The 70,601-nt window shown below is 45.4% G+C and overlaps 3 protein-coding genes across 5 annotated transcripts in view; 2 read left to right on the top strand and 1 right to left on the bottom strand.

The window, feature by feature from the left end:
* Tal1 (TAL bHLH transcription factor 1, erythroid differentiation factor) overlaps positions 1-2,498 on the top strand; it is a 14,273-nt gene extending 11,775 nt beyond the window's left edge. The window contains exon 5 of the mRNA XM_029475727.2: positions 1-2,498. This exon is cut by the window's left edge and continues 944 nt beyond it. The gene's annotated coding sequence lies outside the window, so the exon portion shown is untranslated.
* Positions 2,499-19,084: 16,586 nt separating this feature from the next.
* On the top strand, positions 19,085-24,273 carry Pdzk1ip1 (PDZK1 interacting protein 1). Of its 2 annotated transcripts, XM_029475864.2 has the most exons (5): positions 19,085-19,166; positions 19,406-19,577; positions 21,529-21,637; positions 23,329-23,424; positions 23,877-24,273. In XM_029475864.2, the coding sequence occupies exons 2-5, from the start codon at positions 19,511-19,513 to the stop codon at positions 23,947-23,949; spliced, it is 345 nt and encodes a 114-aa protein (XP_029331724.1). In that variant the 5' UTR covers positions 19,085-19,166; positions 19,406-19,510; the 3' UTR covers positions 23,950-24,273. The 2 variants fall into 2 exon arrangements, with proteins under 2 accessions (XP_029331724.1, XP_029331725.1); XM_029475865.1 differs by lacking the exons at positions 19,085-19,166; positions 19,406-19,577 and adding an exon at positions 20,508-20,649.
* Positions 24,274-40,674: 16,401 nt separating this feature from the next.
* Cyp4x1 (cytochrome P450 family 4 subfamily X member 1) lies at positions 40,675-68,863 on the bottom strand. 2 transcript variants are annotated; one of them, XM_021160868.3, is made up of 12 exons: positions 67,945-68,863; positions 60,788-60,929; positions 59,908-59,952; positions 57,706-57,833; positions 55,204-55,331; positions 54,972-55,126; positions 53,515-53,615; positions 52,795-52,985; positions 46,107-46,240; positions 44,924-44,988; positions 43,324-43,406; positions 40,675-42,163 (listed from the first exon to the last, which is right to left on the bottom strand). In XM_021160868.3, exons 1-12 carry the CDS (start codon positions 68,329-68,331, stop codon positions 41,989-41,991), a joined length of 1,734 nt encoding a protein of 577 aa, XP_021016527.2. In that variant the 5' UTR covers positions 68,332-68,863; the 3' UTR covers positions 40,675-41,988. The 2 variants fall into 2 exon arrangements, with proteins under 2 accessions (XP_021016527.2, XP_085695203.1); XM_085839077.1 differs by lacking the exon at positions 67,945-68,863 and adding an exon at positions 63,035-63,140.
* Between the last annotated feature and the right edge of the window lie 1,738 nt (positions 68,864-70,601).

Below are 70,601 nucleotides of genomic sequence, written 5' to 3'. Positions count from 1 at the left end.
AGCTTGCCAGCTGCTGTGGAGAGTCAAGCCTCGAGGTGCCTTCTTCAGGGCCTGGTTGGAAAAGATGGCCAGTAAACAGACAACCTGCTCTCAACCAGCTGGGGCAGAAAACCCAACAACCCCTTTTGCTCCAGGGAATCAGAGCTCTCTCCCCCACTGAGACTTGCCTTCCTATCCTGTGGCTGTGAGGACCAAGTCAGCAGCCTTGAGCATGCTTTGTTGGGCTGTGTGCAGGCACAGAAAGGGAAAGTGACAGTAGGGCAAGCAAAGCAAGAGTGTTTTGGGGCACTGGGTTTCAACTCCAGCGCATCCCTGTTTGTGCAGGAGAGCAAAGGATAGAGTGCTGGTGCATTGCATGTTGGTGCTGGGGCTGTGCAGCTCATAAAGCTTCCCCAGGAAGCCCGAAGGAAGCTTCCCATTGCAAGATGTCTGTTGGCTGATGGTGTGGATGTCCAAATGGAGGACAAACTGTCCTGTACTCTATTTAGGATTCTGCCTGACCAGTTGTTGGTTGGCAACTCTAGGCCATGATACCACCCAAGATGCAGCCTGATGCTAAGGCAAGGAGTCCAGTCAGAGGCAAGGCCCTGGCTGAGACCTGGGCATGCACCTTTGCTCAGCTTAACTTTAAGTTCTCTCCCCTCACACAACTGCAGGCCCTACGTGTGTGCATGGTAGGTTGGTTTAACATGAAACGAGTGCCCCCTCTAAAACTTGTACATGAAAGCTTTGTAAAGCAGACCCTTCTCCTCCATCTTTTAAAGACAGAACCCCTGAAAGTCATTTTGTAAAGTGGAGAATCCTTTTGTAGTATGGACAAATACCCCATTGTTTTTCCCCTGTGTCAATCCAGGCGGTGGGACCGATCTGTCCTAAAGCTAGGCCTGCCTATAATGAAGTTCAAGCTCATGACACAAAGTGCACAGAAGTCCTGTGTATCTGTTATTGTATTGGTGTCACTCAGTTCTCACTCACTCTCTGCCTTTGAGCTAGAGAGAAAATATCCAAAGGCCCCATCATGTAACATATGAGCCCATCACTTTTCTGTTGGAGTTTCAGCATGATGTTTCAGTTCACACCATGATGGAGCCTGAGTATAGACTTAGGCAGACAGAGACTGATCCCGTTCCTGCTCCCCTCCCCTTCCTATTAAGTACTGAAGGCCCCCAGGTAATGGGACAATGTGGTCAGCTACTAAGGCATTGTGATTCTTTGTCTCCTATCACATGAACATTAAGGGTGGTTCTTTCCCATTGCGTGGGAGTTAGTCCAAGGGGTCTGACCCGTGAGGAAATGGGTCCAAAGCTGTGTTTGCTTCTTAGTGGAATGAGTTGGGAATGAAAACTGTGGCTCTGTAGGTGGATTCTATGAGAGGGATCACACTTTTGTTGGGAGCCTAAGCTGCAGTTCCCTACATCAGCTTTGCAGCTTCACTGGGATAAATACGCTAGGCAGTGGTGTGGACGGACTGTGATCATAACATTGGAAGTCCAATGGGTCCCTAAAGACTGCTCTGGAGCACAGAGGGCCGGTGCAGCGAAGTGGGGGGGGGGCATTGCACACATGGGGTTCTGTGTTCTACACCCAGCGCAGACACAAAAGAAGCTTCATTACCCTTAGTACTGACCGTGCTGTGAGAGTTCAGGCCTGGGCAGTTGATGTGTTTGTGTCATTTGGATTATAAAATATTTTCCATTGAGTTATGTAGATGCTAATTTCTCAAGATTAATCTTAATTTCTCCCTGATTCCAAGGCAAGAAACAGGAGTGAGAAAGGGTGAGAGATTGCTAAAGTTTCTAAAGGGGCTGGGCAGGGAAGAGCCAGGGTTTTGGTCTTTGTAAGATCTAAGGAAGACCCTGAATTCTGTTCTCATGCTCCATACTCCATATCTTTCTTCCTCTGTCTCTTCCTTGCCCTTAAAGAAATTGCAGCGTTCCAAGAACAATATCTGTACAAAGGGGGAAATGTAAGCATGAGAAAACATTAAAAAAAAACAACAGTGATGAACAGAACCACAGAGAGAATCCCACCCTTCAAGAATAATTCATGTTTATTTGTGGTGGCAAATGACAAGATGGTACAACTTTTATCCTTTTCCAGAAACAAAAACCAAGGGCACAGCAACTAGAGTGAGCTGACAGCTTTTTTTGGCCTTTTGGGTGGGTCTAGCCGTACTTGGGATCCCAGTGGTACATGACCCTCTGCCGAAGGCTTGCCTCAGTCTGTGTACATAGCACGCCATGTCTGTGGGCAAGCCCAGCACTTTCCGTCAGTGTCGTACTGTATGTGATGAACTGTGTTGGTCTCTGTGTTTTTTTCTGCAGAAGAGGAGTAACTACTCCGGGTACCTTGATATTTGTACAGCCTAGAGGCCAACACTGTGGGCGTGTGACTCTTTATTGAAAAACAAAAACAAAAAAAAATACCAGTGTGGTGATGATAGTGTGTGTATATATATATAAGGTTATATGGGGAAGATTTCTAAATAAAAGTTTTACAAAGGGGCCTGGACTTTGTACTTGGACTTTGCCCCCTAGAGTCTGAGAATGGGAACATTAAAGGGAAAGGCTGACAGGGCTTGGCTCCACAGCTCTTAGGAAGTAGGATCTAGCTTCCAGTCTCAGCCTGTCGGGAGGAAGGAGGCTGCCCTCTGGGGGGTTTCCTTTCCCCCACCTTCTGCAAGGCTCCAAGGGCTTCAGTATCCTGTCCTTGTGTTTGCAGCCCTAGACAGCCTAGACCTCTCTGTGTAGGGTCAGCTTTCTCCTTGTTAGATCACTTTCCCAAGTTGGGACCATTGCTCCCAGTGAGAGCTTAGGACAGAAAAATGTAGCTGTTACCCACCATTGGTGTCCATAGATTTCCTGATGACTCAGTGGGGGTTGCATCTTTTACACTTGACTTTCTTTTTTAAAGGTTAAAAAATATTTTATATATATAGGTGTTTTATGTGTATAGGTACAGTGCCCACAGACACCAGAAAAGGGAGTCAGATTCCCTGGAACTGGAGTTGCAAACCGTTGTGAGTTGCCCTGTAGGTGCTGGAGTTTCATGAATAGAATTTGGGAAAGAGACTGGGTCTTGGGGAGGCCATTATGCATGGACGTTTGGTCTCCTGGGAGTTTGTAAGCTGGGCACCTTCTGTCTTCTCATTTAACAAGCATTTGCTGAGCTCCTGCTCTGGGCAGACACTGTTCTGTTGGGGAGGGTTCAGCATTGAATGAAACAAGCATGGATGCTCTCCACTGCACCTTACATTTTAGCAGGGAGATGTTGGATGCAGAAACACATACAAGTAGAGTTAAATAGTTAGAAAGCAATTAGTATTAACCCACAGTGAGTTTTATTCAGGCCAGCCTGAGCTACAGTCTCAAAAACCAAAGCCAAGAAGGGTGGTAAGGAACAAAAGTGGTCAGATCAACAGGGATAGTTCAGGGAAGGCCCTAGGGTGCCATCTTTTTCATTCAGGATCAGATGATTCCTGGTGTCAGAGACAGTTTTGTCCTAGGGACAGGTTGGGTCTTTCTGTCTACATGCCCTGAAAAGGCTTTTTTCTTTCTTCTTCTCTGAACCTCAGTACTCAACCCCAATTCTAGAGACATGGACTAGCTCAGATTCAACAATTGGGAGGGAATTCAATAGTCTCACCATTAATTCCCATCTGGCCTGTCTCTAGTCTCAGCAGTGTTTTGTCCTCTTAGCTTCTATCCATCTCCTATAGGGAGAGGGTAGGATTCAGCCTGAGTGTCAATATCTGATCCAGCTACTGGGAAGCTCCTCAGATCTGCCTCTCCTTGGCCTAGGACAAGGATGGTAGGATTTGGCCTTGGGGAGGGGAGAAAAAAATGGACATTTAGGCTTATAGACCTGAGGGACTATCATGATAGGAGAGAAAGAAAGAGGGCAGAGAAGGAAGAATTGTGTTTGGGGTGGAGGAAGTGGCCAGTCATGTTCAGTACAAGTGAGGGGCCATGCACGGAAAGGCTGAGTTAACTGGTTTGAGGCAGCTAGTGGCTGGAAAGAGCTGCAGAGAGGAGTGGATAGAGGTAGTGACCTGAGGACTCAGAGACGTCACTCCCCATCTTAGAAAGATTTTCCTCAGGAGAAATGAAGCTTTCCATGTAATGGTGACAAAGAGAGCCCAAGGATTCTGATCACTCCTGGAGTTCATCGATGGGGCAGAGACCCAGAGAGAAAATGTTTTCCCAAGCCTTGTATCTCAGAGTGATGAGTAGGCAGGCCCATTCTTCCTGTCCCAAGAAAATGTTGTCTCTGAAGCCCAGAATCCCTGACTCCACAAGGAAAGAAAAGTACCCTGAGGCCTGGCCTGAGGTGTTTTGCTGATCTGTTCCCCTTTATTTCTTACCACTCCATTTGTGTGTGTGTGTGTTTGTTTGTTTGTTTGTTTTTCTGAAGCAGGGTCTCATGTGGCCTCAAACCCATTAAGTTGCTGAGGCTGACTTTGAACTTCTGGTCTTCCTGCCTCTATCCCCAGAGTGCTGGGATTACAGGTATGTACTAGAATACCAGGTTTATTCAGTGACAGGAGCTAAATCCAGGGCTTTGTGCATATTAGGCAAGTACTCTACAACCAGACTGCATCCCCACCCTACTCCTCACTCTTTTGTGCCTACCGTACTATCTTTCTTCCTTTCTGTTTTAGACTATTTTATAGGTTTTTGACACCCAGATGTTGAATTTTGGTTTATTTTTCACAGAACAGCCCATCTTCCTCTTTGCCCACTCTCGTTTGGTTGAATTGTCCCTGAAGTCCAGGAAGTTTTCCTGACTCCATGGAACTGGGTGCCTCCTTTGCATCCCATGGGACCCCAGGTATGCTGGCCCTTTCTGCCCTAACATTTGCTTATTTAATTGCTTCTTCACAGAAACACAAGCCCCTCAGAGCTGGAACCATGTCTGATTAAGCCCTCTACACCAGCACCTTAGGGTACAGACACTCCGGTTCCTTCCCCACTGGCCATGAACAGCCCTTCTCCTCCTGCTGGCTCTCCATTTTCTCTCTGGGCCTGGCGTCTGACCTGGTGTCTGGCAAGGACCTGAAAGGCTGGTATGGAATGGTGAAGACCAGGGGTGGAGGCTGTGAATCCAGTCAGCTGTCTGGCCTCCTCACGCCGGTCCCTACCTGCTTCCTTTTTAATAAAATAAGTATGTGTTCCTCAGAAGCCATCCCTGTGTCATTAGCTCCCTCCAACCCCCCTACCCCCACACAACCCCCTGCCCATGTAAACCTGTTACCTATTCACAGAGCTTAATTATCATGAGTCTGAGTAAAGGGTTACCCAGGGGAGGTGACACGAAGCCCTGAGTTGGAAGGGGCTTGAGCAAGGTGAAGTAGGTGTGAATTCAGGGTGACACCCAAGGTTAGAGATCCAGACCACGTAGGAAGGTCAGGAAAGAGAAGAGGAGGCCAGTAGACAGCTAGAGTTCATAGAGAAAATGGCTTTACTTTCCTTATGGGCAAGAGGGCTACACAAATTTAGGCCCAGGACAGGTGGTGGTAGTGAAGAGCTTGCTGGCTGGAGGACTGGCTCTGTGGATGACCATGGGGACAGTGAGGAAGGACAGTTGGTGTGGAACAGTTGGTGAAGGGAGTAACCGGGGCCTGGGTGGAAGTGAGAAGAAAAGAGCAGCCAGGCTCTGGAGGAGCTTGGTCTGGTCAGAATCACTTGGGGCTTAAGGGCTTAAGTATTGCTACTGGGTGTACTGGCTTGTGACTTTGAGTGAGTCACTATCATTCTGAGGTTTGGTTTCTTTATCTGTTAAACAGAGATGTTAACAGTCATCTTCCAGGACTGTCATGGGACTTCAGCATAATATATGCAAAGTATCTGTGTTTCATAAAAAATGATTCTATAGAAAGAGCTACAGAAAAATCTATAAGAAAGCATTCTTTTTCCAAGAAACAGGACCGGAATGGATGGGACTGTCCTAACAGAAGAGACAAGGGAAAGACATGAGTGTGAGGGAATATTAATCCCTCACTCAACAGCAGGACTTTTGTGTGCCTGTCTCATGTCAGAAAAGGAGGGGTAGCCAGTCTTGACCACCCATTTTGACTTCAGAGGCTGATCCACCACTATGAGAGCATAGTGGAAGCTGGGAATAGGAAGGAATCCTAGAGGCAAGTGCTATGGGAGGAGCTTAGTGGTGTGGTGTGGGCATCCTAGCTCTGACAGTAAAGTCCCTGAGCAAGTCTGTGCTGAACTGAACTGAGGGGCAAGGTTGGGAGGTATTTGGGAGGTTTCACGTTCTGTCTTGAGCATTAGCTATTTTTTCAGTGGTGGATCAGGCTGGTCCAGGAATGCTGGCTTCCTCCTGGGCCCCATACTCTTGCCAAGGCTACCTGGGGTGAGGCAATGCTTCCCCACCTCACTTTGCCTTCCAGCTCCTACTTAAGCTCTCCCCACTGGCTTGCTCTGAGGCATGCCCCTCCCCAGCTCCTGGGCTTTCTCTCCACACAATAACAGGATGTGATCTTTGAAGAGAGGAAGTGGGGGAGGACTGCTGTGCCGATAGCAGGGAAGGAGGGGGGCTTCTGACTCTCCCCTCTCCAGCCCTCCTTTGCTCTGTAGGCCAGCCCCTGCAGCTCCTTGATACCCCTAAGCCCTACCTCAAGCTTCTATCTGAGACAAGTAGGGATGAAGGGTCTTTAGGCCCATGTAGGACTGCTTGCCTATGGAGAGACATGCCTTGGCCACACCGTCTTCAGGACACCTTCTGGAGAGACTTGCTGGCCTAGCTTTAGATGCTGGGTTGTTTTCTGCCTGGAGCTGCTGGAGTCTAAGGATGGGCAGGTGGGTCATTCTGCAGGGCTCCATCTGTCCAGTGTACTCCCAAGGCCACATGAGCATGATTCAGTGCAGCGAGTGCGTGATAGCATCAATCCAAAGGTCTTTGTCAAATGCTGGTTTGGCTTGCACAGTGTGTGGGTCAGGCTGCAAAAATGGACAGTGAAATCCAAAAAGACAAGGAGCATGGGGAAAAAGCAAGGCTAGGCTGGAACCCAGCACTAGGTCATTGGGTTACCGCCTCTTCAGGCCAGGGCTGTTCTTAGAACTTCCAAAGTGGATGGGAAAGTTTTAGATCTTCCCTGTCCAGTATGACAGCCATTAAACACATACAGTGTTTGAAGGATGACTAACACACCAGTGAGCTTGTCACTTTGTTTAATTTGAATGAACTTAAATGCAAAGGATCATGTGTAGCCGTTGGCTATTGATTAGTAAAACTTCAGATCTTCACCCATTGAATTACTGGCCACTTGCTAGCTCTTTTGCAGAACCAGGCCATGCTGGGTATACAGATCAGTTGGTCATTGAAGCCATGCATTAAGGATTGTCCTAGACACCAACCAGAAGACTGTGTCTCACTTAGTGGTCGTGGAAGGTTTCCCAGAGAATGCTAGCTCTGGGGTGGGGGTGGGGGGATTAGTGGGAGTTTATCAGGAGTGCAAAGAGGAAGTTGGGTGGCAAGTGTGTATGCAGGTGTAGCATTGGGAAGAATGGGATGTGCTCTGGAGACTGTAGTCTTCTGTTGATGGGGTCAATGTGCATGGTTGCAAGTGTTGGGCCAGCGAAGCCTGGGAGTCTGGTCACAACCAGAAATCTGAAGTTCCCTGAGACTGATGGGAGCCATAGTGAGGATTGTGAGCAGGTAGGGAGCTGGTCAGAACATGTTTTAGGGACTTTGTAGTTAGCCGTAGTGGAGAACAGCTGCTGGCAGGGACATAAGTAAGGATTCAGAGAGCCGCAGCATCCATAACACAGAATGATGGCCCATTGGACTCAGGCAGCCGCAGCATCCATGGCACAGGGGGATGATGGCTTGCTAGACACAGGCTGAGACGAGCTTTCTGTTATTGTTGAGACCTAGGTGTGGTTGTGAAAAGGCTGTGGTCACAGGACTCTGGAACTTAGAACTGGAACCTAGAATCAACTAGAACCAACCTCCAAGCAGCTTTTATTATTATTATTATTACTACTATTACTATTTAACTCTTATGAGAATATAATATAGTAACATCATCCTCTTCCTTTCCTCTCTCCAATGCCTCTCTTTTCCCCCCTTTATTCTTTTTCAAATTATGGCCCCTTTTTCTTTGTTATTACATATATATGTATTCTTTCTCTCTGTCTCTGTCTCTCTCCGTCTCTGTCTCTCTCTCTCTCTTTCTCTCTCTCTCTCTCTCTCTCACACACACACACATTCCTAAATCCATGAATACAACCTGCTCAGTGTATACAATGTTGTTACTTGTATGTCTATCTTTAGGGCTGACCAGCTGGTATTGGGAATCAGTTGGTGTGCTAGTTCCTGGGGAAGACCACCTCTCTTGCTCACAGCATTCCTTAGTTGCCTGTTAGTTCTCTGTCTAGGGTTGAGGCCTTTTGAACTCTCCTCCTTCCATGTTAGCCTGTCTACCTATTGGTGGAGGATTTGTTCAGGCCTTGTTTAAGCAGCTGTGTTGTTGAGAATAAATGGACACAGCTTTTGGGACATTTCTAGGAGACACAATCTCACAGAAAGCTTCCTGGCTCTTACGATCTTTCTGCCCCCTCTTGTGCAATGATTCCTGAGCCTGAGGTGCAGGAATTATGTTGTAGATGTGTCCACCATGACTGGACTCTACAGCTATACATTTTGATCGGTTGTGTTTCTGTGGTGGTCTCCATCTGTTTCCTAGATGAGGGGTGAGAGCCACACTTATCTGTGGGTATAAGAACAGATGCTTAGAATGTAGTTAGGGGTTATTCTGGTTCAATAAAGTGGCTGCAGTGGGTTCTCCTCCAAGATTCATGATTTCACTAGCCCTGAGTAGTTGGCTATGTTTCCAGTACCTGGCATGTACTTCTGGTTAGGCAGGCCTTAATTCCAATTACAGTATTGTTGGTTCCTGCCAAGGTATGTGTGTCACTATTATACCCTTAGGGTTATCCATAAATGCCGGTAGTTGTGGTCCATAGCTGGGTAGGACCAAGCAGCTCTTTTTATTCCAATGTACTTTCCCCATACTGTTTATTCATAGGCCATTCTGTAGACAAGCTTGTCCCCCATAGGACAGGGACACCAAGGTGTTAATGAGTCTGCAAGACTGGACTGGGAAGAATGGGTTTTGGCAGAGTGGATATGGGGCACCAGGTCCCAAGGTTGGTGAGCTCAGAAAGAGGACAAGAGTTCCTGGGGGTACATATCTTTCCAAGAACCCAGAATAGGGAAGTGCACTTCTGTTTTACAGAGGTCAGAGAGGCCAAGTGATTAAGAGAGAAGCTACTGGGAGCCAGCCTCTTGTTCCACAGCAAATCAACCCATGGTGCTATGATTACCATGGAGAGTTCCCTGAGGGCAAGTCAGAGGTGGCTTGTATAATTGGAGATATGTGTACTGGTTATTTCACGAGTGCCCTGATTTGGGCGAGAGTCTGTGTGACTTCATTCAGTTTCCATTATGTAGATGGGAGTCTGACAATAATGTCGCCTACCCCTGCCTACCCCCTTGCCACCCGGTGACAAAGTCTTCTAAGACCCTTGCCCTTCTGAGATCTACCAGAGCTATGGGATCAGGCTAGAAATCCTTTTCCCACCCAGTGTCTGTGACAACCTGGCCAGCTGAGCCCAGGCAGCTTAGGGTCCTCAGCCCTTCCCAGCTCATGGCTCACCCAGCTGCAGCCTGGGACCTTCAGTGCTCCTGGGTCCCAGGCTCTGGGGGGATCTCAAGGGGCCGGGGGCCTTCTGCCCTCTGGCTGTTCCCACACAGGCTAAGGGAGGTTTGTTTCTCAGCGCTCCGCCCCTCTCTCTAGCAATCCCCAGTGCGCCACTATTCAATGGGCTATCAGGCTTCTTCATCACTCTCACCCCCCAGTCTGTTAGCCTTGAATAGGTGGGATCCAGATAGCTACAGGCACTCCCATCCCCAAACCCCTAACCAATCTCTCCCAGGACCGGCTGAGATCTCACAGCTCTGACGTACTACCTGCCTTACCACGATGGGAACTCCAGTATAAGCCAGTCCTATTGTTTACCAATGCCCTGAAGCTGCAGTCTCAGCTGGGCACCTAAACGCTGAGCCTGCCTGCCTGGTCTGTGCTGCTGCATTTGTGCCCTGTCAGTCTACACAGAGGTAACAGTTACAATCTCTGTGTTTAGCTCCTGGAGGCAGGTGTCTCCTTTCAGGGACTGTATGTTTCTCCTGTCTCTTGGCTTTGGCTGCCGTGATGACAATGCAAACAGGCCCTGTGCAGGCAGAAAGATAGGCAGGACCAGGCAGTGGCTGCCTGCCTTGATTTTTTGGGTGGGTGGGTGGTGTTCTGCTGCCTATAGGCCCTTCAGGGTCCACATCTGCCGGGTTGGGACTGTGCCAAAGGCTCTGGCCTGTCCAGTTGCCTGGCTGCATTGCGCTGAGCTGCAGGAAGCATTGAGCCTGCTGGCAGGCTCCCATGATGCTAATGAGGGCAGTCCTAGGCCAGGGGGAGGGGAGCCTTTGTCCTGCTCTTGTCTTTGCTGAAGAGTCCTCAGAGAGAGACAAGGGGCCCTCCACAGACCCAAGTACACATGATTAGCCTGCCATCACTCATATTGATGGCCCGCAGACCTCTGGAGCATGGGCAGAGATGGGGGGTGGGGGTGGGGGTGGGGGAGAGAAACAAGCCGGTCCTGGGCAGTCCCTGCACCTTTCAGGCAATGTACCTATAAAAATAGCTCATGATTAACTGTTCCACGTACTCCCTCGGCTTTTCTTTCCTTTCCCAGGCTGCTTCTTTGCTGTACCAAAGGTAGCCTTTGAAGACTCCTTCCCTCAGCCAGTGTTGGGACCTGGTTAGAATCTCTGATGATTTGTCCCCATGCTTCTTTCTGAACTCCCAGCATCCTGGGTGACTGACATTAGTTCCTGTGTATGTCCTGCCTCCTCTCTGCAGCTCAGGACTGAGATCTGAGATCTTCAGTGACCCCACCCGGCACAGAGTGGTGGGCCTACCCAGCAGGTGCTTAATAAACATCTGAAAACTCAGCCTCCAGGGAAGGTGCTTTAAGGATGTGTGACTGTTTGAAGAGGTGAATGGTTGGATCATCTTCAAATCAATCCTTTAAAACCTGGGTCAATAGACTCCCAAGACCTGGGAGGAGAGAATTCAAACAGAACACAGACATGAATGGGAAATATATACATATTTACACACACACATATATACATACACACACATACACACACACACATATATCTATATATCTACACACACACATATATATATACATATATACATATGTGTGTATATATATATGATTTTAGGGGGTTATTGTATAGCTACAGCTGTCCTGGAACTCACTATGTAGACCAGGCTGTCCTGCAACACACAGAGATCCACATGTCTCTGCCTCTTGAGTGCTGGGATTAATGCTATGTACCACCACCTGGCTTAGCATCTGAGACTTTTGCCACCAATAGATCACCTTGAGATGTTATTTATGATTCTTCCCATCTTGCCTCTAATCAATCATCATCATCATCATATTATTATTATTATTATTATTATTATTATTATTTTGATATACAGAGGGAATCTTTCTATGTAGCCTAGGCTAGGCTCGAATTTGTGACTCTCCCGCCTTGGCTTTCTTCTAAGTGCTGGGGTCATAGGTGTATGCTACTATGTCCAGTTGGTTTTTTATTATAATTCTGTTTTTTATTTTATGTATTTAAGGCATTCATTTAAAAAGACTGCCCAAGAGACCCATGTCATATATGCATGTATGTATATATATATATATATATATATATATATATATATATACACACACATACATATACATATATATATATATATGTATATGTGTGTGTGTGATATATTCATTCCTACATGAATTGGTTGGGTTTTTCCCTAGTTCCATCTCTAGCAGCGAAGGGTCTGATGACTATGCTCAGTACCTGTGGCCCCTTCCTTAGTTTGGCTTGAGGATGGGGAGAGATAAGCACATGCTGGTGTGATTGGAGGGGTTCCAGGTAGGGTTTGTTGCTCCAATACCACCCTTAAGCTGCAGCTTTTAAAATGTGGTCCATATTACTCAGTGATTCGTAATACCTCCTACATGCCAGGCCAGGGGTAGGCTAGTGAACAAGGCATTTTCCTGGTAGAAAAGTGGAGAATAGTAGGTAAGTTAATTATACGGTGGATTCCAAGTGAATAAATGGCAAGGAGAAAAAGAAGACTAGAAAAGGAAATGGGTGGGGTTTATACGGCTGAGTTTGCAGTGTCTCAATGTTCTGTACTGGAGAACATCCACTAATAGATGGGCAAGACCTAAGTAAGAGGAGAAGAAAGCTATGGAGACATCTGGGATAGAGCATCACAGGTGGTGCAAAGGCACTGAGGTCTGAGTGGGCCTGCAGTGGTAAGGAGGCGGCAGAAGCAGGCGTGGCTAGAGTAAAGGAAGGGCAAGCAGGAGACAGGTTAGAGAGCCATCGTGAAGGTAGCCACACCATCCTGAAGCCCAGGGTCTTGGTTTTTTGAATAGGTTATGAATAGGGTTTAACCAAAATTTCTGTCTGCCTGCTAAGACCAGACAGAATGGAACATAAGCAGGAGCAAGGGGACCCGGCAATAGGAAGTCATAACAAGCTTGCAGCAGGGACTTAGAGCAAGCATAAAAAGGGAGCGGTTGGGGGTTAGGGTGGATATGTTTATAGAGAGCCAAGATGATTGACTGGTGGCTTGATGTGGAGTATTTCAGAGAGAAGTCAAAGGTGATTCCTGAGGTCTTTCAACTGCAGGGAGGAGGGGGCGGGGCACAAATATAGGGAAAAAAGAGGGAGGGGCCAGAGACAAGATGCATGTTTTTCCTAGGTATGCTCCCAGGGACCTACTTCATCTAAACAAGTCACACCTCTTTCCACCTCCCCCTAAAATGTGACTGTGTGTTTGCAGAGGGATCAATCAATTAACTGATTATCTGCACCCTCAGGATCAAACCATCTCTCTAAAGCTCACTAGCTGGCTTCACATGAGCCTGAGGGGAGACGCCTCAGAGTCAAACCTCAGCAGTACTGGAGTTTCTCTGCTTGTTTCCTGGTGGACCCTGTAAAGCATCAACCTCCACAAAAGCAGAAGGTTTGTCTTACTCATTAATCGAATGGTACCCCAGGAGGCTCGGAATGCTTGCTGTTATCTTTTCTTAATCTTCCAGACACAACCCACATACCCGCTTTAAGACATCTAGCACGACTGGAACTTTTAAGATTCATTCTAATTTTAATTGCAGGTATGTTTGTGTCTGTTTTTGGATGGGTGCATGTGAGTGCAGGTGCTTGCAGAGGCTAGAAGGGTCTCAGATCTCCCGGAACTAGAGTGACAGGTGTTTGTGAGCCACCTAATGTGGGTGCCAGGAACGAAACTCAGGTCTTTCCAAAAGTAGTATACACTTTTAACCACTGAGCAATCTTTCCAGTTGCCCCCTCCTCTTTTGGGACATAAGGTCTCACTCTGTAGTGCAGAACAAACATAGAATTCACCATGTGGCCTGAACCTGCAATGATCCTCCTGCCTCCGTCTCCCAAGGGCAGGACTATTGCATGTGCTGCTTTGCCCCACTGGTGTGATGCAGCTTCACAGCTGTACATTATAAGCTTTGTCCTGTTCACTGTTGTGTATCCAGCCCCTGGTAGGCAGCAAGCATGTGGTGAATGAACAGTTGAAAGCCCACTGGGGTGAAATCGGGCAACGAGAGCAATAAGTCAGTGCTGGGGAGAGGGGCGAAGGCTTGGGCCGTACAGAGCACTGTCTGGGATTAGTCCTCATTGACTGTGTGGCCTTCACTTATAAACTTGCCTGGTCATACTTTCCCTAGCTGACAAATGAGCAGGATGGGTATCCCTCAGGGTGAGCCTGTGGCCAGGAGGCACTAATTCTAGAAGTTTGTATCCCAGCTTGGTTCATTGCTGGCCTGGAGCCCCGATGGGCAGCAGAGCTGTGCAGAGGCCTCTGTACAGAAGAGACTTGGCCTCGGGCCTTCTGCTGGCAGGAGGATCCTGGTCTTGGCCCCTCCATACTTTTTTGGCTCGGTAAGGAGGCAGCAGGAGGATTTGATTGATCTTCTCTTCTGGGGGGTCCTCCCCATAAATCTCCCTGGCCCACTGGGGTCTCCTAGGACTCAGGAGCAATAGTCAGTGCATTCCTTGGCTCTATGGGTTCCCGGCTAGTACCTTTTGCCTCTTTTAGTTCCCCACTCTGAGTCCACATGCGAAGCCAAATGCTTGTCTGCCCTGATCATAGTCCCACTTTAAGTACCAGAGGCTTCTTCTCCAGGGAGTCAACAGTCTTTCTCCAAGTCTGACCTTGAGATCACATGGCATAGCCTTGAGCAGACCTGCCCCAAGCTCCCAAAGAGTCAGGACTTCTTAACCCTATTGTACCATGGACTGACTCCTTGTGTGGTCCAGTGAAGCCTACAGCTTCATTCTTTTACAAATTGTTATTATTTATTATTGTTATTGTGTGGTATGTGTGAGAACATATAGATGTGCACACATGGAGGTCAAAGGCCAACTTTGTAGAGTTGGTTCTCTCCTCCTATCTTTACGTGGTGTGATGGTTTGTATATGCTCAGCCCAGGGAGTGGCACTATTAAAACCCTGTTGAAGTAGGTGTGGCCTTTTGGAGTAGTTGTGTCACTGAGGGTGTGGGCTTTAAGACCACACTGTACTGCCTGGAAGCCAGTATTCTGCTAGTAGCCTTCAGATGAAGATGTAGAACTCTCAGCTCTGCCTGCACCACACCTGCCTGGATGCTGCCATGCTCCCACCTTGATGATAATGAACTGAACCTCTGAACCTTTAAGCCAGCCCCAATTAAATGTTGTCCTTATAAGAGCTGCTTTGTCATGGTGTCTGTTCACAGCAGTAAAACCCTAACTAAGACACGTGGGTTCCAGGGACAGAGCTCAAGTTATCAGGCTTGCACAAGTGTACCACCCGAGGAGAAATCTTGCTGGCTCCCTGTGGACTCTTTCTCATTGATATGTTTTTAGAAACATATAGTAAAATGCACAGACCTGGACAGCAAGCCCAATTGTATTAGCACATGGTTATCAAACTATTAAAGGTATGTTTGTGATAAAGTAGTTTAAGTGCGTCTTTCTACTGTACCTGGCTGGATCAGCGGAAGCTTCGTGACTTCCGTGGTTACTTTATGTTGCATGAATAATATGTCTAATACCTGCAGCAGTTGTGGGGTAACAGGAAGGCATCAGAGGGCTGTGGTTTTACAATCTTTATTTGTAATGGAAGGAACTTGCACATTTCATTTACAGGTTAGTAAGAAACAGATGCACTGTCCCCTGTCCGAGGGAGCGCTAACGGAAGGGCAGCTGAGTGAGTAAGATTCTTTGTGGGTGGAGAGGGGCCTCCACATCCCTCCAAGCATCCCTCTGCAGGTAGCCTTAAGGGTGACCTGGTCTTTGCCTTCCCTGGAATTCCTATTGGAATAGTTCTGTTCCCTCTCTGGAACACACTTTTCCAGGGTTGGACAGCTCCGAGGGCTCTCACTAAGGAGATTCTAGGAACTTAGTCAGGGTCACCTGGAGCTAATCACTTTATCTGCCCACTCACTCTGGGACCTTCTACCCTCTGCCAGGCCAGGCATTGTATATTGAGATTTAATTTTATAATGTGTGTGTGTGTGTGTGTGTGTGTGTGTGGTCTGTCCTTGGAGGTTATCAGTATTAAATGTATGAACACAGAAGTCATTATGGCATGGCAATTTGTAAGAATAGCTGTGTATAGAGTAGAGAAAACTTGGGGCTGGGGGAAGGTGAGGTGAAGGGAAGTCAAAGAAATCTTCTGGAGAAAGGGACCTTTAAAGCAAGACTGGGAAGGTCACTTTTCCAGGAGAGACTTGAAGAGAGCACCCCAGGCAGAGGGCTATAATAGAGTGAACAGGGCTTTTACCTTTGTAGTCTGAACACCCACCTGGAGGGCTGGGATGCAGCTCAGTGGTAGACTGCTTGTAATAGGCCCTATAGATTTGTGTCTTAGTACCATAGGGGAAAAACAAACACAAAAGAAATGAAACACCCAGCTTTTTCTCAGCCCGAGCTCTCTGGTTGCATGGCCTTCCCCATCATAACTTTCTGTGCAGTTGACAACCTGGCTAACTTCCCCTCAGCGTTGCCAGCAGACAGCCTTCCTTAATGATTCAGTCATCTTCTGTTACAACAGAGCTTTGGGTACAACATAGATCAGCTTGCATCACCATTGACTGGTCATATGTCAGTGTATGTTTTCCCTCCCTGTAACCTACCTGTGAAACAGGATGGGAGTTGGGCAGCTGGAGAGGGAGAGGCTTTTGACTTTTCGGTTGTTCAGAATGCAACCTGCTCCCCAGCCTGGGATTGGAGCTGCACAGTGCCACCTCCTGGCAGTAGGCAGAATGGCAGGCAAGATGTTGTGGGAAGGGAGGGATGGATATTTTGGCGGGGTGGGAGGGGAGCCCTCTTGAGTGAGGATAAGCACACCAGGTCTAGTTGGTGGAAGGTTCGTCTAGGGGACCGGTGATTATAGATGAGAGCTGGGTAAGAAACGGGGGAAGACAGACTGTGGGTAGAACAGCTGCCTGAGACGAGGACCCGAGTTCTTGTGAGACCCATCCAAACTTTGAGATTCAGCCAGACAGCAGGGGACCCCCTTTGTTTATAAGGCTAGGGAGAAAAGCCTTTCCCTGTGTGAAAACTACCAGGCATCAGGGGTCTGTTCTTAAAGCCAAGCGTTCACCCAGCCCTCGTCCTCCCGGCTTTCCGGAACAACTTGTTTCTGCTTTAAAGTCTGGGACTTTGACCCCGGAGCTGTTTTCTTCCTTTGGTCACTTTGTGTCTGTCCCACTCATGCTCCTCCCTTACTGTGCTCAAAGTATAGTTCTGGGAGTCTCTGCTTTCCTTTGGGGTTTTAGGGAAATTAGGGATGCTGGGGGCGGGGAAGGGGAGACTGTGGCTCCCAAGCTGGTGGCAGAGGCTGGGGTATTTCCGGAGGGCATGAACTAGTGAGTGGGTACCACCAGAGAAGCCTCTCTCTACACCCCTCTTAGACGCCACATTTGGCTGCTGAAATATCCCAATATTCTGGGGTTTCACTTTCCTGCCCCCCTTTTTAAACCTGTATGTTGGGCCTGTATTTGATCCCTCTGTTTAAAACACACACACACACACACACACACACACACACACACACACACACTGCATCCTGAGGGAGCCATGAGTCTTACCTTGAGACATTGCCACTCACCCAATTGCCTAACTCAGAAACTTAACCTGAGAGTTTCCAGTTTCCAAGTGGGCAGCAGTTAGTCACTTGTCCAGAAACCACACCCAGGCTTTCCTACCTCCCAAGCACTGATCAAAGCTTTCTCTAATGCAGCCGAGTCAGTGGCTGCATGTCTCCTAAGTCTCCCTCTCTCACCTCTGATGATTTTTTTCATTTTCTCAAATGGAGGTCTGACCTTGCTTTCCTGCAGCCTGCTTAAGATGAGGGAGGCATGGTGGATATTTGCTAATTCCACCCCATTCCTTTCATTCCAACCAGTGGTTCCCTGGCTGTTCATTAACATCCACCATGCTCCTGAAGATTCTCAGCCCATGTTAAGAACAGGCTAGCCATGTAGAGTTAGACATGAAGAGTTTCCCTACAGACACTTGTGGAATGGTCACAGGCCCACAGCACATGCATGAAAGTAGTTGTGCAGACATGCACTCAGAGGAAACAGGCTCTCACCTGTCTTGTTTTTTGTTTTTCCTTTGGACAGGAACTAAGTAAGACCTGTCCCTTGGGACAAGCAATGCAGTAGATACCCTCACAAGTGTCATCCCATCCACAGTGCCCTGGCTGGTGTTTAAGGTCGCAGCCACCCATTCTTAGCTTCCTTATTTCCTAAATCTGGTCAAGCCAGGTTGATATTGGCTTCTTCAGAACATAAACTTAGTCTCATGTTGGACCAAGATCACAGGCTCTATGTTCTGTAGTTGGGGACAGATGGGCATGATGACTGTGTTCTGGGGCTTTCTGAGTCCCTGCCTGAAGTCAAGACAACATGAAATCTCCTACCTGAGTGTGCACTGGAAAGGTCTGAGCATAATGTCCTTTTAGGAAACCATGCAAGCAACAGGGACTGCCAAAAAATCCTCTCCCCTCCTTTCCTTAGGAAGGGGGTCTAGCCTGCTCTTGCATCTCAACTCCTATATTCTAGGGTAGCTGGGATAAGGCGGTCCACCACGGACTTACACCCCAGACTTCAGTAGGTACTTGGGTCATCCCTAGTGTTTGGAAGGTCTGGCAGATGCTGTGTGTTTTACTGGGTGGGAGATGTGCTTCTGCAGTGTCTGGCCCTGTGATGTAGATTTCTGAGGGGCAGATGAACTTCTCATGGCTATTCCTGTCTGTAGACAGCACCCGGGCATTTGGAAGTCTCAGGGAATGAGCAGAACAAAGGAAGAATGCTAAGACACATGCATGAAGTAGGCATGCACACATAGGGGAAGCAGGCTCAGGGCTCCCACCTGCTTTGGACATTCCAGGGAACCACTGGTTGGAATGAAAGGAATGAGGCAGAATTAGCAAATATCCACCATGCTTCCCTCGTTAGTTTTAAGCAGGGTGCAGATCTCCATTTGACAAAATAAATAGGTCATCGAAGGTGGAAGATGTCTGCTGTGATGAAGGGAGGTGGATATGAAGGCAGATGTTGAGACTTCTGACCAAGTCAAATCTTGTCTGAGGCCTGCCAGGTTATCAGGGACTGTGGGAACCAAGGGGGAATGTTGAACTGGGCTATAGGGAATCACCAGACTGGTCAGGGCTGGGGACTGTGAAGAGAGTCTCTGTTTCAAGTGAGGTGGAGTCCCAGGGTCTGGCTTGGTGGGTCGGAAACAAGAAGTGAGTGGAGGGGCTGATGTAAGGAAAGAGGGCAGCTGAGCTTTCCCTGACTCTTTTGTCCACAGATGTTTTCCTCTGGCTCCCTGAGCCAGCCAGTGCCGGTCTCAAGCCTACTGTCAGTCTTTCAAGAAGCCCCACCCACTGGGCTCATTCAAGGCAGGGCTGAAAATGTCACACCTTTCCCTGGGAGCCTAGCCTCATTGCCAGGAAAGGTGAGCTCAGAAGAAGACTTACAAGGCAGAGTGAGTGTCGGAGAAGGCGGGGACTTTCCCCTTACTTCCCCAGTTCCCTGGGCCCACCTCCAGAACTGGTTTGTTTCTAAGGGGGTACCTTAAATGCCAGTTTGTCGGGCTGGGCACAAGCCAGGCCCGGCAGCTCATTTCCATGGGAGGAAGGGCAGTTTCTCTTCACCAGTCTGCCAGTTCTTCCTCCCCGCCCTCTTTCCACTTCTGCCTTACCCAATCCAGCCTCTCCTTTACAGTCAGACTGCTCTCCAGCTGATCTCATACAAACACTCCAGACCTCCAGCAGCTCCAGGAGTCAAAAACACCAGCAGTGGACCGAGGCCCTACAGCTGCCTGCAGCCATGTTGGCCCTCAGTCTGCTCGTGCTGGGTCTGCTCTCAGAAGTGGCACCTGCCAGCTGTCAACAAGGTAGCACAGGACAGGGGTACCTGGGCTGCAGGGAGTGGAGGGGTGGCAGGAAAACAGTGACCAAGGTTGGATGGGGTGGTGTTTTGGAGGGTGAATACACACCACAGGGCTACAGTCCCCAGACTTAGGTTCTGTAATTGATTTGTTTTCCTTCAGGGAGAGGTGGGACAGCAGGGAATGTATGTGTTGGCTCTGGGGTTTAGGGGAGGAACAGGAATTGAGATCCAAACCTCACAGCAGGAATTGTACCAGAAACAACTCAGTCCTGGGGCTAGAAACAGAGACTGGGACAGCACCCTCAAATGCTTGCTCTGGGTGGGGGCTGGGGGGGTGGTGACATTAAAGGCATAAGCCCCTGGACTGGGTGACCTAAGTCCTTTTTGTCACTTTCTCCAGAGTATTCCCACCGTGGGGATACTCTTCACCAAGCTCTTTCTGTCTTGCTGTGTGACCATGAGGGAATTCCTGTCCCACTCTGAGTCTTAGTTTTTGTTTTTTTGTTTTTTTTTTTTTAAATTTATTCTTAGTAAATCTTACCCTGCCCACCTCTCAGAGCTGCTGTCAGGTTGGAGGTATGAAAGGGTTTTGTATCAGAGAGATTGAGTAACTTAATATAGATTCACGAAGGAACCAGTCCAGGACCATTTTTCTCCTGCTTTTGACTCTATCCCTTGCTCTATAAGCTCTCCCCATAGCCACAAGAGGAGGAACAGAAGATTGTAGTCCCTGATGTCTGTGAGGAGTTAGCTGTAAGAGCCACAGAAGAAGGAAAATGGGAGGGGACCTCCCAGGGTTGTTCCCAATGCCTGAGCATCATAGACCAGAAAAAGTAATGGATCTGAGCCCAGGTTTCTTGGACAGAGTGGGAAGGATATATTCACAACATGGGCCCTTGCAGAGCAATCATGTGCATCTTCTACTAGGGGTTGCTAACCTGGAGCTGCCATGGCTACAGCCCAGAGTTCCGTGATCCTTTCACCAACACCTGTCACCCTTAGAAACATCACTAAGGATAATCAAGCCATTACTGCAGCAGAAGAGCATCTAGGTGGACTCCAAGAAGGACTTTGGGGTGGGAATGATACAGGCTGAGGTCTTTTCATGCCCAGCCTCTCATAACATAGGATGGCTCTAGTCATACAGTCTTGTTTGAAGGCAGGATTCTCCCCTCCCAGTCTCTTGTTGTCCTCTCTTTCCTCCTGAGACTCTTAGCTGCTGGGTATCTTGCCTTTGGGGAGTGAGATCTTCAGTCTAATGGGGAAAATGGTTTTCCTTGGGGCTGCCAGTGGCCTGAAGAAGTTTTAAGGGTTGGAGTTGACATCAAGGGTGAAAAGGTAGAAGGGCTATTTGGCTAGACCTTAACCTGGTCGATGACCTTTGTGCCCTGCCCACCCTGTTGGAGAGGATAAAGGGGTTCCAATCTAGAACCCAACATCTTAACTCTCTCTCTTTTACCTCTCCACACCCCAGCTGAGCAACCAGCGCTGAGCAGCTCTGGCCAGATCTCACCCCTCCTAGTCCTCCCAGAAAAGCTTTATGTTCTAGAACTGGATCTTCCAGATGCCAGCCCTGGCCTGGCCTCTCTGGGCTAGCAGGAGGGAGGAGGGGCCACTCCCAGCTGACTGACAGGGAGGCCTAGGCCAGTCATTGGAGCTGCCCTTTGGTCCCTGTTTTCTTGCACTTCTAGGGGGGCCTTGCATGTGACTGTTGCGGGGGAGGGGTGTGCAAGAAGGAAGCTCTGGGACCTGAGCCTTAGGGAAAACTCTGAGGCATGTTCCCTTTTTGGCTGCTCAGGTTTTCTTCAAACTTCAGTAGGCTCTGAGCCCCCATCCTTCCTGCATACTTAGAAGAGTGGGCAGGCCTTATGTCTATTCTGACCACTCAGATGCCTCCCTGGGCCCTACAGAGTGCCCAGAGTTCTCTGTGCCTGCAGCTCCTCTTCCTTTTCCAGGTCTAGGAAACCTTCAGCCCTGGATGCAAGGCCTCATTGCTGTCGCTGTGTTCTTGGTCCTTGTTGCAATCGTCTTTGCCGTCAACCACTTCTGGTGCCAGGAGGAGCCGTACGTGCCATGTGAAGGCCCAGGGCTGGGTGGCCTCTAGTGGTCAGGGTGGTCCTCAAACCTTTGCTTTTACTCTAGTAGGGGATGACCTCAGAAGTTCTCATTAAAGTCTTGTCACCATGAGGAAGGAAAACCAGGGCTCAAGTGCCTGGTAAGAGCTGATTGATGACAGAGTCAGCTTGGAGCCTTTCTGGTTCCCAGGCCTGTACTCTATTGGCCTCATGGCTTTCTCATCTCCTTCTGAACCCTGCCTCTGGCATGGACTTGGGAGAAAAGTCTTCTCTTCTAGGTGTCTCAATTGTTTTTTATTTTTCTACTTTTATTTTTTTATTTCTGTCCATGGAGTTGAGATGGGAGCCTGGCCTTCCTCTTGAAACAGAAGGCCCCATCCTTTTGGAGGGTCAGCTACATACGATGCAGTGGGCTTCACAGGCACACAGACCGGATAAGCAATTCAAGTCAAATGCAGTTGAAGGAAACAGAGTGGTTTGGGGGCTGGGAGGGGGTTAATTAGTATGACTTCATTGATTGCACCGTCACCCCAAAACCTGACATACAGAAAGTCAGTCAGAGAATAGGGTAGTGCAGGAAAATACACATGAGTCCCAAGTTTGGGGCCTGGCACTAAGGCCAGCACCAGGTGTGAATGCATCAAGATTAAGAGCCCCACTGGGTGAAGCTACATTGGCCTTAGGGGATCTTTTTCCAGATGTCATTAAGGTAGCCGGGCATCCACGGGTCCAGCAGCCCTGCACAGCATTTGGAGAATGTACAAGAAGCTCAGGGTGGAGGTGGATGGAACATTCCAGTGTGTGGCTGGTGAGGTCAATAGGACCTGGGTCAGGCAGTACCCATGACCTAGACTGGAGGCTTTATGTCAGTGCAGCTGAATTCAGTGGATGAGACGATGACTTTAACAGAGTCAAGTCCTCCCAGCTGTTCCATGTGGGTGCATGGTACATGAAACAAGCAAGCTTAGAGACACATGAGGAGGCTGAGTATGAGGATGGACAGTTCAGACTTGGAGGGAACAGAGGCAGTTCAGAAAAGGGATGGGTCTAAGAGCTGTTTGGGAGGGAGCCTGGGAGTTGATGGAAGGAGGCAGTAGGGAGCATCGAGGAAGGACAGGGATGACTTTAGAAGACTCCCTGAGGCAGAGGACATTGAGAGCAAGCTGAATTGACTTGGGTGGGACATGTCTGGTTTGACATGCCTCTGGATGTCTGAGGACAGCTGAGCAGGTATAAAGGACCCACAAAAAATCAGTTTCAGGGATGGGAAGGCAGGAGCTTTCTGCCAGAAATGCAGTTAGCTTTCTCTCTGCCTTCAGTGGCTACCAACCACATCTAATTTGGGATGTACTCTTGAGTCCTGCTGGGTCTATGATGGGGCTGAGGGTGAGTGCACGGAGTGAGTGGAAAGAGATCTGGGTCTTAGGACAAGCATTTTACAAAGGCCTGTGTTCCCCACTTTCCTTGTGGATCAGGTAGGAGGGTTGTGAGGCCTGAGGGGGAGGAGGAGGAGGAGGAGGAGGAGGAGGAGGAGGAGGAGGACGCTAAAGCTGGTGTCTACTGGGACCGGGGGCAGAGGTGCTTTCTGCTTGCACCTTGAGAACTAAATCCAATCTTCCTGGATGGGTTGGAGTGTACAGTCATTGGTGAGCCCTGCTGATTGATAATCTTCTTCTCCAGGGAGCCTGGGAGCACGGTGATGATCATTGGAAACAAGGCAGATGGGGTCCTGGTGGGAATGGATGGCAGATACTCCTCAATGGCATCTGGTTTTAGGTGAGGTGCTACTGGGGGAGCTGGGAAAGGTGGGGAAGCCAAGGGGGGAAGGGCTGATGAAGAAAAGGGCTAATGAAGGGAAGTGAAGTGAGGCTAGTGAAGTCCTCTGTGAAGACTACGGTGCTCCATGGGAAGACAAAGAGAGAAGGCTTAGTTCAGGAGGTAGTGGGTGTCATGGGGAGAAGGGGTTCAGTGTGAAACTGAAAGGGGGCTGTGAAAAAAGAGTTCTCTGGAGGCCCAATGGGAAACCAGGGCATTTGGGTGGGGATGTTTCTAAGAAACCTCCTGTCCAGGCACACAGGTCCAGATATGTTCGGGGAGTGGGGGTGGGGGAGGCTCAGATGCTAATTCTGGAGAGAAAGCTGATGTAGGATGGTGGGGGTGGGAGTTGGGGGTGGGGGGGAATGGAAATAGGAAGCCAATGACCCAATAAGCCTTACCTCCTCTTTCAGGTCCAGCGAGCACAAGAATGCCTACGAGAATGTTCTGGAGGAAGAGGGCAGGGTCCGCAGCACACCCATGTGACAAACTTCTCTGTGGCCCTAGTCCCCAGGCTACAGGGAATATAGAGTTGATCCCCACCATCTCACCCAGCCACTGCTCTACAGGAATCTATTGAAACAAGCTGACTCCCTCACCTCTCTAGAATCACAGTCATCTCAGGCTAGGACTCAGACCAAGCTGAGCACATCATGTGCTGTGACCCTGGGGTTTCCTGGGGGTCTTCTACCCAGTTCTGAGGAGCCTTGTGAAGGGTTGGCTGGCTCAGCTCCTCCCCTCCCCTTTCCTCCTGCAACTATGGAAGTGGTTCTTATTTCTGTGAAATAAAGACTTTTTATATTTCTGGGATGGAGACTCTGACCCAGCTTCCAGGCTCTAAGCAAGGATTCGCGGGCCTATTTCTTTTCAATTGTGATAACTACCTTTTAGGATCCATTGTCATGGTGAACTTACAGATTATCCAGAAGCTCTGGACCCATAAAGGAGCTAGGGACTTAGGAACCCAGTTGGAGAGGCTGAGGCTGTTTCTAAGTGGAAATGAGTGTGTGTGTGTGTGTGTGTATGTGTGTGTGTGTGTGAAAGAGAGAGAGAGAGAGAGAGAGAGAGCTAGCTTGTCTCCTCTGGTGTCTGGGTATGTATGGGGAACTCCCTATGGGTGTGGACATTCCTAGGGGAGTTGAATTCATTCCTGCCTGTGGGTAGCTCTTGACTGACTTCAAACTAAACCCTTCCTTGGTCTAAGCAGGCAAAAGATCTTCCCAGGAGAGGAAGACGCTGATGAGAGCTGGGTACCCTGGACATCCCCAGCCCTGGTCTATTTCTAAATGTCTCCCAGGGGCAGAGGGAAGAATGAAGCCAGAGACCTGTGTGTGAGCTTAGGACTTTTTAAACTGGCCTTGTTCAAGTTCTTCCTTAGGCAAGAACATCCTTCCCCACAGCTCTTCACGGATCTTCTGGATGTTTCCTGTGCAACACTCGTGCCTACTCTGCCAGCTCTCTCCCCTTCCCAGGGCTCCAGAGTGGTGGACTATATCACATGGGAAATGGTGGGAAAGAAACTGGGGCTGAGATTGAGGAAGCCCAAACTTGTGTTCTCAGTCTCCTGTCAGCCTACTGTGTGACCTTGGGAGAGTTGCTGTCACTCCAAGCTCCATGATCCTGTGTGGAGGATTTGCCTCATCGCTGGCAGAGCTAGAACAGAACCCAGTCCTTACCAGTATTCCGATTCTCAGCCCTGGGTGAGATGGGAATCAGGGAACGTGGTCTGGCAGAGGAGAGAAGACACAAGCACCTGCCTGACCCGGCTCCTCCACTGTGTCTGTGTGTCTCACTGAACAGCATCTGTCCTTCTGTAGTAAAAACCTCAAATAGACTCATTTCCAGACCTAGAGGCCTCTGTGGAGATGGTGGCCCGAACCCCCTTGTTTCAAGCTGTTTCTTTGCCACCTGTCTCACCATTTCACAGCATCTTTGTCAGGGTCATGGCAATTACTTTGTGGTTTAAGGCTTGCCTGAATGTCTCAAGGAGTACCCACAAATCATCTCCCTGGGGTTTAGGAGCTGGCCTGCAGCAGAGGTAGAGCTCTTAGCAACAAATGACAAGTAGTGTGTCTGTTTTAGGTTTCCCTGCTTTGCTGTGTGATCTTTACAAGTCTTTCCCTCTCTGGTCTTTAGCTTTATGGACATTGATAGTTGCTCCTGTTTGTTTGTTTGTTTTCTTGTAACTCATGCCATCTCACCCATTTCTGCCAGTTTGAAGTGTGAACAGTATTCTTTTTCCTTATCATTCTGAAATTATTCCTTGATCAACGCAGAAAGCAAAGCCAGGGGTCAGCCAGCTTAGTTTTTGTTTGTTTGTTTGTTTGTTTGTTTTGTTTTTTGTTTTTTTTCTGAGAATCAGGAGATAGTAGAGGCTAGGTCTTGGCTAAGGCACAAATATTCCCTTTCTTTAGTCCAGCAAGAACTGATTCCCTTGCGGGTGATCACACTCCTTCCCATCCCTGCTCTCAAGTTGTTCCTGGGAAGTGTAGGTGGGTTCAAATCAACCCCTCTCCCCACCCTATCCCCGCCCAAGTTTGCCAGGGCCAGGACAGAACCACCTGTGAGGTGTTACCGAGAGAGACTTGCTTCCTCCGAAGCTAATCCTGTCCCCCAGCAACTGCGGAGATGCCCTACCAGGCTCCTAAAGCCTTGGTGCCTGCCTCTGCAGGGGCTAGGCTGATACTGACCTACAGCTCTCCTCCCCCCACTCGCGTTCCCATCCTGACCAGGGGCTGGGAGTAAGGAGCGCCCGCCCCAGAACCGCCAAGACCCTCTTCCTTATCGCCAGCTCCCACCTGCCGGACTGGTCGGATCAGGAGGACAGGAGGCTGGGCCAGGGCCAGGCCTCTGCTTAATGACCCTCACGGGGCCTAATCTCAGACTGTCAGCCGCGTGGTGGCTCGGTCCGGCTCCTGGAAGAAACTGATAACGCACCAGCTGGGCCTCCCACCATCTACTGGGCGGCATCCAGGGTCCCTAGGGGCGGCCTCTGGGGGCCTGGGGCGGGGCTGGAGGCGAGCGCCCCGCCCCCGCTGGGGAGGGGACCCGGAGCTCCGGAGTGACCAGGGGCGGGGCCGCACGGATTCACACCCCTGCACATGCCCCATTCTTCGCTTTCATTGTAAGACCTCTAGGCAATCCAGTTTCTCTTTGTCTCTTTCTTAGCCTCTTAGAACGTTTTGGTTTCTGTCCTCTGTATCTGGCCCAGTCTTCTGCTCCTTCTTCACCCAAGCTTGATTCCCGCTGCCGGCTTCCTCTCATGTCTCTTCTGCTTCTAGCCGATTCTTCTCAGTTCTCCCTACCTCCAACTTTCCCTAAGGTTTATGCTTGGCTTGCAAGTCTTATGCACCGGCTGGAAGCTTTCACTTCCTTGTGTCAGCTCATCTCCGGCTGGTCTCTACCGCTGGCTCTCTGTGCCAGTGCACACCGGTCTGGAACAAGCGAGCTCTCCTGCTGTTGGGGAGAGTCTAGCTCATTTTCTGATTCCTGGAATAGCCACTTGTAACCTTCTTTTTCCTATTCCACCCTACACGTGTGGATTTCACAGGGTGACATAGGGCTCGCTCAAGTCAGGCAGGAAGGGAAACATCCACCCAGGCTGTACCAGTTTGAAGCACTTCTGACTTGAGTTTAGTCTTGAAGGGGAACTTGCTGACTGCGGATGGTTTTGATAAAGGCTGTGGAGTACACGGTGGTTCCTGATGTGGAATGGAGTAGCAGGTGAAGGGGATGATTTTCAGGGCTACCTCCTTCATACTCAGAGTAATGTGCAAGAAATAGCCTATGCTTCAAGACTACTAACTACTTCAGGAAACTCTTAGGTAGAGCTTCCTTCCCCAGCCCAGGGGAAAGAGGCGTGTGAGGCCAAGTCACAGGCTTCCTAGTCCTCCTAGACCAGCCTCAAGACAAGCACACCGCTGGAGACATCAACACTTTCCTTGGGGCCCAGGCACCTGTTTCCTGGCAGACCTGCCTAGGGTCTAAGCGCCACAGTTTGCCCACCTTCTCAGCTTTCAGCTGCTGTCCAAGCACACGGGAGACAAGCTTGGCTCCAAGCTGTTCTGTTTAAGGGATCGCTACACTTCCAGCTCACCCAGTCCCTGCCCAATGAAACTGGTGCTGTAAAAGCGTCCTTGAAGGCATACTGGGAAGAAACCAGTGTAGCTGATGTGTTAACATTGCTCCTAAGACTTTCCAGGAAGTAAGGCACCTGGGAAGGTGTCTCTTCCTCCCAGGCTCCTCCCACACCAACCTCCAGACAGCTCCAGCCTGGGGTTTTCTCCGCACATATCCTACCTGCTTCAGTGCGCCAGTGGGTTACTTCTCTATGTTCGGCTCTAGCTCCATCTCTAGGAGCCCCACAGCACCGGAGCACATAACATTAGTACTGTGACAAGGGTAGACAGGGTCAAGGGCATCAAAGGTGAAAAGATGCAAAGGTAGGAGACTATAAACTTCAAAAGCCTGTCCGCCTGTATGTCTGTATTTTCCCACCCACATGGATGTGGATGTATATGTGCATGCGGACCCCTCCCGCCACAGCGCTGAAGGTCAGCGATGGTCATCTGATACTCAGTTTTGGAATCGGCAGCTCTGCTGCCATCTGGTGGCAAAGGCTAACCAGCAGAGTTGTTTTGTTTTGTTTAAATTTATTAAAAAGAGAGAGAGCGAGAGCGAGAGAGCGAGAGAGCGAGAGAGCGAGAGAGCGAGAGAGCGAGAGAGCGAGAGAGCGAGAGAGCGAGAGCGAGAGAGAGAGAGAGAGAGAGAGAGAGAGAGAGAGAGAGAGCGCAGGCTTGAACTTGGTGTGGTCCCCCTCAGTTTCCCGAGTTCTGGGATTACAGGTGTGAGCCTCTCTGCCTAGTTCCAGTGAAGCTTTTGAGATTCTGGTAGGGATCTCCTTACATGCCCAGACTCAGACCTTATCTTAGGCACCTCTCAGTTGTGCCTATGTTTATTGCATCTCCTGCTATATCCTGTGGGTGATATCCTCTGTTTGCTGGGGGCAGGAGAGAGGTGGGGAGAGGAAGGGAAAGAAGGAGGGGCAGGGAGAGAGAAGGAGGGCAGGAAAGAGGGAAGGGGAAAGGAGAGGGGGGAAATGAATCTCAGCCCCACAGCTTCAATCCCAGGGAAGCCGAAACATGTTGGAACCAGGCACAGAGAGGTGCCTGGCTCCTGCACTAACCAGCTCCGCACCCCTCAGTCTGTGACACTTAGACGGAGAGGCCGATTTATCCAGTTTGCACAGGCATTATGAACGCCAGTGGATGGTGGTAAGGATGATAGATACTGGAGCCAGGGGAGTGTGTGTACAACGAAGCTGCATTTACAACCACAGGAAGTGGGACATGGACAGGGTCAGTACTGGAGAAGAAATTGGGAATGTAGTTTTGGTCTGAGCCAGAGGTCCTTTTTTAGGCTGTGTGCTCCCTGAGTTGTTAAGAGCACAGGCTAGGGCTGGAGAGATGGCTCAGAGGCTAAGAGCAATAGCTGAGTGCTGTTGTTCTTCCAGAGAACTGTAGCTCAGTTCCCAGCACCCACACCAGGTAGCTCCAGGAACACAGTGTCCTCTTCTAATTCTGAAGGACACACACACACACACACACACACACACACACACCAAAAAAAGCAACAGTACTTGAAGAGCCCCTAGAATTGAAATGGGGCAGTAAATGTTGTCTATCAGAGATGGTGTGAACATTAAAGGAAACACTGTCGTGAGGTATCCACTAGAGACGATCGCTCAGATATGGGTTTAAGCCAATAGAAAGTCTTTATTAACTGATTGGCCAAGGCTGAACGATGTCTTTGGTCTATGCTGTGGCCTGAAGCCGTGATGATATCTGTGGTCTCAGCTGCAATAGAGGGTCTTATCTGGGTCAATGGCCCTACTGCAAGTGAGATCCCTGTGTGTGAAACTGTGTGGAAGCCCACAATTCACACTTCTGTGGACAGTAAAAACCAATAAACTAGCTACTTTTGCAGTGACATCAATGACTGCGGATGCACTGTTGAGGAAGAGGGACATGGAAGAATTCTGTTAAAACCCCGATCGCCACTCCCCTCAAAAAAAAAAAAACAAAAAACAAAAACAAAACCCAACTAACCAACCAACCAACCAAAACCAAAACAAACAAAAAACCAAAAAACCAAAAACCCAAAAACAAAAAACAAAACCCAACCAGCTTAAACAAGAAGCCACTGAAGAGAGCTATTAAAAAACAGTGATAGGTAGCTGTCTCCTGAAGGCTCTGCCAGTGCCTGACAAATACAGAAGTGGATGCTCACAGCCATTCATTGGATGGAGCACAAGGTCCCCAATGAAGGAGCTAGAGAAAGAACCCAAGGAGCTGAAGGGGTTTGCAGCCCCATAGGAGGAATGAAATATGAACTAACCAGAGCTCCCAGGGACTAAACCACCAATCAAAGAAATCACATGGTGGGACTTAGGGCTCTAGCTGCATATGTAGCAGAGGATGGCCTAGTTGGTCATCAGTGGGAGGAGAGGCCCTTGGTTCTGTGAAGGTTCTGTGTCCCAGTATAGGGGAATTCCAGGGCCAGGATGCGGGAGTGGGTGGATTGGTGAGCAGAGGGAGGGCGGAGGGCATAGGGGGTTTTTGGAGGGGAAGCATGGAAAGGGGATAACATTTGAAATGTAAATAAAGAAAATATCTAATTAAAAAAGAAACAGTGATAGGATGCTGAAGTGTAGCTCTCCACAATAGATGGCTTCCAGCAGGGGTGCAGGAAGGGAAGGATTCAGAGTTTGACCACATTCCAGTGAGTAGATAGATAACACAAGTTGTACTATTTTTTTTTTTTTCTGGAGGAGGTCACAAGGGTGGGGTGGGGTGAACATGGAAGGACTTTATTGAATGTGATAGAGATGTATGATGTGAAATACCCAAAGAATTAATAAAAACATTATGTTGGAAAACAACAACAACAAACCAAACCAACCAACCAAATTCCCAGATAAAGCATTTTGACACAAAACATCTCCAAAGGTATCACTGAGTTAATTTTATATTGGCTGTCTACTGCTGGGCATGGGGCCTCCCCTGATAGAGCTGTCTCTTGTGAGACTAGGCCGGGGCCTAGCAAACACATAAGTGGATGCTCACAGTCAGCTATTGGATAGATCACAGGGCCCCCAATGGAGGAGCTAGAGAAAGTACCCAAGGAGCTAAAGGGATCTGCAACCCTGTAGGTGCAACAACATCATGAACTAACCAGTATTCCGGAGCTCTTGACTCTAGCTGCATATGTATCAAAAGATGGCCTAGTCGGCCATCACTGGAAAGAGAGGCCCATTGGACGTGCAAACTTTATATGCCCCAGTACAGGGGAACGCCAGGGCCAAAAAATGGGAATGGGTGGGTAGGGAAGTGTGTGTGTGGGGGAGGGTATGGGGGTCTTTTGGGATAGCATTAGAATTGTAATTGAGGAAAATACGTAATAAAAAAATATTAAAAAAAAGAGTGGTTTGTACACTCAATGAGACTCCATTGGAGAAAGCTGGTCTTTCCTTTTCAAGCAGTTGTCAATTGGAGATAGATTCTGAGTTAGGGATGGGGGCTCATGTCTATTTCTCCTCTCAGCAGTAGGACCACATTTGGTTTGTGCCTGTGCATCCGTGCATCCCGTGCATCCCGTGCATCCCGTGCATCCCGTGTGCATCCCGTGGATCCCATGCACATTGCCAGAGTCTTTGTGAGGTCACATGTGCACCAGTCTTGTTGTGTTTGTAAGACACTGTTTCTTTGGTGTCCCTCCCACTCTGACTCTTACACTGGCTCTTACCCATAGCCCCCTGAGCCCTGAGGAGAGGGATTAGATGAAGACATCCCACTTAGGACTGTTTCAAGGTCTCTTGCTTTCTGCACATTGTCCAGTTGTGGGTCTCTGGGTTAGTTCCCATGTACTGCAGGAGGAAACTTTTCTGATGATTGCTAAGCAGTACCTGATCTATGAGTGTATCTGAATGTTGTTAAAAGTCACTATATCGCCATGTCCCTTTAGCAGTACTAGTGTTCTGTTTTCCTCTAGGCCCATGGCCTTTCCCAGATTCCTGGCCACTCAAGTAGTGCCAGGCCTGGGGTCCATCTTATGGAGTGGATCTTAAACCCAATTAGACAGTAGTTGGCCACTCCTGTGACTTTTGGTGGCACACACCTTTGATCCCATCTTTCAGGAGACAGAGGCAGGGCGAGCTCTGAGTTTGAGCCTGATCCACATAATAAGACTGTAAGTTACATGTTAGCCAGGGTTACATAGTGAGATCATGTCAAAAAAGACATACATACATACATACATACATAAAGCATATCAAACCCAGAATAGCACCCAGCACCCAGTGCACAGCATGTTAATTATTTTTAAAATTGATTCCGTCATTATATAATGAACTGAATTAGATACAAGACCTAATCAGATTTTTTAGAATCACAGCTTAGTTGATTAATATGACATCATGTAAGGGGCAGTACCTGTCCAGGGTCACATGTGGAGATGGATAAGAGGTAGACTGGAGGGCCTCATCATTCCCAACTCCAGCTGGTGGGCGTGTATCTTGTAGGACCCAGCTGCTTTCCAGAGTCATACCTCCAACATCGTGGTCATTCTAGAGCTGGCTCTGCAAAACTGCTATCCATCACTGAGGCCAGCACAGGTGTATAGTGAACTCCATCAATAAATAACCAGGCCTTTGGATTATTCCAGCAGTGGGCTGGTAGTACCGGATGAGGATGGTGAGGCTGAGGCTGGCACCAGGGAAAAGAATCACAGAGTGCAGGGAGAGGGAAGGGAAGGGGTGGAAGGGCTAGAGAAGGTATGTCAGATCTCTTGGGCTAGACAACTAGAGCAAGAGGATGAGAAGGGACTGTCCTCAAATCCAAACCTAGTGTTAGGGATGGTGCTTTCTGACACAGCATCTGAGAGATACCCTGTATATGTAGGGCACCTTCAGGGACATGGCTAGATATTCACAATGATGGCTCACTTTTAGAGAAAGAAAAATGCCACAGGCAGCTAAGGACATTGAACCTTGGTGTTTTGACTTTAAATTCACTCTTTATTCTGTCCCAGAGATAGGTTCCCTTTACCTACAGGGTGACCCTTGAGCACTTCAAGACATGAGTAGCCCAGTATCTTTTCTGGACTTGGGTTTGGAGCCAATCTTTCCTGGCTACATCTCATCTGTCAATTTGACATTAGTGTGATGCTGGTCAAGTTATTGACTAAGGTACTCAGTACCAAAGTATGCAAACTAGAGCAAAATAAATATCCATTCTATGAGGTTGTGGCAATCAATAAAAAGAGTTATCCTGTTTTCAGAAAGCCTGCAGTTACTGAACTTTAACAATTGCCCCTCCAGTTTTTGCTTAGCTGTCTTGTCTGCAATGCCTATAGTGGCCACTAGATGGCAACACTGTGCTTCAGCTTTCTTCCTTGGCAGCGGCTTCTCTCCCACACAGCAATGAGACTTTCCCCACCTCCCCTCCTCTATCATGCTCTTTCTTGCCTCATTGCTGAGCTGACTATGCTTAGGATTTCTGGTTTTCCTTCTGTGGGCCTCACCACCTCCAGGATGGTTCTCTGACATCTCTTTGCATACTACATTCATCAGGTGGACCGAGCTCCGGCCTGTGAATTTCTGGAGGGCCGAGCATAGTGGAAATGCAGGCGAAGTGCTTGCATAGTGGAAGTGCTCCACATTTGTTGACCGAATACCTGTGTGCTTTGCCTGTGTGTCTAGCCTCAGCTAGACATGTACATTGGCTGTATGAGCTTGTACAAGTCTTTCTGCATTTCAGGTTTCTCTAAATGGACAGTAAAATGAGGATGCGTCTCACATTTGCTGTGACAGTCTAGTGTCAAGCTATAGTGTGAGAACTGCCATGCATGTGTAGATATAACACCTGCCTATCAATCCCTGGCCATGCCTATCCCAGCCTTGTTACATGGCTCATTGGTAGTGTGTTTTTACTTCTTCCTAAGGACCCTTTTAAAATGGAGGGTTAGGGGACCCTAGGCTTAGTCTGGAGCCCATCTGGGTCAGCTAAGCCTGGAGACTCCCCTGCCTAGAAAGCACACCCAAAGCTTGCCCTTCCCTGAAGGGCACCTGATCCTGTCCTCTTCAAGTTCCCAGCGCGTTGTCCAGGGGAGAGCTGAGGGCTGGTCTCTGGTTCCTCTCCATAGATATCTGTTTTGACACGGTCTCTGTCAGTATGATCCTCTCATAATTATACAGCAGTGCCCCAGAGAGCATTATGGGTGTTATCAGGACCAATTCTCAGGAATAGAGCTACCCCATCAAAGAATCTGAGCCCTTCTGAGGCTTTTCCAAAGTCTATGCTTTCTTGCTTTTTCTTAAGGGTTGAATCCGTTGACATTTAATTGGAAACAGTTTATGTATGGGATTTCAGTTTCCTTTGAGGGCAAATACTTACCAAAAGCTGTTTACAAAGGAGCTGTTTACCCTCTTTGCCAAGTACCTATTTTGGTAATACTCCCTGACCCAGCACTGCTTCACGTACCTTTAACAGCAAGGAGGGGACAGTTTACATAGTTCTTTTTTTTTTTTTTTTTTTTTGGTTTTTCGAGACAGGGTTTCTCTTTATAGCTCTGGCTGTCCTGGAGCTCACTTTGTAGACCAGGCTGGCCTCGAACTCAGAAATCCGCCTGCCTCTGCCTCCCGAGTGCTGGGATTAAAGGCGTGCGCCACCACGCCCGGCTACATAGTTCTTACAGAACTAATGGTGAACCAGAAATTTCTACTTTACTGGAGCTTAAAGAAAGTCTGGGGTCTGGGAAGAGTGCCCATTGATGGAATCACAGGGAAGTTCGAGGAAAGTCCTGGCTGGGACTTCTAGTACTGTGTTGAATAAAAGTGTTGAAATCACATGTCTTGTTCCTGATGTAAGGAGAGAGTCCTCAGTCTTTCAGGTTAGAGGTTGACATTTCCTGTGGAGTTTTAAAAGGCACAGGTTTTTATTTTAATGAGATATTTCCTTCTAATCCCAGTTTATAGAGCGTTGTTTTTAAACCAGAAAAAAATTGTTGCATTTTACTAAAAGCTTTTTCTGCATCAATTGGGATGGTCATATGATTTCACCTCTTTATTCTGTTAAAGTGAATTCCACTGACCAGTTGGTTTTTTGTTTGTTTGTCTGTTTGTTTTAATGTTGAAACATTTTAGCATTTTAGAAACAAACCCCACTTGTTTATTGTGACATGCAGTACCTTTCCTATTATAAATTATTAATTGCAAGTATTGGGTCTTCCAGAGTTAGTGTTGGCCTTATGGAAAGGTTTGTTCATTATTAGCATCTGTCTGTGCTCCTCAGGGGACTGTGCTCTCTCGCTCTTGCTCTCTCCCTCTCCCTCTCCCTCTCCCTCTCCCTCTCCCTCTCCCTCTCCCTCTCCCTCTCCCTCTCCCTCTCCCTCTCCCTCTCCCTCTCCCTCTCCCTCTCCCTCTCCCTCTCCCTCTCCCTCTCCCTCTCCCTCTCCCCCTCCCCTCCCCCTCCCCCTCCCCCTCCTCCCTCCCCCTCTCCCTCTCCCTCCTCCCTCCCCCTCTCCCTCTCCCTCCCCTCTTTCTCTCCCTCTCTCCCTCCTCCCCCCTTCCTCTCCCTCCCCCTCCCCTCTTTCTCCCCCTCCCCTCCCCCTCCTCCCTCCCTCTATGGCTCTTTCCTTCTGCACAGCTCTGGCTGGTCTGGAACTTGTGTAGACCAGGCTATCCTCAAACTCAAAGATCTGCTTGCTGCTGTATCTTGATGAATGGCGTGAGCTACCATGCCTGACTTGGGTATTCTTAAGGGTATTTGACAGTCTTTGGTTGGTGGCATTTTACACTGCCGGGTGGTAGTGTACAGGGTAAATATGGAATCAACTTGTGGCTACAGTTAATGATACTTAGGTTTGGTTAGTACTTAGGTTTGGTTAGATAGAAATCTGGATTCCACAAATGCATGTTACAAGTATGCAGCAAGACAAAGGATGCTCTCCAAGTGTCATAGCTTCACCTGGCTTGGCATCAGGTATTTGTCTCAAAGCACTGTTCCAGCACTTGGAGTTGGTGGACAGCATAGTAATTCATAGACAATGGGTGAGAAACACGGAAAGAAGGAAGGAAATAGAATTAATGTTCTTCTTCTTCTTCTTCTTCTTCTTCTTCTTCTTCTTCTTCTTCTTCTTCTTCCTCTTCTTCTTCTTCTTCATTTTAGATCTATTTATCATTATACATAAGTACATTGTAGCTGTCTTCACACACACCAGAAGAGGGTGTCAGATCCCATTACAAATGGTTGTGAGCCACTATGTGCTTGCTGGGATTTGAACTCAGGACCTTCAGAAGAGCAGTCAGTACTCTTACCCACTGAGCCATCTCGCCAGCCCTTATAGTCAATGTTCTTATGAGACAATTCATCTTTTTTATCCCAAGCTTTTGTCCCCGCTGGCAAGAACACACTCAGGACAACCGGAATCTTCTGCGGCAAAGCTTTATTGCTTACTTCTCAGGAAGACCCCGACCCCAGAAAATGGAGTCGCTTATATAGCCCTCAGCCATGGCGTTTCAGCACCTGATGTGGCATGTCAGCTCCTGATTTGTTGCTTGCCCATCACCCCACTATTACGCCCCGAGAATGGGCAGTGACTAGGAGTGAGTTCACTCTCGCACCTGCGTACAAGGCTTGTTTACTAGTTAGGCACAGCGGAGGCCAGCGCCATCTTATAATGGCGATTGCTCGCGGCATGCACGGCTCTCCACACTTTTTGTTTTTAGTGCTGAGGACTGAACTCAGGGCCTTGTGCTAGTTAGGCAACCGTTGTATCCCCTGACCCACTGGGCCAACCCTCTTAATAGAAAATATTTTAGAAAAGATTGGCAGAAACATTTTACTGCTCCACTTACAAGGGGGAATATACACACTATATTTTATAATAACATTATTATAGAATAATAATGGCAAAGGAGTCTGAAAACCAACCATATATTATATAGAAATTATAAGAAATTATATGTAATTGATTACATTTTAAAATTTCTACCAGGAGGTAAAAGTTATGTGTTTGTGTTCTGAGATTATTTTGAGACAGAAGTGCCTAAGGGTGAAATAACTTACCTCTATCCCCAAACAAATGGGTTCATTACTAATTTTGGCCATTTTTCACTAAACTTGAGAAAGACTTTCAGTGAGGTCTAGGCATGGGCTCTCAGATTGGCCAATGCCATTAAATCATAGAGAAAGTGTGTTTCTGTGCTTTTGTGTACAAGATTCCAAGAGCTAGAGTCATGATTTCTTTATTTTTATTAAAAGATGCATGATTTAAAGAAGATAAAGTGTAAAAGATGACATGATCTGCAGCTTTGTGGGGTGTGCTAATCCACATGGCAAAACCAAGACCAGTGCTTAAGAAACTGAGCATTAAAAAAAAAAAAAAAAGAAAAGAAAAGAAAGAAAGAAAGAAAGAAAGAAAGAAAGAAAGAAAGAAACTGAGCATCAGTGTTGGGTGGGGGTGGAGAGCAATGTGTCATGGAATTTTCTTCAGGCCTCTGTGGCTCCTTTAATATGTCTATGTTCGCTTATGCCAGTCCTGGTTTGGGAGTGGCTGTTTGGATATGGAAGTCACCCCATTCTTTTCTGGAGCTGATTTTAACACCAAAGTTTTGACAAATAGTTAGACATCTAAAAAGCTTTGAAGCAAAGCATAGAGCTCTTGATTATCTGGAGAGATGTAAAGGAAAGCATTGTTCATGTAGCTAATGGCCTATAACAGTAAGGTCTCAATAAGACAATTTATTGTCTTTCACACTGAAGTCTTGAGGAGGCAGATGGCCTAGAGCTAGAGGGGTGCTTTGCTCTATGCATTGTCTGTCTGTCTGTCTTGTTCTGTCATCTTTAACACACAACTTTCAGGTAGTAATATAAGTTAGTGGCTCTAGGTTCTGTTACCACATCTGTCTTCAATAAGGAAATAAACAGGACACGGAGGGCACACACCTTTCCTTTGGATGATGTTAGCCTGAAATAGACTACATTACTTCTGTTCATAGTTCAACATTTAAAAGCATGATGGGATTCACTGACAGATCAGGCTGGGGAGGTGACTCAGTTGGTAAAGTGCTTCCTGATGAGTTTGGATCTTTAGCATCCATGTGAAAAGCTGGGCACTGCGCCTTGTGCACTAGACAAACCCTGGGGCTTTCTGAGTAGCTTAGCTGAATGGGTAAGCTCCAGGCTCAATGAGAGATCCTGTCTCAAAAAAATAAGCTGGAGAGTGATTGAAAAAGATTCTCAGTGTTGGTCTTTGGCCTACACATATACAGGCACTTGCATGTGCACACACATGCAGAGAAGGAGGGGGGACACGGACACACAGAGACAGACAGACACAGAGGGACAGAGATAGAGACAGAGGGAGAAAGATAGAGACAGAAAAAAGACACACACACACACACACAGAAAGAGAGAGACAGAGACAGAGACAGAGACAGAGACAGAGACAGAGAATATACTCTGTAGTGGGCAGCTATGTGCCCAGCTAAGAATTCTATTTATGTAGGAGAAGACAAAGGATGTGGCAGGGATGCTGAGTCATGTCTGCTATAAACAGATTGTAGTGTGAGCATGGACTGTGATGGAGCCTTTAAAACAGAACCAGTATCTGGGGCAGTGCTGATCACATGCTATCACAGCTTGTAGAACTCCTTAATCAAGAACGACCCAATTTTCCACCAGGCTACAGGTTAGCTTGTAAATGAAGCCTCGGGGATCTTCACTGATGTAAGTTACGGACTAACTCAAGCACTCATGGCCATAGTTGTTGTAATTAGTGAAGCTCCTACTTAGCCTTACTTGGCTAAGTACCAATTACACAGTGAAGCAAGGGGATTGTTCCTCAGGTATGCATAGCTTCGGGCTTCTGCAGCTTTGCATATGGGCACAGAGGAGACGACAGGAAAGCAAGAGCATGTTACAGTTGTGTGAACCTCTCAGCTGCGTCTGTAGGGAGATTTGGTATTTGAGGCTACATTTCTTTATCTCTTCATATACTATTAGTAGGATATGGCTTTTATTAATTCTGAGATGGTAGATTTTCTGTTTGATGAAGGGAATTTTGGCTCCATACGTCATCCCTCCCTGCAATAGGTTGCCACGTTTATTAACATCTTTGACTGATTTCCCCATAGTCCCCATAATTAAAATTTTCAGAAAAGGGACTGATGGTCAGCTGGTGAGAGAAGGATGGCTCTCTAAAGTCTTCCTGTAATTGGACAGAATGACTGTGGTCAGTTTCTCGAATCTTAGATTCTGCCTCTTTATTCACACGTCCAGCCAATCCACAAGTTCTCTTTACTCTTTTAAATGCCATCAAAGTCACTTCCATGTTCATTTCTCCTACAGTCCACTGCCACCACCCTTTGCAAGCACCATCTACTTTTTACTTTTTTTTCTTTTAATTCAGGGGAGAACATGAACACAATTCTCAACTACAAGTCAAATCTCAGGGGTCAGCAATGGATGAGCCTTCTCCTAGGAAAACCACCTTCATGACCACGGTATCTTTTCCAACAGCTAAGCATGCAGCATCTATTCTTATCTGTGACCTAGCATTCTAATTGTGTACATACATTTCTTCTGGTTTCTCCTTCTGCCCCACTCTATCCTATCAATAATTTGTTCATTATCCATGCAACAGATGTAACCCCCCTCCTTTCTCTCCCCCCCCCCAGAGTCTCTTTCTTTTGACACACATCCACCCCCCCCCCTTTCTCTGTAGTCCAGGCTGGTCTTGAACTTATTATTCTTTTGCTTTAGCCTTTCAAGTGATGGGTTTATAAGTATGCATCACTACACCCAGAAAACCTTTTTAAAGTGCAGTTCACTCTAGTTCTATCTTTGGTTGAAAACCCTTCAAAGGGTTTCCTCTATATTTAAAAACCAATCTAATTTCTGGGGGGCTGGTGAGATGGCTCAGTGGGTAAGAGCACCCGACTGCTCTTCCAAAGGTCCAGAGTTCAAATCCCAGCAACCACATGGTGGCTCACAACCATCCGTAACGAGATCTGGCGCCCTCTTCTGGAGTATCTGAGGACAGCTACAGTGTACTTACATATAATAAATAAATAAATCTTAAAAAAAAACAAAAAAAAAAACAAAAAAAAAACAAAAACCAATCTAATTTCTGATTAGGTTCCAATGAGTGATGAATTTAGTTCCCATTTAGGCTTCATAAGAGTAGTTAGCAACAGAAATGTAAGTAGAATATTTTTGTAGTAGTGTAAGTTTAGACATTCTTTTTGTTTTGTTTTGTTTTTCGAGACAGGGTTTCTCTGTATAGCCCTGGCTGTCCTGGAACTCACTTTGTAGACCAGGCTGGCCTCAAACTCAGAAATCTGCCTGCCTCTGCCTCCTGAGTGCTGGGATTAAAGGCGTGTGCTACCATGCCCAGCAAATTTAGACATTCTTATTCAAGATTCAAAACCAAGAAACCATAAAGAAAAGTGTGTATACAAATCTGACATCATTAAAATCAAAGCATTTCATATGTAAAAGAACCATACCTACAAGCTAATAAGAGTAAAAGAATCTGAAATATTACAAAGAAAAGTTATAAGCAAGACTTATTAACCATAATATATGAAGAATCTATGGATAACTAAGAAAAAACATCATACAAAAATAAAGATAGTGTTGTCTCCATAAAGATAGGCACTAGGTAGGTAGCTCAATAGGTAAAATCTTGCTTTGCAAACCTGAGGACTTGGGTTTAGATCCCATGTGGAAACAGTGAGGCATGGGGGTGGGGAGTGGTACATGCTTGTAATCCCAGAGCTGGGGTGGTAAAGACAGGCAGATCATGGGGCTCAGTAGCCATCTAGCCAAACCTACTGGGTGAGCTTTGGGCTAGTAAGAGATCCTGTCTGAAAAAGCATGGCAGATGAAACCTGAAAAATGATACTTGAGGTTTGCCTCTGGCCTCTATATGCTTCTACATACACGTGAATATACACCTGGGTACACATGTAGACCTGAGTACACATGCATGCGCGTGCTCACACACACACACACACACACACACACACACACACACACACACACACACACACACACACAGAGAGAGAGTAAATAAATACAATTAAAAATTATAACTAATTTAATTATCCAATAATAGAAATATTTTGAAACAAATCATAGAACACTCATATATCTCAACCTTATAATAAGGTGGATTAGGGTAATTTTTTAATTATGTGAGAAAAAAAGAACAATACAAATATGATCACACATCTAAAAGCTCCCACACACATTATTTATGCAGGAAAGAGTCAGGAAGAATGCATATCAATTCTGTTTTTAGGGAAAGCAGTAGACTCTGTCAGGGCAGTAGCCCTGGTGAGGTGGGATTTTATGAATACCTCCTACTGCTGGAAATGTTTTTCATTTAGTACAAATCCTGTTACTTGTATAATTCCACAAACAATAAAAAACAAACAGAAAATCATCACTAGGTGTAGGCTTAGATTTTTCATAGCCTACTTTAATAAAGATTCTTGGGGCTGGTGAGATGGCTCAGTGGGTAAGAGCACCCGACTGCTCTTCCGAAGGTCCAGAGTTCAAATCCCAGCAACCACATGGTGGCTCACAACCATCCGTAACGAGATCTGGCGCCCTCTTCTGGAGTTTCTGAAGACAGCTACAGTGTACTTACATATAATAAATAAATAAATCTTAAAAAAAAAAGATTCTTAATGCTTCAACCTCCCTTATACCCCACAGACCAAAGGTGGGGAAGGAAGATGGTTAATAGGACAAGGAGGACATGGACCTAGTAGCAGTTTAGAAGTAGTTCTTTGAGGTGATTCCAATCTTAATTGTTAGCATACCAGTCCACTAGCAAAACACCAAACATGAATAAGCAGCAGCTTGATCCAGAAGAAACTGAATTGAGTCCCCTGAAGCAGCAAGAAGCAGCTGGAACACCACCTGAAGCTCTTGGCTGAGTTTCTCTCTACGGAGTCCTGACAAGTAAAGATCAGTGAGGAAAGCAAGGTGAACCAATGCCAGAGTTGCTCAATGTCTGTTGGGTTATACGTACACTCTTTCCAAACATCATGTATCCTCTTAAGCATCGCCTTCAGCAAAACACCCCATGCCTTTCACCAGGCAGCTTCCAGAAGAACACCACGTGTCTGTTCTCAGCCAAACAACCTCTCATAAGACAGCTTCCAGAAAAACATCCCATGGCATAACCAAGTCTCCAGTGAACTCAGAAATTCCCACTTCAGATAAAGTTGGTAATAACCATTAGAAAATAATTTGACAGTCTCTCCAAGTTATACTTATCCAGGGTCACATGTGTTACCTGAAAACATCTTTGGGTAATGTGCAGCTGTAGAAATGCTCCAACCCACAGTCCTCCAAGGCTTTTATCAGTCTTAGATTCTTTTCCACTTGCCTGGACCATGGGCTGTAAATTTAACTTAACAACAAACAGAAATTTCACCATTTCTTTTAGTATCTAACATTCAAGGAGTTTCTTCAGGTGCAAATAGATTCCATGCTTGGGTCTGAGGACAGTGTGGCTGGAGAAGGCAGGAGGCCTGGTGAGGTCTGGAGCTACTTGGAAGTGGAGCAGAATCAAGGCAATGGCCACCTTTAGCTCCAGCATGGCAAACTGCTGCCCGATGCAGTTCCTGTAGACACCAAGGGAGAGAGAGGGGTAAGTTTCTAGAATAATAAGTCTGGAGTCCACAGCTGCTTAGCAGTTTCCTCTGATTGAAACATTCTTTGCAGGAGGAAGGGAAAAGGACTTATGTCTGTGTCTAGACAAGCCATGACTTGGGAGTTTCATGAGGGCTCTTCCCAGAGTTACAGAAGCAGTAAAGAACTGCTGGGAAAGAGACTGACCAGCTGTGCTACCCAGAGTCCTCTCAGACATATCCAGATGCCTACAAGTTGTGCAGAGAGCTCCAGAGTGGTAACTTTGTGAACAGTCACTTGTGCTGGTTTGGGCTTTTGGGTGATGCAGCTTGTGGTGGTTTGAATGGAAATGCTCCCCAGTAGGATCTTATGTTTGAATATTTGGTCCACAGTTGATGGAACAGTATGAGAAGAATTAGGAAGTGTGTCTTGTTGAAGGATGTGTTGCTCTGGGATGTTCTAAAAGCCTAGCCATTCCCAGTTCTCTCTCTCTCTCTCTCTCTCTCTCTCTCTCTCTCTCTCTCTCTCTCTCTCTCTCTCTCTCTGCCTGGTGCTTGTAAATCAGATTTTAGCTCTCAGCTACTGCTCTAGCGTAACACCTGCATGCCTGCTGCCTTGCTTCCCTTTATGACAGTCATGATTTCACCCTCTGACTCTGTAAGCTCCCACTAAACTCCTTCTATAAGTTGTCTTGACCATGGTGTCTCACCAAAGTAGACTCTAATACAGTCTTTATTTTGGTCTGTTAGGGATAATCTTTCTGGAGTGAGTAGATGTGTTTGTGTTTCTTCTTCCTAGCAAAAAAGGGCTCTTATACCACACAACAGTAAAGCAGAGCTTTCATACCAAATATCATTGAAACGGTTGGGCTTTATGTTTATGTCATTCCCTGCAAGAATGCGGACTTGGAGGTTCTGATGCGATGTCCTCCCTGAAGTAGGTGGTAGCTGGAGTCACTCACAACATATCTCTCCTATAAGGGGAGGTGACATTGAGCCCGTGAGCAATATTTATACTGCAAGATTGCTTCCTGAGCCTTGACTCACATGGGCCATGAGAGAAAGAGGCATTGTTCTTTGTGAAGAGATAGGTTCTGGGGAGAAATTTATGGAGCTTTTTGTGCAAATTTTCAACAGCTTTAAGTTCATCTCACCTTGGACCACTGGAGAATGGTAGGAAGGCACAGGGGTGTCTCTGATCAGAATTCTCCTTAGTGAATCTCAAGGGGTCAAAGACCTGAAACGAGAAGACAACTTTGTCTTGCCAACAGCACATTTAAAGGTGCTACTTACTGATGGTCAACAAAAACACTGACCAGAGAAGCAGTTTAAAACATTCTGCTGGCCACATGCTAAGAAGACAACATTACATTTTGTTTTTGTTCTTTTGTTTTTTACCCCAGAGATGGTTTCTCTGTGTAGCCCTGGCTGTCCTGGAACTTGCTCTGTAGATCAGGCTGGCTTCAGACTTACAGAGATCCACCTGCCTCTGCCTCCCAAGTACTGGGATTAAAGGCACCACTACTACCTGGCCTTTTTGACAACATTAATTTTAATAATTGATTTTATTTAACAAAAGTTTATCATGCACTCAACACAAATAGGGAAATATCTCACTTTTGAGAAATGTACACATCTCTCTTTTTCAAAAATATTTCATCTTGAGAGAAGACACAGTTGCCTTCAAACTCTTCATTACAATTTCAACTAGCCAAATTGCTCAGTTGTCACATAAATAATGCCTCTATAGTCCTGGAGGGCTTCTCTGGCTCTTGCTCGACTTGTCTGCTAGCTGGTCCAAGAGTTTACACACTTAGAAGCCAAACCCAAATTAGACGTAATGGTCCAGCTTCCTATTCTACAGGGTAGATCTAAAGCCCCAGTGGTTTACATAGAAGAAAACACTAGTACTTGTGTTTTCAAGAATATTAAATCAAGTCAGGCTTGCTACAAATCTCCTTGCCTGTCCCTGTCCTCTTTTCTCTTTATCTGAGCCTGTTCTGGGCCCTGGGCAGCTGACTCTTACAGTTTCCAACTGGATTTTGATAATACAAGGCATTGGTGGGGATCTGAAGAGTGGCTGCAGAGAGTTGATGTTGAATGTTCATTGGCTCCTTCCTGCTGACCATCTTAGGTTGGCAATATCTCTACTACATTGGCTTATATGATGTTTCCTCCCAAGCTCCTAACTCTTTCCACCCCAGGTTCTGTAACCCTCCCTTCTGGGCCCATCAGGTCTAGATAAAGATAAATGATTCTGAAAGCTATTCATTCTCATTTGCTTTCCCTAAACTCTGCCCATATCTTCACAAATAGTTTCTTTATGGAGTGTTGGAGCTGAACAACTTCAATGTGCTATCAGTATCACCAGGATCTTGATTGCTTCATACAATAAAAGAGAGGCTGAGCTGCCCAATTTACTCTGCTGACCAGTCACAGTCCTGCAGATATCCTCCCCCCCCCCCCCACACCTGCAGGTGTTTGGAAGAGCTTGTCAGGTGAGGGAGTAAGACAGAGACAGTGACAGTTGGGAACAGATTGTGGGACTAAGGTCTTTTAGATCCCAATAAAGATAAAGGATATGAGGTGAGGATGGGATCGTTATCGGGTGAGTTTTACACATTTCTGACTTTTATGTTTGTTTGCCAAGTGTCGTTTACTTTCATGGTACAGCCATTTTCATGATTAACTGTGGGCACATGACTTACTTGGCATCGCTCTCTGAAACAAATCCATAGAAGACAGTCTTCTTACCTTTGGGTCGTTCCAGACAGCAGGGTTGTGGTGGAGACCCCAAATACTAAGAACCACAGTCATACCTGAGACAGAAGGGAAACAGAGCAAAGGCTGCTGTAGTGTGCTCTCTGTCACTACAGCACTTTTCTTCCAGGAGAAAAGAGCTGACTCCTGCTGAGCTATGTGCCAATACTCCATCAGGGAAGGACAAGGGGGAGATGAACTTGGGTTTAAACTTCAATTTTCAAAGCAGTCATTTATTTAATTCATTATTTTATCCTAAGAAGCTGTTGGTGTCCTACCAAAGCCCTAAACTGTGTTTAAGTTTTCTGCTTTGTTTGGAAATTACTTAAGTATTTGTTAACAGCTAAACAGCACTTCATAGAGACAGTTCTGTTATTCTACCAGTGGCTAATTTCTCTTGGTATTGTTCATTCATAAAAGGTGGAGAATTGGGGGCAAATATTGATATGGTTGGTGATTAAAAAAAAGACAAAGGAGAGGGAACTTGAACATCATTTTCTTATCCAAAATAATTATGGTTTTGTGAACAAGCTTACAGAGGTTGAAGGGTTGCCCTCAGTTCTCCTGCTGACGTGATGCTAAAGCACAGTGGAAGAATGCCTCATGAGATCCTACTGCCACCTATGTGCCCTACCCAGACATGTGCACTTCAAGTACAGGCTCTCTATGAGTTCTAGCTTTGCTTCATGTCTGTTAACCTTCTGTGAATATATGGGATCCCCAATGGGTTTTTGGAGACGTTAGAAATATTGTAGGAGTGCTTGTAAACTGTAGAGTACTAACCACATGTTTGTTAAGATCACATTCCAAGGGGGAAATGAGAAGTATTATTTCCTTCTAAGGCTGATATGGTGAGAGACTCCCCTTCTCACATTAACATAATGATACTCATGTCCTGTAGATCTCACACTCAGTCTCACAAATATTATCATAGAGACAATGTCCCATAATGGATGAAACCCTTGGCTGGGGTTCTTAAAGTAAGGCTGGAACCTAATAGCTCTCCAATTGGCTATGTGACTTAGGAAGGTCAGTGTAGCTCACATATGATTGAGGAATTATCCTCTGAGCTTTCAATAGCTGCTTAATTCCAACCCAGAGATTCCCCAATGCTCTAAATCCTATTATCATCATTGTGACCTTCATGATCTCATGCTTAGGATAAGAATGTGAAGACCTGTAGGCAGTGAGTGTCCATCTGGGAGGGTAAGGGGTTTGCTGAGCTCCCTGGAGATGGATGGGACAGGAGGAATCAAGCGGAGTGTCTCCTTGATGCACATTGTGGTGTATGACATTTCATCCAGCTGTTCCCTGTGAGGACAAAGGAGGGAGGAAGTGACTTAGACTTTAAATCCACTTTTCATTGGTTGTTCTCTATTTGAGTTATTTTCCTGGTAAGCATTACTGTTGGGATAAAGCGATTTTTGTCTAGGTTTGTATAGCACAATGTTAAAGTGTAATCTTTCCTGTTTCCATGTCAAATGAAGTCCTAAAGGTGATAGACACACAGATACCAGATGCCGAATGACAAGATTTCTGAAAAACAGTGTTACAACCCTTAGCTCTTTATGTAAAGCAAGAATGTATAAGGAACAGCTAAAGACTGAAGAAGAGGCTAAAGAAGTTTAAGAGAGAGAAAAATCATTTAAAGAGAATTGTTGAAATGTTGAAATACCTTGGAAAATGGAGTGGAGTGTTACTCATCTTAAAGGCATCTTACTTTGGATCACTTAGAGGATCTGACGTGTGCTCCCTGGAGTTTGGGGAGCACAGAACGAAGGACAAGTGGCTCAGGGCAGATAGACTGGCAGGGAGGAGTAGCAGAAGCAAGGTGGAGCTGCACAGGATGTCTGGTGAATCAGTGAACTGACCGGAGGAGGGAGAGCTGCAGACCAGATGGAGAAGCACTGTGTCCAGAGTTCCCCTGCCTCACGAGTCACTACTAGAAAAGTCCCCAATATGCTTGCAGATGTAACAGTTGAGAGAAAGGAGGAACACAAAGGTATTTGGCAAACCTTTGGCATGTACATGGTAATTCCAGTTGTTCTCCCTCTCATCCTGGATTCAATAATTTCTGACAGGGTCAGAACCTCAGGGTAGGGACAAGCTGGTTAGTCAATAAGAGAAGCCAACAACAAACCCTTCTCACTCTACTGGTTTCCAGGGCCAAGGTGGGAAGGAGGGAGAGGCTCCAAGTGGATGGACATGCGGATGATGACTTGAGATGCCCTGGGTTAGACAGGCTAGTAACTGGCACAAGAATGGCTTGTGATGTAAGTAGACAGGGCTCTATGAGACTCTGTAAGATTTTTGCCTTGGAGATGAAAAGAACGCTTCCCACAGAGTAAGTCTGAAGTGAGACCAGGAAAAGATGAAAGGGTTTGTTTGAATAACAGCAAGTCAAATGAGATCAAGAAATGACTGCATACATTTGGTCATTTTGCCTAATCTCATTTCTCATTCCTTTTCTGACAAATTAATGTAGGTGTTGGCCTTGTGAAAATGTAAAATTTAAGTTCTGTATTCTTTTCCCACCAAGGCCAGGAAATAAAAGGCAATTGTGTTTACTCTGCCACTTACATAATTGAGAAAAACAACTTTGTCCATATCAATGCAAAAGCAAGTAGAATTTTGGTTGTTGTTTTGAGACAGGTTCTCACTACGTAGTCCTCAATGGCCTGGAACTCTCTGAATAGAACAGTCTGGCCCAGAACTTACATACAACTTCCTGAGAAAAGAATTTTAGGGGGCTGGAGAGATGGCTCATTGTTTAAGAGCATTGACTGCTCTTCCGAAGGTCCTGAGTTCAAATCCCAGCAACCGCGTGGTTGCTCACAACCATCTGTAATGACATCTGATGTCCTCTCCTAGTGTGTCTGAAGACAGCTACGGTGTACTTACATATAAAAATAAGTAATAAATAAATCTTTAAAAAATTTTAACACTTTTTAAATTAGGTATTTTCTTCATTTACATTTCAAATGCTATCCCAAAAGTTCCCCAGACCCTCCCCCCCACTCCCCTACCCATCCACTCCCACTTCTTGGCCCTGGCGTTCCCCCATACTGAGACATATAAAGTTTGCAAGACCAAGGGGCCTCTCTTCTCAATGATGGCCGACTAGGCCATCTTCTGATACATATGCAGCTAGAGATACAAGCTCAGGGGGTACTGGTTAGTTCATATTGTTGTTCCAATATGAACATAACCAACATAGAAATATGTTGGTTATGTTCATATGTTAAACCAACATATAAGTGGCCTGACAAGGAGCCAAAGAAATTGCTTAAGGTTTTCTGAATGCCACATGTAAATTTCATTAATGAAAACAGTAGGTATAATATAGAGTTTTTGAACAAAATGTGTTCTGAGACTGGAGATGGTTTATCAGTTAAGAGGGCTTCCTGCTCTTGTCTGGAGATAGCTCATCAGTTAGGAGTGCTTGTTGCTCTTGTCTGGAGATGGCGCATCAGTTAAGAGCGCTTGCTGCTCTTGCAAAGGACTTGTGTTCATTTTCTAGCACTCATGCCAGATGGCTTACAACCACTCCAGATCCAGAGGATCTGACACCTTCTTCTAGACTCAATATCACCTGCACTCATGTGCATAACCCCCGCACACAGACACACATATTTACATAATTATAGAAAAATAAATATTTGGACATGTGGGTTTTTTTTTTTTTGTAGTATTTCCCCCTTTCTTTCCTTAAATGAGAGAATAGTTAACAGATCATCTGGGTGTTTCCCCCTCAACCTGGCTAGGATTCAGTGGCTGTTTTCAAATTTAGACCAATCAAGACTAAGCAAAGTCAACATTAAGTTCCTTCCCTTCCCTTCCCTTCCCTTCCCTTCCCTTCCCTTCCCTTCCCTTCCCTTCCCTTCCCTTCCCTTCCCTTCCCTTCCCTTCCCTTCCCTTCCCTTCCCTTCCCTTCCCTTCCCTTCCCTTCCCTTCCCTTCCCTTCCCTTCCCTTCCCTTCCCTTCCCTTCCCTTCCCTTCCCTTCCCTCCTTTCCCTTTCCCTTTCCCTTTTCTCTCCTCTTCTCTCCTCTCCTCTTCTCTTCTCTTCTCTTCTCTTCTCTTCTCTTCTCTTCTCTTCTCTTCTCTTCTCTTCTCTTCTCTTCTCTTCTCTTCTCTTCTCTTCTCTTCTCTTCTCTTCTCTTCTCTTCTCCTCTCCTCTCCTCTCCTCTCCTCTCCTCTCCTCTCCTCTCCTCTCCTCTCCTCTCCTCTCCTCTCCTCTCCTCTCCTCTCCTCTCCTCTCCTCTCTTCTCTTCTCTTTTCCTCTTTTGTTTTTTTGAGACAGAGTCTCACTATGTAGCTCTGTCTGTCCCGACACTCACCATGTATACCATAGTGATCTCATACTCACAAAGATCTGCCTACCCTGCTGGCGTTAAAGGCATGTAGTACTGTTCCCAGCCTTATTTGTTTCTTAAGTAATTACAACAGACTAGATCAAGCATTGGATTCATGCTGGAAACAGACATACCAGTCTTCTAAGTTTAGTGAATAAATAAAAACAGACTAGTCAGTGAGATGATGGGACAGAAGGCACCCCACTTGGACTGCTCTCTCCTCAGCAACAATAATTTCACAGACCAAAGTGCCTTTGTGAGAGACAATGCTTGATCTGGCCATCTACTGTTTTTGTTTGTTTGTTTGTTTGTTTGTTTGTTTGTTTGTTTTTGAGACAGGGTTTCTCTGTGTAGCCCTGGCTGTCCTGGAACTCACTTTGTAGACCAGGCTGGCCTTGAACTCAGAAATCCTCCTACCTCTGCCTCCTGAGTGCTGGGATTAAAGGCGTGAGCCACCACGCCTGGCGGCCATCTACTGTTAAGCTGTAGTAATACAAAACAAATAGAACAGGTGGAGAGACTGGAACTCTACATCTACAACCGCACCTGCACCTGCACCTACACATGCACTTACACCTACACTTACACCTACATCTGCACCTGCACCTGCACCCGCACCTACACCTGCACCTGCACCTACACCTGCACCTATACCTGCACCTAAACCTATACTTACATCTGCACCTACACCTGCACCTACACCTGCACCTACACTTATTCCTACACATATACTTGTGGACAATGACTCTTCAGCAAAGGTGCCAAGAACACACAATGGGGAAAATATAATATTCAGTTCAGTGACCGATATTGAGAAAGTTAGATATACACATCAAGAATAAAATGAGATTCTTATCCTATATACAAAACTCAACTCCAAATTGAATAAAGATTTAAAAATACTATCTGATTGTAAAACTACTAGAGTAACCAAAGACTGAGAGATGCTTGTTGACATGGGTCATTGTAAAGATATTTTGAGCTCTTCTCTAGAAAGCATAAGCTAGTGTATGCAATGGTGTCAGCGTTTGGAGGCTGATTATGGGATGGATCCCTGGATATGGCAGTCTCTAGATGGTCCATCCTTTTGTCTCAGCTCCAAACTTTGTCTCTGTAACTCCTTCCATGGGTGTTTTGTTCCCAATTCTAAGAAGGGGCAAAGTGTCCACACTTTGGTCTTCATTCCCCCGTAGCTCTAGACTTTAGCTGCATATGTATCAAAAGATGGCCTAGTCTGCCATCACTGGAAAGAGAGGCCCATTGGACATGCAAACTTATATGCATGGGGAACAGGGGAATGCTAGGGCCAAAAAGTGGGCGTGGGTAAGTATGGGGGACTTTTGGGATAGCATTGGAAATGTAAATGAGGAAAATACCTAATAAAAATATTTAAAAAAAAGAAAGTATAAGCAACAAAAACATAAAAGATGAGTTTACATTAAGTGAAAAATCGGGGAAAACATTTGCAAATCACAGGTATAGTAAGGAATTAATATTCAGAATATATAAAGACTTCAATATCTCAAGAAAACACGTAAACTGATTAAAATATATAGGCAATTTCTCAAAAACTGACCTACAAACACTTGACGGGTATGTGAAAAAAATTCTCTACATCCCAAATCATTAGAGAAATAAAAATGAAAGCCAACAGTGAGATATCACTTCACACATGTTAGGTAGAAGAGAGATAAATGTTAGTGAGGGTTGGGAGGAAGTAGGATCTGTGCACAAGGTCGGTGTTAACATGAATCAGTGCAACCCCGTGGAAAGCAGCATGGAAGTGCCTAAAAACTTACAAAAAGAAGTAGCACATGATCCAGGAACTTCATTCGTCAGTATATATCTAAAGGCAGTGAAGTTACTGTATCAAGTGCAGCCTTATTCACAATAGTCCAGATAAGAATCAGCCCGAGGGTCATGATCAGTGGAGTGGATAGAGAACATGTGGTACACACACAACACAATGCTGTGTGCCAGCGAAAAGTGGAAGTGGAGTCAGTTCTCTCTCTGGATTCTGGGGATTAGATTCAGAACAGGCTTCTGTTGCTGAGCTATCTTGCTGGCTCTATGTCCCTGGCATTTTAAAATTTTTTTATTTTTAATTTTTTAAATTTTTTCTTTTTTTCTAGATATTTTCTTCATTTACATTTCAAATGCTATCCCCAAAGTCCCCTATACCCTCCCCCCTTTTTTATTTCTTAATTTTTTTTAGTGTATGCTGGGGATCAAACTCAGGTCCCCATGCTTGTGCTCCAAGTGCTTTAGTGCTAGCTGAGCCATCTCCCCAGGGGAAGGAGAGTCTTCTCTCCTTAGATGACGCTTTGAACTTACGGTAGGAGGTGACTCTTGGTTCCTTACTTTTAAAGTGAAATCTTGTTTACCTTAGAACTTCGAGTTTTGTTTTCTGAGCTGATCTTTGCTTGGGAAATGTTGCTCAGTGGTCTTTAGCATGCTTATCTTCTCTCTCTTTGACTAGGGTAGTTGGAATGACTTCTCAGGGATTTATTGTTTTTTTTTTTTTCAAACAGCGTATCTGAGGGGCATGTCCATTATCTAAAGTTTAGTAACAGCAAGATACATTAAGTCTGGTGAGGTAGAGTAGAGGCTTTCTCCTGGATTACTCTCCTAGACATGTCAGATCCTCAAGGGGCTCTCATCCTTGGTCAGGGTTGGAATCTGTCTTCTAAATCTGGTGGTCAGCAAATCCCTGTCATTGCCCTTACCACAGTACTTTAATTTACAGTATGAAGGTCTCTCTCTTGCCTTAGTCTGCAGATCACCGAGGACAGGGTCTGTACCAAATCTTCGTCATTATTTTAGTGTCTCAGTTTTTAAAATGTCCTCAGTCTTCCTTTTCTCTCTCCCACCTCAAGACAGAGTTTTTCTATGTAACAACTCTGGCTGTCCTAGAATTTGCTTTGTAGACTAGACTGACCTCAAATTCACAGAGATTCCCCCTGCCTCTGCCTCCCAAGTGCTGGGATTAAAGCATGCACCACCTTGCCTGGAAGTCTACATTTTCTAAAACTCAATAATAACTAAGTATACTATTTAATATGTTCAAAGGCCTAAGTCTACCCTATCCTGAAATATGACACTAGTGACAAAGTGATGTGCTAAGGCATCTATAGCCATCTTAATGTTGAACTATTTCTCCAGCTTTCTCAGCACAGGGGTCCTTGTAGAGTCTTGTCTTTGTGGCTCCAAGTGCAAGCCTAAGGTCAGTTCCTCACTTCAAATGTACCAGAGCTTGGGTGAAAGAAACAAGTGCAACACTGTGTAGAAAAAAAAATGAGTGATGGATGGTTTCTGGATAGTGAACTTCTTTTGCAGAAGATTGGGTTAACTCAGGCTCTCTTCAGAAAGACGAGACAAGTGGTCTGCTTCCTCTGCTTTGACATACATATACCTTGGGACACTGTGGTCACTAAGGCACCAGGGTGAGAAATAAACAAAATCCCGAGAAGAGATCCAGGGTGACATGACATACTCAGGGCTGCGGATCTTACCAGGTGATGGAAGACCCATCTCCCAGGATGCTCCTGATCTCTGACCGGCATCTGTCCTGATGCTCAGGGTTTAGAGCCAGGCAGTAAAGGAGCCAGGAGATGCTAGCTGCAGAGGCGTCATGTCCTGCCCACATGAAGGTGTTCACCTCAGCCCGAAGGTCAGCATCTGAGAAGGCTCTGTCATCTTCAGCCTACAACACCCACCAAAGGTTGCTGGATGAAACGTGCATCACAGATATTTGAAGACATCATCAAAATAATAGTTTTACACAATGCTAGAGTTTCAAATAAAGGCATCAATTTTAGTTTACCAACTACATACTATGAGACCTACTTTGCTCATAGCAAAAAGGAGAACCAATGTTACAAAAGAGAAGTAGGCTTTTCGTAAACACTTGGAACATTTCTTCACTCTTCCAGATGTTATCTTTATCCTCAGCATTTGCTTTTCAAGTGCTATCCATGCTTCCAACTTTTCTGTGAGTCTCTAAACTCCAGGTATTGCATAACCTCCAAATAAAAGCAACCAGGTAAGTTAGTATTCACAGACTCCTAGCAGGTCTCAGTCTTTCCACCGAGAGCCAATTGCTCACAGTCGTCTACCGCTAGGATTTAGCTGCAGAGATTTACTCTGTCTTCCTGTCCCGACTCCACTAGCTCATCCACCCTCCCACACAGTTAGCAGCTGTTTGAGCAGGTCTGGACTTTTGGTGCACTTACCTGCGCAGAAAGAACAATATCCAGAAAATTTTGAGACGTTTGAGTGTCATCCTGCTTTACTCGATTCTTGAGGATTTTCTTTCTGTCCTGGATTATCTTTTCTGCACAGAGTAATAGTGTTCATTACCAAAGGGGACAGCTAAGTCAACCAAAGTCAAATACACTATAAAGCAACACAGCACCCACACAAAGTGTCACATCTGCATTCAGAGTCCAGAGTGTGTATACTATATCTAAATACATTAAACTTGTTTGAGTGGTTTATTTTTCTCAATAGACAACCTTTAATAAAAGTTTCAAACAGAAGAGATCAAAAATTAGTTTCTACCACTAGACAAGCAAAATGATTGCAGAGTTAGATGCAAGTGGCCAATCATTTTCTTCCCCAGTCATAAAACTTGTTTACATGGAAATTACCCAATGAGATTGCCAGCAGATAAAACACCCAACATATCAAACTAAAGGAGCTAAAAGCAAGTAAGCAGACAGACAGACAAAAAAAAAAAAAAAAAAAAAGAACATGTAGCAGATGGAACAGGTTACAACCACCTTCTACAAAATTAATTTGTTTCCTGTCTTAATTGAGGTCAATTTTGCTATTTGAATTTACCATTTCATATAAATCTTAAGTAAATTTAGATGGAAGTAAGTAGGATAGTGTGCTTTGATTTTCAAAAACGTTTTCTATACATCATGGGTTTAGCTTCTCATCCGTGTTCATGGAAGCAAAGCTATTTGAAGTCAGCAACCTCAAAAAAAGACATGGAAGTAGGAGGGAGAGTAGTTGGAGGGAGGGGGTTCAGTAAGAGAGGGAGGGGACTAGAGAAAGTAATGTGGGAATGAAGATGATCAAAACTGTACACATGTATGAAATTGTGAACTAAGTTACTGTTGGGGCTGGACCGATAGCTCAGTGGTTAAGAGCACTGGCTACTTTCCCAGAGAACTCAGGTTCGACTCCCAACACTCACTTGGCAAAATTCTAGGCTGGTTTCGAACTCACAGGAACCGACTGCCACAGTCTCCTGAGTGTTGGGATAAAGGGCATGTACCACACCACCACATCCAGCTTTTGTGTGTCTTTTGAATACATATCCACATCTACTCATTCCTCCATGTCTATGCTGTGTAGGCACTGTAGCTTGTAATAATTACTTAATTTACTGCATAAGGAAGCCACATGCAATGTACATTTTGCAATCTTAAATGCTCCCTTGCTATATATGTATTTGTAATAATTGCATACAATAAAATTGCATAATATGTGGATAATGAGGGAGTAAACTTATCTTAAAGGACAGAAGTTGCAGTTATTTGAGCAGTGATCATGTTAAAGCTCCATTAAGAACAAGAGTTCTTTTCTTGCTTACCATGAGACTTATCCTTCTACACATAAGACAGGCATGGTGGTGAATGGATTTGGGCAACCCACACCCAAGATATGTCTGTGTTTTTACCTGTGCATTGATGTATCACTTTGCCTAACTCCTGGAAGCAGTGGCCCTTAGGACTGAGTTTGAAAATTATGTCATGATGATGCCAGAAATTGTACAAGCGAGAAGATATGATTTCACCAAGTTCAAATGTTGCCTTCACATAAGACTCATAGGTGCTGCAAGAAGAACGTGGAACAGTGAGTTAATGATTGACTCAGATCACAGTGAACTTGTTTACTGTCCCATCACTGACCCGTTTATCTGGCAGTTGGTCTCCTGGCCAAAAGCACATTTCATTATTATGTCCAGGGCCATCAAGTTGATGTGTTCAAAAACCTCGATGGTTGTTTCCTGAGTGGTCCACATCTTCTCCCATTTATCCTGCCAGAGGAGGCCAAGATCAATATCATCACCATCATCAAATGGCCTTAACTTGACTGCTTTTTCCCTTATTGTCTCAGGGACAAAATCCCCGACCTGACAGGAACTGAAGGCCAGGAGTAAATCACCCATGTGTTTATTCTGGGCACAAGGAAAGGAAGCACACGCTAGGCCAGTGAGAAGGAGCATGACTCGCACTTCACATCTGGCAAATGGTCTTTCAATAACTGTCTCAGCTCTGCAACAAATGGTACAGAGTTCCACATACCATCTAAGTGAGACTGCAACGTGGAAACCCCGGGGCTTCTTCTACCTTCAACCTCCAACCTGCTAGGTACCCCATCACACCTCTCAACCATCACACCACACCTCAAATCATCTTAGATTCAGCTATGGACAACACCAATAGACATGCTAACATGGAAGGGGATGTCTGAGGCCCCAATTTTAGAGGAGGAGCTACAGGCAAGTAATGACTGAAATTACTGCACAAGAAAGCCACATACAATGTATATTTTGCAATCTTAAATGCCCCTTGCTATCTATCTATCTATCTATCTATCTATCTATCTATCTATCTATCTATCTATCTACCTATCTATTAGTAACAATATATATATGTACATATATATATATTAGTAATAATTTCATATAACCTGGGACAGGGCCAATAAGTCTCCCCCAGGAATGAGCCCCCTAAATAGTTATTCAATACCAAATGGTCAGCTCTGAAAATATATACATACAAGCAACACTAAATGGTTATATTCATATTTGTATATTTATATATACATGGAACAATAATTATTAAAGAAAAAGATAATAGATCTGAGAGGAAACAGGGGATGATAACACGAAAGGAGTTGATGGGAGAAGAAGGAAGAGGAGATGCTATAATTATATTTCACTTAAAAATTTCAAATAAAAACAATAAAAATAATTCTGAGCCAATCATTGGGAACAGAAAGAGGCTTGGAAAAGGAGTTGCTGCAGGGAGCTAGCTCTTACTTTCCCACAGAAAGAGGCCTATTCACACAGCCTGAAGTGTGTGGTCTAACTGCTAAACTGCCCTAAGTGCCCATCCTCCAGTTATAAATGTATTTATCACAACAAACACTTTTGTATAAAAATGTGAATGAATGGAAATGTTTAAATTTAGTTCAACCTATGTTTGTGGAGCAACTATAGGTGTCAGCCTAGGTGCTGAATGTCGAGTACCAACAGGTGACAAATTATGTACTGAAAGCTTGGAGACTGATTACAAAGTAGAATTTGAAAGCCTTTCACTGAAGTGTCTATTATTTGGCCAGAAGGCTGATAGCTAGAGGGGTTAACCTTTTTAAAGGATCAAGCTTTTTTATGAATATATATTAGTTTTACCTATTAATAGAATTCAGGCATTTGAGAAGAGCTGATGAGCCCATGTGCTAGGTTTGGAAGAAATGAGCTTGTGGTGCTCTGGAAGCATTCAGCAGAAGGAGGAAGGATGTGAGCAGGGAAACATGGGCCTGACAAGTGCAGAGGGCAGAAACAAGGGGATGAAATGGTCACTGGTGGAGCTGAATTGTTCCAAACACTGAGCAGCGCTAAGGAAGATGCTATCCTCCACCCTGCTCTCAGTTCCCCTTCCTGCTTTCTTGATCCTGGTGTTCTCCCAGTTTCTGCCTTGAGAACTCCTTCCCACTGATGTCCTACTCCGTTCCTGCAGAAGTTTGGCCCAGCCACAAGCCTGTAACAGCTGTTTCCTGGGAACAGAGTATGGGCTTGCAGATAAGGAGGGAAATTTGGCTTTGTGGTATTTGAAGTTTATGAAGAAACTGTATTAATTGGTTGTCTACTTTTAACATTAAACAAGTGAAACCTCTATGTCAATAGAGCTTTTGATAAAACTCATCTCTAAACCAGAAAGCCATGCAATAGGGGTGCCCCTCAGGGCAGTCCCCTGCCCCTTTGGAAGGTGCTACTCCCCTAAAGATCTTCCACCACTTGTGAGAGGCACTCATGCTTTGCCCAGTCCTTCACACCCATCAGCCAAGTCCATTTCAGCCTCAAACCTTTTCTCACATCACTCTGCCTATGGCTTTCTTGTTCTGCAAACCAGCATTTATTTGTGGTAAATCTGAAATTTGAAGCCAGTTAGCTGCACGTGGATTCCTTACCTGTCTCCCACAGTGCCTAATATGTGAGTCTTACCACCAGAGAGTGTTAGACTATAAGTCAGAGGACCAGCTCGTGTGTTTTAACCACCTGAAGAATCCAGGAAAGGCTTACCTAGACATCCTTACTCACTGGGTACTGCATTCTGATTAGTTTCCAGAAGTCAGCTTTGATTTTTCTCAATCTACTATATAAACTAATACAGTGTTTCACTTACCAGCATCACTTTCACAGAGTGGGCCATCGTGTCCACACACGGTTTTAGCATGTCCTGATGGAATGCAGGAGTTAGGAGGCAGCGGTGTTGGAACCACCTGGGCCCATCCAAATTCAGGAGTCCTCTTCCTTGAGGAAGAAAACGCACATAGCCTCATGCATTTTACTGGGTGAGGAGAGATGAGGAACACAGGTGGCCTGATGTCACTGACTCACAAGCAGACATGAAGTAGTAGTGAATATCAAGAATCTGACATATGGGGACGGTCAGCTCTGATGCTCACACCAGAGTTAATGCATTTAGTGCTGTGAGAAAGTGAAGGCTTTGAGGCCTGAGAAGCCTTAGCTTCACAGTGATGGAGTGTGGTATTCTGCATTGTGTATTCCATGAAGGCACACATACAAGACATTCAACCTTAAGTAAAGACTTTAAGTTTGAATAACATCCTTTAAATTTTTTTATTAGGAGAGATGGCTCAGCAGTTAAGAGCACTCACTGGCTACTCTTCCAGAGGTCCTGAGTTCAATTCTCAGCAATCACATGGTGGCTCATAAGCATCTGTAATGGTGTCTAATGCCCTCTTCTGGTGGATCTTAAGATAGCAACAATGTGTACTCATAGACATAAAATAAATAATTCTTAAAATTTTTTTATTAACATTTTTTCATACAATGTATTTTTATCATAGTTTTGGCTTCCCCAAACTTCTCCTGATCCTCCCTCTCTGACCACTCAACTTCATGTTTTTTCTCCTTTCTCTCAAAAATAGAAAAAACATCAAAAAACAAAGAATCAAAATCAAAATAGACAAACAAGAGGAATTAAATAAGACGAAACCAAACTGAAACAAAGTGCACAATAAACCATGGAGCTATTTTGTGTTGACCAACTACTCCTGAGAGTGGGCCCTGCCCTGTAATGTGGTTGATCCACACAGTGAAACTCCACTGGAAAACGCCGATTATCCATCTCCCAGCAGGTATTAATTGCAAATAATTTCTAGGTTAGAGTGGGACTTTGTGGTCATTTCCCAGTCTCAGTGCTGAGATTTTGTGAATGACATCCCTTTTTGAGTGCTTACAAAATGCCAGGTTTGTGACATCTGGTTTGGTGTTTTTAGAACGCTGGCTGTTGCATAAAGTGCTGGAAATCTGGCATTCACCACTCAGTCATTGGCACTGACTTTCATGATCATTTCAAAGATGGGGAAAATGAGTCTTAGAGAGATTAAATTTCTCCCCTAAGATCATGCTCACGTAGTCTATTGGCATGAATAGCAATGTGTAAATCTAATAGGCTCTGAATCTAGATCCTATACTCTTTCATTTAATTCCTTCCTGGTCTAAAATAAACATCAATGTCATGAAGAAAGAGGCTTAATTTATCTGCTCTCAGGGTGAAGCCAAACTGCCCGTCAGAGAAAAATTTTACTGAAAGGCATATAAAAATAAGAGAACTCTGAAAAGAAAGGAAAAGTATAAGGAAACATGAGAGAAGAGAGGGTTAAATCTTCCTTTAGTGAGGCTAAGACTGAAGAGTTCACACATGTGTTGCCTTGAAAATGGAACTTTGAGGAGAGAAACAGACAAGGGTGCTTTCTGTGACGTTTTTGCTGGGTTGAACCTTGACACTGGGTTGACCTTTAATCGTCTCCTTGATGACTCTCCTCATAGCTCTTATTCGATAGAAATGTCGTGGGTTCATGTGTCATCCACTGTTTTTTTTTTTTTGTTAAATTGAGATAGGGTCTCTCAAGAGCTTGTAATTTACCAATAGGTTAGGTTGGCTGGCCAGCCCAGAGACCTGCCTGTTTCTGTTTCCCCAGGGATTACAAATGCATGCCATTATGACCCTCTATTTTTTTTTAATGTAGGACTGGGGGTTGAATTTGTGTCTCCAGATTCCATTTTCAAACTTTAGAATTAATATTTTTAGGTGGGGATACAGAATACTGGCTTGCATCATGGAATTTTCATATTTACATGTCATTACACTCACTTGACTCCTTCTCCCTCTGCCTCTCCCCCTACTTCCCTTGTGTCCCCTGCCTTCCTCGGGATTGTTCTCTTCCTTCTTCTGCACTCCCCCTCTCTGATTCACATCACGAGTATTTGATGTCCCTTTCTTGATGCTTTTGAGTCTCTTTGGGATGTTCTGCTATGGAAGACTGACTTGGAGTGAGAATGGGCTGCACATACATACCAATGCATGGAGTCATGAGCTGGTGCAGATACTGGGTCTTTGGGTCTGCAGAACCAAGCAGAGGAGACCACATTAGGGAAGGCACTCATGGCTAGTTCAAATTGGGGACTCAGTGCAAACAGTGGGCAGCTCACTTTCTATAGCCTTGGAGGTTGGGAAAACTCGTCTTGATTCAGTTCCAGAGAAGACAAGTCCCAGGACCTAAGCTCATATTCTCTCTGGTTGCTATTCCCTTCAACATGCGGGCTTACTAGGGGATGGACAAGTTTCCAGAATGGGTGTTGGGATAAGTGTGCTTGTTGGAGAACATCAGACAGTGAGGCACAAAGGCTTCTTGATTTTCTTGCGATTAATGTAAATAGTAGAGCTCAAAATGGCGCTTTTAGTTTTGTACTATGAAATAATCTCAATAGGAACCCTATAAATAGATTGAGTGGGTGGATGGAGGGAATAATCTCTCCTCTGTAAAGGAAGAGAACAATCTGGACCATAACCAAGAGTCTGGGCTAGGAAGAGAACGTTCCATCACCCTAGCTTCTGTTCAGAAACAGAAGCAGGTTTCTGATTTCCTCTGGAGACTTAAGCTCATTATGCAGTGTGAATCAGTATTGTTGACTCAAAAGTCCCAAAAGCAAGGAGACAAAGGAAGCCTCTGGCCCTGCTGCTGGAGCAGCTGGGATTTATGGGGTTCTGGAGCCAAAACTAGACAAGGAACTGGGAAGTACATGGGACTTCCCCTGGCCAGGGCAGATCTGTCCCCTCTCCATACTTGCTCAGGCTGTTTTGCAACCCCAGGGCTAATCTTTACTTCAGACTGGACACATATATCATGTGAAGCTCCTAGCAGGATTGGCGCTCAGATTTTCATCTCATTCCTTACCTGTTCTGCTCAGAAATATCTTCGCGTAGTCTGGGTCATAGATGTAGAAAAATGCCTGGAAGGGCCCTACCCAGCAGGGGAAGGCACAGGGGTGCTTTTTGACAATCTCATCAAGCGTCTCCATATTATCCTCCTGAAGAAACTATAGTAAAAAGGTCAGAAGATTAGAGTCAGTGGGGTTTGTCTTGGCTTGTCTTACAGACACAGGGGGTGAGCTCATGGCCCACACTAGGCTGCACAGCAGAAAGACCTGACTCCTTTATATGTAGGGAGGTGAAAGTCTTTCTCTAATATCTCGAAGCTTGGGGATAATGTCCTAAACAAGGCGAGTGTATTTGTTTTTTCAGTATAAATTCCACCATCAGACCAAATCCTTGCCATGTGACATCCTGTGAGTTTTTCCCAGCAGAGGGTAAGTCGATGAAATTTTCCCTCTTCCCCCTCTCCCCCTCTCCCTTCCTCCCTCCCTCTTCCTCTGCCTTTCCTTCTCCCTCCCTCTCCCTCTCTCTCTCCTCCTTCCCTCTCCCTCTCCCCCTCCCTCTCTCTCTCTCTTTCCTTTCCTCCCCCTCCATCTCCCTCTCTCCCCCTCTCTCCCTCTCCCTTCTCTCTTCCTCTCTCTGCCCCCTCTCTCCCTTCTTCACCCCCCCACACTTGCCAAGGAAGTCACAGGCCTAGAGGAGGGGTAGAGTTGCCTGGCTGCCCAGTTTGTTTTCTTATGCTGGAAGCTACTAGAAGCTTTCTGTTGGTAAACTGAACACGACCACTGTCTAGCTCACCATTCCGTCTGCCTTTTCTGTTCTCTAACTACTGATTAGTGATCCTTTCTCATGACATTAACAACGAACATCTCTCTCTACAAACCTGCCAACTCCTTCTACAAAAACATCTAGTTCTTTCCTGCAATAACAAACACTCATTTCTACAGGCTCCTGGAGTTTGAAACAAACATATAGACAAAACTTTCAGCTTCCAGAATTTATTTTATTTCCTTTTGTGGAGATAAGATCTCATAATGTAGCTCAGGTTGTTCTTGAAATCACACCAAATCCTGCCTCAGGCTCCTGAGTGCAGGTTTATAGAAGTGAGCTATCACACATGGTTGACTTCTAGCATTTATAATGCCAAGTACAAATAATACTGCCAGAAAGGGACCTTTGCTTCTCTCTCCTTACTTTCTCTCTCATATATATATATATATATATATGTATGTATATGTGTATGTATATATTTCTCTCATCAATACCTTTCAGGTACAAGATTGTTAGTAGCTTAAGTACTCCCTGTAAATTACCGAAAATAAGATTTCCTTGCATCTAATTGTGGTGTATGAATGTATGGTTGGGATTCCTATACACATTTGAACACAGTCGTGGGTATCTCCACCTTGGAGGAGATCTAAGGCTGTTGGAATTCTTCCTTGTGTGATGGCTTCACACCACTTGCTGTGGTATTATTCTTAGACTCAGAAGAGGTAGAAAATAGCCTTACAAATCTGTGTGTTATCAGTCAACTCATCTCATCCATGAACTGGTCTATGGACCTAAACCTAGGTCTACTAAAAGGTCAAGATCTCAAGAGCTAGGTCCTGCAATGATGCTGATGTTCCCATCCCCAAGCCATCATGACATTTTCTAACAGTGCAAATATTTATTAACTTACAAACAGAGAGCATTTATGGAGGGCCTATAACATACCAGATAATGAATATTCAGAAGCAACTTAAGGGAGGAATTAATTTTGGGTCACAGTGTCTCGGGGTACAGCTCAACACAGCCAGGAAGGCATGGCATTATGTCTCACTGTTTGACAGCAGCAGAAGCTTATGGAGTTTTCAAATCATGGAGAGCCAGGGAACAGAGGCAACAGGACTGGGAGCAGGCTTGGGCTATACGCCCCAAAGGTTCTCCTCCTCCAGTTACTTATGTCTGCCAGCCAACCTCGCCAAACTGCCACTGGCTGGGTGTTAGGTGTTTAGACACATGAGCATAGGAAGACATTTTAGATCTTGACCTCAACGTGAAGCTCAACAGCTCATCATGTTGTGGTGATGGCATGGTCATGATGGAACTTAACACCTTAATTCACTAAGTATCTGACACATGTCAAGCCCTGTGTGAGAGGAACAAGTGGTGTTAGAACTCATGGAATGTAGCCCACTGGTTAGCACAAACATGATGGGTGAGCCTCAGAGAGGCAGAGCCCCAAGGGCTACGTGTCCTGAGGACTTCATGCTGGTGTGGAGCATACCTCTGTTTGTTGGACTCATGGGCTTGATATCCTTCCTAGTCTACGTGTTCTGTGAACATTCTAAGGGGGTTTCTAGCCCCTCATTGGCCAGGATCATTGGTGATCACGAAAATAGTGCTTGATCTCTCTTAGGCATCGCTGATGGAAGAACTTAATAATTCATTCACCATCCTAGGAAAGAATATATATATACATATATATATATACACACACACATATATATCACACATATATTATATATAATATATATAATATATACACATATTATATGTGTTATATATAATATATATGTTATACATATGTTATATATAATATATATGTTATACATATGTTATTTATAATATATATTATATATTTATATACACGTTTTATATATATGTTTTATATATATGTTGTGGTGATGGCAATATATATATTGTTACCAATAACAATACATATATTGTTAACAATGACCACTATACTTAGAAAGAATTTGGAAAAACAAGTTGTTAGTGAAGTTAGATTAAGATGTTTTTGCTAGTGGCTCTGATGTAGAAAATCTTAGGGAGCGATTTCAATTTCAGAAAGCTACACTCTTAATAATTAAGCTAAGGATTTTTTAAGGTCAGGAACAAGAACAATGGCAACTGTGCCTCTTTCGCTAAAGCTGGGCTGTTGGTTAAGATTATGATTGATTGCTTGTACTCCCTTGCCCTCAGCTTCCTGATAGGATTTAATAAGAAAATTGTTAATGAGTAAATGTGCACCCTGAGGATTTAAAGTAGAAGTGACTGTTCTTTAAATAAAGGTCTAGATTTGTGATTTAAAAAAAAATGTATAAGATTATTTTTTCAAGATAAACTTGATCCTTTCTTTGTAACCACAAATTGCAGCCTGCCATTAAGAAAAATTGGCTGAGAAAATTACCTTGCTTGCCCACAGTTTGTATCTCTATAGCAGGTTGCTTAGTTGTGAATGTATGTGGGCTCTTGGGAATAATATTTTAACCTGTACTGTGCAATGTTTTTCATGTAAAGGAACTGGAGAAACATGTTTTTTGTTTTTGTTTTTTTTTTTTTAAATGCTAAAACCAAGAAAGAACCAGGTATCCTGGCACAAATGGGCACTTTAGCTGTGAGCAGCCCTATGAAAAGAGCCAGTACAGGCAAGCAGGAATGCCAAGGCTTGTCAAGAACCATGTGAGGGAATTTGGAGGTGGATTCTGTCCATCCAGTCTTTTTGTTTGTTTGTTTTGTTTGTTTCTTAATTTACTATTTTTGTCTTGTTTTTCTTTTGCAGTTTCAATAACAGAGCCAGGGCCCACCTAGCACATTCTAAGAAATTAGTCTACCATTAAGCCTCAATTAGTATTTTATTATTATTATTACTATTATTATTATTATTAAATCAAGAGGCTGGAGAGATAGTTCAGAAGTTAGGATTAATTGGTTGTTTATGCAGAGAACCTGGGTTCAATTCCCAGGACCCACATGGCAGCTCATAACCAATTTTAACTCCACTTTCAGGGGATCTGATGCTTTCTTCTGGTCTCAGCAGGAACCAGTCATTTACATTGTGCATAGACATATATGTGAACAAACACTCATATACATAAAGTAAATAAATCTAAAAAAATTAATTAACAGAAAACCAATGATCTGTAATGGTTAATTTACAAAATCAACTAAATTCCATTTCATTAATTCTTATATTGAATTTTAGTTTTTCCTTAAGCATTCCAGACACTCTTAATTCAATGTTTTTCATTTCTGATTTTTTTGAGACAGGTCTGTCTGCATAGCCCAATCGGGCCTCTGTCCCAGCCTCCTTAGGGTTGGGATTAGAGGTCTAGGCCACCATCTGAAAGATGTGTTCTTTAAGTACTAGAAAACTATATTTCAAAGCATTTCTCACAGCATGTTCAATGAAAATGAAACTATTTGAAACTGTAATTGATTGTAGATGCTCCCAGGAGAGAAAGCAGTAAGAGTGACTGTGGGTAGCAAGGACCTAAGATGGCCCTTATTCTATCAACTTTGTCAACAAGACAGGCAGCAGTCACTGTCCCCTGCTGTGAAGAGACAGTGACCACATAACTCTTTTTTTTCTCTTTCTTATAAAAGGCGACATTTAATTGGGGCTGACTTATAGGTTCAGAGGTTCAGTCCATTATCATAAAGGCAGGAACATGGCAGCATTCACACAGGCATGGTACAGGAGGAGCTGAGAGTTCTACATCTTCATCTGAAGGCTGCTAGTGGAAGAATGACTTCCAGGCAGTTAGGAGGAGGGTCTTAAAGCCCACACCTACAATGACATCAACCCACCCACAAAACTCTTGTCCCAAAACTTATCCTGTCTACAAGAAAGGCAGGGATTGGGGATGGAGCAGAATCTGAGGGACTGACCAACCAATAACCAGCCTAACTAGAGACCCATCCCATGGGCAAGCACCAATCCTTAACACTATTAATGATACTCTGTTATGATTGCAGTTTAGCATGGCTGTTCTCTGAGAGGCTCCACCCACCAACTGACTCACACAGACGCAGACACCCACAGCCAAACAGTGCATAGAGTTTGGAGATTCTTATGGAAGACTAGGAGGAAGTATTACAGCCCCCAGGAGGATAGGAACTCAACAGGAAGACCAACAGAATCAATTAACCTGGACCCTTGGGGCTCTCAGAGTCTGGACCACCAACTAAAGAACATATCCGGGCTGGACCTAGGCCCTTGCATATATGTATCAAATATGCAGCTTTGCCTTCATATGGGTGCTGGAGTGGGAGCTATCCCAAAAGCTGTTGCCTGTATGTGGGATATGTTCTTCTAGCTGGGCTGCCTAGTCTTTCCCCAGTGAGAGAGGAAAGTATCCTCGCAGAGACTTGAAATGCCAGGGTGGGGTGGGGGAAATACACAGAGCGGCCCCATCCATTCAGAGGAGAAGGGGAAGAGGATAGAAGAATTGTGGGACAGGATGACCGGGGGGGGGGCAGTGAGCTGGATATAAAATGAATAAGTAAAAAGTAAATAAAATACATTAATAATAATAATAATTAATAGTAATAATAAAGAAATGGCCCTTGTTGCCGGGTAATAGTGGTGCATGCCTTTAGTCCCAGCACTTGGGAGGCAGAGAGGTGGATCTCTGATTTGAGGCCAGCCTGGTTTACAAATTTGAGCTCTGGGGAAGCCAGGACTACACAGAGAAACCTTGTTTTGTGTGTGTGGTGTGGAAACAGGGAGAAATGGCTATTGTTAAAGTGTGGTGTGTTTATGTAATATAAGATAATTGGTGGAAGAACAAATGGAGAATAAGACAGAACTTACTGAAACTAAAATGGTGACAGTCAGATTAAAAGTATATTTTTCAGTTGACTCAGTAGCTAAAGGATTTGCTATTAACGTAGATGACCTGAATTTGGTTTCCAGAACCCACATGGCAGTTCACAACCATCCATAACTAGCTCTAAAAGATCTGATGTCCTCTTTCGATCTCTGTGGGTACCAGGCACATACATGGTATATACACACACGTTCAGGCAAGACACTTATACATATAAAATGAAATAAATAAATCTAAAAAATTCAATGATTCATCTTCTGGGTATATGCTCAAAATAAATAATTACTATTTCATTAAGCCATCTGACTTCTATATTCACCACAGCATATATTTCTAATTTATAATGGCTGACTTAGGAGTCAGCCTAAGTGAATACTGCTGGATGAATGAAGGAAGAAAATGCGGTCACTAAGCATGATGGTTCATGACTGTGAGCACTTGGGAGGCAGAGGTAGAAGGATCACTACAAGTTTGAAGACAGCCTGGGCTACATAGTGAGTTCCAGGACAGCCTGGGCTATAGTGATTGACTGCCCACATCAAACCTAAAATACAAACTCCCAATCAAAACATTTTAACAAGGAAAAGAGAGAGAAAAAAGAGAGAGGGAAAGGAAGAAAGAGAAAGAAAGGAAGAAAGAAAGAAAGAACGAAAGAAGGAAAGAAAGGAAGAAAGGAAGAGAGAGAGAAAGAAAAGACAAGAAAGTGTGGTTTATGTGCATCTGAGTGTATCTGAAGGGACCTCGAGTCACCACATGTCACATGGAAATGACACATGGCAGAGATATAATAGTCTAGGAAGCCAAGGAGCAAAATCCCCAGGGCAGACTTTCCAGCCCACCCATTCCTGGAGAGTTTGCGAAGGCGCTTCACAGCTAGTGGTTCTTTCTTTCCCCGGGGATCCTAGGAGGAGGCACACCATCCCTCCAAGCCAGGATTTTCATTTCCTCTTAGTGCTCAAGTCTGTACCTTACTTGGGCCCGTCAGGGAAAAGACTCACTTTCTTTTTGTAGACCTAGGACTTAGCACACACAGCTGCTACTCCCAATGTGTTGACAGAATTTATCAGTCTGGGTAGGAAGTGGATTTGAAAACAGGAGACATGGAACAAGTGATATGGCAAGTGATAGGGCAATCAGTATCAGGAGAGCAATGGGGTGCGGCCCCTCCCGCCTTTACAGGAAGCTTTAAAAAGACATTTTTTTTCCTGGCCTGAATGAACCAAGGGGTCAACTATTGCTATCGCTTTTGAACATTTTCTACAACCAAGTATGAGTTAGAGGAACACACTGAATGTTAAACAATACATGCAGAAGACATACTAAGGCGACCGGAGACTGAGCTGACACCTAGTGCTCTTTTACAATATTCAGGTTTCCCAAATAACCTCCCTCTCTAGTAACCCTTCCCTGGGGGAATGCGAGAGTTCCTAGTATTGCGGAGGAGCTGAGAGCCACCCTACCCTCCTCCATTCCCCAGGCTAGAAGTCCTAGAATAGCTCAGAATGGCACGGGAGGGATGGAAGCAGCGGCTAGGCTACGGGCTTCCTCTGCAGCATCCTGCGGTGCCCCTCCCTCCATCTACCTTCTGGTGTCCCAGGAGCCAGTGGGCGGGAGGCCCTGGGAAGGGGCGCAGGTCGCGCAGCAGACGCTGTCTCCGCAGGTAGAGCTTCATGGCCTGCATCAGCACCAGCGCCAGGCAGAACACCAAAGCAAGGTGCAAGGGCCGCGCCCAACGAGTCTCCAGCCAGGAGGCCTCCATCACTCTGAGCTCGCTTTTCGGCGGGCAGTGGGTGGGTGGAGGATATGGTAGTGGTGGTGGGAAGCTCGTAGCTTTCTCCAGCCGGGAGCTGGCGAGAATCACCCAGCCCCCCTCCCCAGTGAGCCCTGGTGTAACTGAGGTGGGGGAGGGGCAGCTCCTGCCTGGGAAGAAGATGCTGGTCCTTCGGGATTTCCAATCCGCGCTATCCATTCACTGGTGCACGCTTGGATTCAGGCAGACAGACTTCTTTCGCGGAGTGTCTTATTTTAAGTCTGACAGTTTCCAATCGCGGAAGATCTGAATTTAGACTTTGAAATAATGCTCAGGCTGATGTAATTATTTCTCTTCCTTGTCACGAACGAAAATAAACTGCTATGCGGGATGACCTGCTTTCCCACTCTGGAAATCTATGAGCAGCCACAGGAACTAGGTGGGAGCTGAGGAGGGCATGGCCATCATACATGTGCAGTGTGGCCTGCCAAACTGTGCATGTGAAGGTTTTCCCTTGTTCTTCATCCCGAATCCTAGCGTGCACCAAGGTCCACCGTGGCTCCTTTCAAGCTGTGTCAGAGTACCAAACCCCGAGATGAGAAGAGACAGACAGTGGTGCACCACTACAGAGTATTTCTGTTATTCAGGTACAATCAGTCCATTTATTTATGCTAAGGCAGACCTATGGCAGTGCTGGAGTTACAGCCCTGAACAATAGATTAAATCTCAGTTACCAACTCCCTATTTTCTTCCTTGTCAACGTCCCCACTCCTGACTTCTCTGCCCCATCCCAACCTCTGAAGACAGATTTTCTTTTCTTTTTCTTTTTTTTTTTTTTTTTTTTGGTCAGGGAAGCAGTCACCAGAGACTCCAGGGGGAAATGGCTTCATCTGGTTTACATATTGATATTTTACACTTTCTGTAGTGTTAGTAAGACTTTCACCTTCTTTCAGGTTCTTCCTGTGCGGGGGTTCCCTGCCCCCATCATGACATGTCTCTCATAGGGAATACATGGTGAAGGTACTGGAGATTGTGAAGCTCCTTGCTCTATCCTCTGGGTCCTGACTGCTATCAACCTTGTGTCTTATCTACTCTGGTCTCTGGTTCCCTTTGGCTAACTGATAAAAAACAGGGTGAGGGTTTGGGATGTTCCTGTGGCTACTGAGCAAATGGCCTAAGCCAGGACAGGAATGCCGAGGGAAGGATCACTTCTCAGTTTTTAACAAATTTTTAGCCATGCAGTGATGGCGCACGCCTTTAATCCCAGCACTTGGGAGGCAGAGGCAGGCGAATTTCTGAGTTCGAGGCCAGCCTGGTCTACAGAGTGAGTTCCAGGACAGCCAGGGCTACACAGAGAAACCCTGTCTCAAAAAAAAAAAAAAAAAAATTTTTTTTAAATTGGCAATGATTGCCTCACAGTCTTTATTGATCTTGTATGTTTTGCCACTTCAATAAATCCAGCCTTACATATGTGTGTGTGTGTGTGTGTGTGTGTGTGTGTATATATATATATATATATATATATATAGTTACAATGATACTGAAGCTGATCAGGAAATAAATTTCTTCAACTTATGAAGTGAATACAAAAATGTTCTTAAAATTGTTACCCTTTTACAACACTATTGAGAAGTGTATTTTTGCTAACCTGGCCTAAATCTGAGGCTTTTTTTTTTTTTTTGATCTTGCTAATTTATTTGTAGATCACCAAAGAAACACATAAAATAGAGGTCTCTAGGCAAGTGAACTGCCCGGGAAGCTGAACTGGGGAACAGCAGGATTTTCCTGTGCCATAAGTAAACATGACAACTCGGTGACAAAGGCGTTGTCCTACTCCTGGCTGAACCTTGAGGCATGAGGTGTCTAATTAGGAACTCAGCTTTGTAGCCTTTCCTCAGAGTGTCTCCAGAGTGACTCCAGAGAAGGACATTCTGCAACCTGACAGAGAGCCAGGTTGGAATATTTCTTTCTTTCTTTCTTTTTTTTTTTTATTTGATTTTTCTTTTTTTTTTTTAATATTTTTTTTATTATGTATTTTCCTCAATTACATTTCCAATGCTATCCCAAAAGTCCCCCATATCCTCCCCTCCACTCCCCTACCCACCCACTCCCACTTTTTGGCCATGGGGTTCCCCTGTACTGGGGCATATAAAGTTTGTGTGTCCAATGGGCCTCTCTTTCCAGTGAAGGCCGACTAGGCCATCTTTTGATACATATGCAGCTAGAGTCAAGAGCTCCAGGGTACTGGTTAGTTCATAATGTTGTTGCACCTACAGGGTTGCAGATCTCTTTAGCTGCTTGGATACTTTCTCTAGCTCCTCCATTGGGGGCCCTGTGATCCATCCAATAGCTGACTGTGAGCATCCACTTATGTGTTTGCTAGGCCCCAGCCTAGTCTCACAAGAGACAGCTATATCTGGGTCCTTTCAGCAAAATCTTGCTAGTGTATGCAATGGTGTCAGCGTTTGGAGGCTGATAATGGGATGGAT

Source organism: Mus caroli, unplaced genomic scaffold (genome assembly GCF_978045245.1).
Source record: "Mus caroli unplaced genomic scaffold, Mus_caroli_1 scaffold_6, whole genome shotgun sequence".
In the NCBI taxonomy this organism is placed as follows: domain Eukaryota; kingdom Metazoa; phylum Chordata; class Mammalia; order Rodentia; family Muridae; genus Mus; species Mus caroli.
The sequence above is the reverse complement of the archived record's forward strand: the minus strand, read 5'-3'. Positions and strand labels throughout refer to the sequence as shown.

Coding starts and splice junctions, on each gene's coding strand:
- Pdzk1ip1 (XM_029475865.1), top strand. CDS start 20,523: ATGGCTACAGCCCAGAGTTCCGTGATCCTTTCACCAACACCTGTCACC. Junction 21,638..23,328: donor TTCTGGTGCCAGGAGGAGCC/GTACGTGCCATG, acceptor CTTCTTCTCCAG/GGAGCCTGGGAGCACGGTGA. Junction 23,425..23,876: donor TCAATGGCATCTGGTTTTAG/GTGAGGTGCTAC, acceptor CTCCTCTTTCAG/GTCCAGCGAGCACAAGAATG.
- Cyp4x1 (XM_021160868.3), bottom strand. CDS start 68,331: ATGGATAGCGCGGATTGGAAATCCCGAAGGACCAGCATCTTCTTCCCA. Junction 57,834..59,907: donor GCTCATGACTCCATGCATTG/GTATGTATGTGC, acceptor TTCTTCCTCAAG/GAAGAGGACTCCTGAATTTG. Junction 43,407..44,923: donor CTGTCTGGAACGACCCAAAG/GTAAGAAGACTG, acceptor TTCTCGTTTCAG/GTCTTTGACCCCTTGAGATT.